We start from the raw sequence: 72089 nt of genomic DNA, 5'->3' as shown, positions 1-72089 counted from the left end.
TCTTCTTCAAGATGAACAGCTCTAACCTCTTTAGTCTTTCCTTATAGGGGAGCTGTTCCATCCCCTTTATCATTTTGGTCGCCCTTCTCTGTACCTCCATCTATTACTCTCTCCCTATCCTTCCAACTTCTGTTTCTCCTGTCCATCCCCTAACCCTCCATCTCATACTCCTCCTCCCATCTTCCCTCTCATCCCTCTTCCAGCTTTTCATCTCTTCTCACCCCTATCTAATCTAATGCCCCTTTCTTCTCTTCCTCCTGTGAGCTTTTCTCCTCCTTCATGTGCTCACCTCCTTTCCTTCAATGCATTTTTTCTCTTCCCTTTCTTCTACACACTTTTGCTATATTTCTGACTGTCCCCTGTATCTTCTTGCAACTTCTTTTTCCCTCCTCATACTGTCATCTTTCATCTTCCTTCTTCCTCTTGCTGTCTCTTTTCATTCTCCTGTGGTCTCTTCTCTCCTCTCCCACTCCAATATTCTCTTCTTTCCTTGCCCAGGCATACAGGGGAACTAATTGCCCTCTCTGCCTTCCCCTCCCCCCCCCCTCCCCCACACAAAAAAGCACAGGTAGAGGGAGAAGGAAGAGTCCTTCAGAATCAATGGCGGCAGAGGCTGAGTATGGGGGAGGGAAAAAGAATCCCTTCCATAGCAGAGGCTATGGAGGGGATCCCCTCCTCCTTTGTAACAGGACACTGGCTGTAGAGTGGGAATGTGGAAGAGCAGAATCTCCCTTCCTGCCTCAGAAGTGGCAGCAGCAGCAGCCACCTAACAAAGGATCACTTCCTGATAGTCCTGCAGCTTGGGGGAAGTCAGAGCTGTCCTCACCCAGACAGTTTTTGAAACCCTGCCCAAACATCCTCAAAAAGAGAGCATGTCCAGGAAGTCCGAACATCTGGTAAGCTCTGCATAAGTCACAACCAGCCAGGACCGAGGAACATAACTAAAAAGTGAACAGCCTAAAGAGACTTCATCAGGCCTTCTACTGAATATGGCCTCAAGCGATTTGGATAAGGAGGATGCTTACGTTTGCTGGTATCCAGTGACGTACTAAGGGGTGGGGGGAGCGAGGCAGCTCGCCCCAGGTGACAAGCAGGAGAGGGGTGCTATTGGGAGGGTTTAGTAGCACCAATCATCTGGCATTGGGTTCTTACTATTTATAATTAAAGCATTTCTTGACACCGCTCTCATTTTGCTTTGGTCGCATTCTTACAGTGCAGTACAGAAGATCTATAATGGAGTAACTAAGTAAAAACCTTCGCCAACAAGGGTTCTGTGTTAGATAACAGTAAAAGATATTGATTGCAAGCTTATTTACCCGACGCTCTCAAGATTCATAGGCTTCTGCAATTCTGAGAGCGCATCTGAGAGACAATGTTGTCCTTGCTCCCTCAAGATGTATCTCTTGAAAACTATACAAAAACGAAAGAGCTTAACCATCTTCATAGAAGGCTTTAGACCACTGATGACCACTAATGAAAAAAATGTGCTAAGAAATTTTCTGCCCCTTCTTTGAATTTGGGATGATAATAGAAAAAAAAGGACATGCTAGTAACAGGTTCCCAGTCAGTGTTCTGACATTCGCCATCTTAAATCGTAATTCGTGGACAGTTGAAATGTTTCAAGGCTGCAGTTACCAGCAAGGCCTCATTTATGCTTCAAACTTGGGGGGCTTGATTTACTTAAGCTTTTTCCTCCACAGACACAGAATGGTAAAAGGCCTTAGTAAATCAGACCCTTCATTTGTAAAATCTCAACAACTTGGTGCAAAACTTCAAAGATAAAATAAGGCCCAGCTATCTGTGCCCTGCATGCTGCCCATTAATTCCTACACTCCACGGCTCATGCTGTAGCTAGGTAAAAGAGGCATACGTGATTACATATGTTCTCAGAAAGAAATTCCTATATGTTTAAGAGCCATTGCTGGTGTCTTTTGTTACTGTGAAGTACTGAGAGTACAGCCAAGCTGCTGTCTGGCTCTAAGCCTTAGACAATGGTGACTTTTCCATGGCCTACCAGCTTAGTGGCACACCACTATGCCATGGCACACTGGTTGGGAAACACTGCTTTATTGTCTCTCTATTCTGAATTTGGTGTCAGTCCGTCTGTGTTCTGCATGTGTGACTGAGGTGAGGTACTTTGCTGCCATGTACTTTCTGTGGGGATCTACAGCAGCCTGGCTTGCTCTGTTTTTCTAATTAGGAGATGTATTGGTGATTTAGGGCCTGGCATTATATATTGCAGTATTGCCTTTTCATAGGTAAGGTTGTTACTGTTTGAGTGCTAACAGTTACTGCTGTTTTTGTATAGGAGGTTTACTAAATTGGAATTTAGTTTATTCATGGACTTCTGAAGGCCAAGCCTAATACCATAAGGTTCAGGTGTCTTTATTTGCAAGGTTTTCTTGTTGACATCAAAGCAGTGCATGCAAATATTATATACAAGTTGTTGTTAATGATATTTTTACCTCAGAAGACTGTAGTTAGAATGTCTTGTTTATGTAAAATCTGTTTTTATAAATGCATAATTTTTAATTGTAATATGTGGAGGACTGGGGGTGGGGTGGGGGCATAAAGCTATAAGGGTTCACCTAGGGCACCTAATACCCTGGCACCGGCCCTGCACACAGTCACTGCCTCCCTCTTCAGCCATCCCTGTCTCACAAGGCCCTATAAAGTAAAGTGCATGTGTGTATGAGAGAGACAGAGGAAGAATGTGTGTGTGTGTGAGAGAGAGAGAGAGACATGAAGTGTGTGTGTGTGTGTGTGTGACAAAGGAAGCATGTGTGTGTGTGTGTGTGTGTGTGTGTGTGTGTGTGTGAAAGAGACAGAAGGACAAAGGAAGCATGTATGTTTGAGATAGACAGAGGAAGCATTTTTATATGTGACAGACAGAGGAAGCATCTGTGTGTGTGTCTGTGTGTATATGAGGGAGAAATGATTCAATTTCATACACACATATATACATATTCTCTCTCACTGATTTCATGCATGTGTGTGTGAGACAGAGGGAGTCTATTGTGTGTGTGAGCATGTGTGCACAGCCCCAGTCTACAACAATCTCAAGGTTACAGGTTTGGAGAGTAGTGGACTTTTAAAATCTTTATTAGTTTTAATTATTGGGTGTTATTTGATATGTCTGGCTTAAAATATTTTATTGATATTTAGGAAATTTAAACATTTGTACAAGAGTTTTTAATTAGTGGAACTTATTCTATTCGCCAGCTATTTAGAAATATATATTTTTTAGAATTATGATTTTATAATTGTGATTGATTTCTATTCCTTGATTGTATTGTTATAAGGAATGGTGATGTTCCTGCTTTCCCATTGTTGCACTGCATAAAGAGTCTGGCTTGTTGTGGTTTCAGTTCAGGTTTTGTCTGCATGAATTATTGACAATGTGTGTGTGTGTGTGTGTGTGTGTGAAAGACAGAGGAAGCGTATGTGTGTGTGAGAAACAGAGAAAGCATGTGTTTCACACACATCCAGCATATATGGCTGTGAGACAGACGGAGCATATTATGAGTATGTGTGCATGCACTCCACAGTCTGCAGCAATCTCAGGGTGACAAATAATGGAGAGCGGGGTATTTTTTAAAATCCTTATTAGTTTTATGTGTTATTTGATGTGCCTGCTCTTCTGGAATATTTTATTGATGTTTAGGAAATGTTTAAAAATGTGTACATGAGATTTAATTAATAGATGTTATTCCAGTTGTCAGCTATTTTGAAATATATATTTTTTAGTAGTATGGTTTTACAATCTTGATTTATTTATATTTGATTGTATTGTTTTGAGGAATAACGATGGTTCTGTTTTCCCGTTGTTGCACTGCATACAGAGTCTGGCATGTTGCAGTTTTTACCTGCATATGTGCACGTGTGTGAGAGAGAGAGAGATAGTGTGTGTGTGTGTGTGTGTACGTGCGCGAAGTGCACAGTGGCAAAGGGAGTGACACAACTTAAGGTTTGAAAGCAGAGAATATGAATCCTCTCTATGTACCTTTGAAGAATAGGCTGAGTACTGAGATTGCATTTCCCGTATTTTTTGTATAAAATAAGAAGCAGTAATACCTGTTTGCTGAATTATAAATGTCCTGCATTTTTCTTATTTTCAATTTGCTCATGATAGTACTGTACTTAGTGCACAATTTATAAATTTACTTGCAAACATTTTTCTGTGTATTTAAATTTTAAAATTATATATGGGTGGGAGATCCACAGGAAGTATCCGCCCTGGGTGCCAAATACTTTTGGTATGCCACTGCTGTTATCAATAATGTATAACTAATAGTGATTAACCAACATATAAAAGGCAACAAAATTGTTCTTTCCAGTTTTAACCATGAGTCCCAGAAAATTCCTATAAGATAAAAATATTTTTTCTGTTTCCTAAAAGGAGTCATAACACAGTAGATGACAGCAGATAAGACCCAATTGTCCCACCCAGTCTGCCTGACTGTTCCTATCAACACTGATCTAGGTATGACAGTGCTACACAAACGTTTATCCAATATGACTCCATTTTAACACTCAAAAATTCACAGGACCCCCAGACAGTGAGCAAAGCAAAATATCAGATGTCTACGTCGTCTCCTCACCCTCGGTTGACCTCCATGTTTCCTCTTCTGCAGCTGACCTTCATTCTCCTTCCTTACCTTCTCAGCCAATCCTGTACTCTCCTTCCCCTGATACTCCCCAGCTGCTCCCCCCTTCCTTCCCTCTCCTTTGTCTAGCTGACCTCTACTTTCCTTCTGCACATCTTCCCTCCCAACTTACCCAAAGCAGGAGAGCAATGGCTACAGGAGAGGTGGCAGCCAGAGCAAGCAAGGCAATAGCAAAAGCTGCTGGAGTGAGTGTGTGCGCTTGCAGGCCTTAGCCTTCACATGGTGTCTGGTCTAACAGGAAGCGCAGGCAGAAGGGGACAAAAATCCGTGAGCGTGCACTGGCTCACAGGCCCTACACTGACTGCCACTGTCGGTTGCAGGATGGAGCAGAGATCTGGGTGCAGAGCGTAACTCTCTCATGTCCCCATTTGGGGTCACAACCCACAGTTTGGGAACCACTGAGTAAGGATGTATTCTAGCTGTCAGTCGGTTTTTGTTATCCTCCTCTTTGGTTTGCTACTATTCGGGTAGAAGACCATACAAGTTTCCATATTTAAACACAATACCTGGGGCCTCCTTCCTCCTTGTGCTCACCCCTACCCTCTGATCATTCCAAAGCAGGGGTCCTCAAGATAGAAATTTGCTTTCCTGGTCTGCAATACATTCCCCTCCCTGCCCCCCCTCCCCCAAGCTGGATCTGGCCCACTGAGGAGGTTTTAATTTTTTTCATGCTCAGTGGGGGCAGAAAGGCTGGCAGGGTTTACCATGCACCGCCAGCGTAAGCAGAAGTGTACAAAATAGCGATGAGAGCAAAAAGGCTGGCAGAGGGGTTCCCAGGCCCCATCCAATGGAAAACTAATGAGACATGTGGGGGCAATGGCATAAAGGCTGACAGAGCTTCCCAGGGCCTGCCAGAGGATCAAGACACATGGTGGCAGCAGTGGTGGAAAGAGTAGCATGGTGAGTGAGAGGGAGGGGGTGAATGAGTGAGTGGCAGAGAAGGAAAGGGAAGCGGAGGGCGTGAGAGACAAGTAAGGGGGAGGGGGAGGAGTGGAAGGGAGGGAATGTGACACATTCATATACACCTGCCCCCCCCCACCCCCACCCTACCCTCACCCACCTCCACACAACAGATGGGAGATGCAGGAGCTAGGGGAAGAGTTGCTATGGGTGTGGCAAGAATGGTAAACATATTACTAATAATCCATTTGCCACACCCCTGGGAACCTTCCCCTTCCCCTTTTCCCAGTGTTTTAAATCAACAAAAGGGCCAGACATGATTCACCACTCCCCCCCCCCCCCCCCCTCCCAATGGAATTCTTGGTGATCTGAAATGTGCTTTGTGACCCTTCTGTTGAAAGATTTGGAGCCCCCTGTTCCAAAGCATGCTTAAACTCTGTCACCATCCCCACTGGTAGGCTATCCCAGGCACCCATTACCTTCTGAGTTTCTCTCCATCTGATTTCTATCATAGTCCCTTTACCTTGAGCTTTTTTTTATATAGAAAATTTCACTTTCCTATACTTTACTGGACGACAAATTTTTCTATGGAAAAATAGAGAATATATAACCATTGTCACTTGGGCGCTGATATAATAAAACCTGAGTAAAAAACTGTGCACTAAATTTAAGTTTACATTTTTTACTCATGTACTAAATAACTCCAGACACAGTAAGTCAATGCTATGCAAATGCAGGAGGAGTTACAAAAATGAGTACCAAGATAAAAATGTGTTCACATGCATGAAAATGTACACTCAGCCTTAAAACATTGACCCCAATGAGTAATACTCAGAAAATATGATTTTGTACAAATAAAAGTGAAAAGGCACATTAGACCTCAGCTAGGGAGGAGGATTGGTGGGGGGGAAGTTAGGGAAATATGTCGCAATGTTAGTTTATTAATAGATGAGGGAATAGAATTCCCTAACTTATGATGTATGTAGGTAGAGATAAACAGGTAACGTCAGTCAAGGCTGCAAACACTCACAGCTGGGGTAAAGCTAAATTCCAGTCCAGGTCAGTTTCCTCAGTAATTCTTCTTTATGGGCAAACTGTCAGTACTTGAGACACGACTTTTATTTACAGGCTTAACAGAGAGCATCGTGACTTTCACATCCCATCAGTATGCACAGAGAAAAGAGCTCACAGGTCTTCCACTAGAATCTCACACTATCACTTGGACCTTCTAGCCATTTAAATGCCAGAAACCCCTTCCTGCTGTCCCAGTATACCTTCTGAATCCCTTGAGGACCAATCCAGGTCCTCAGGGTGGGGCTATACCCAGGGCTGTCAATAGTCTGGCCATGGATTTCTCAGAGCTATTCTTTAGAAGTTTAACCAATAAGCTTTGATACTATTGATGCAACTCCATCATTGCTTTCTGCTACAACAGCAGGGAGAAAAGGGGAATTGGATTCATACAGTGATCAATGAGGCCCCCGACTTTTATGGTCTGGGGAAACAAATATGGGGATAACTTGCTGACGCAGCACTTCCTACCCTTAACCCATAAGCCTTGATACTGTTGATGCAACTCAAACATTGCTTTCTGCTTCATTGGCAAGACATAACAGGGAATTGGATTCAAACAGTAACCAAGGAGGGCTATGACTTTTACGGTGTGGGAAGCTGATAAGCATGGAGTAACCTACAAGGCAAAGCAGATATTATCATAAGCTTACTGGGCAGACTGGATGGGACCATTTGGTCCTTTTTTGCCATCATTTCTGTGTTTCTTTTTTTTTTTTTTTTCATTTAGGTTTTATTAAGGCCAAGCCAAGCAAATACATAATTCTGTATATCACTCAACGCACAATAAAGGTCTGGAATTTGTTGCCAGAGGATGTGGTTAGTGCAATTAGTGTAACTGGGTTCAAAAAAGGTTTGGATAAGTTCTTGGAGGCGAAGTCCATTAACGGCTATTAATCAAGTTGACTTAGGGAATATCCATTGCTATTAATTGCATCAGTAGCATGGGATCTTCTTGGTGTTTTGGGTAATTGCCAGGTTCTTGTGGCCTGGTTTGGTCTCTGTTGGAAACAGGATGCTGGGCTTGATAGACCCTTGGTCTGACCCAGCATGGCAATTTCTTATGTTCTTATGTTCTTATCAGTAACATTTAAACAACTGAACATTTATACATTAAGATTGGCCAAACATTTTATAAGATTCCATCCCTTCCCTACCCACCCATCCCTTTTGATAATCGATCACTTTTCTAATATTTATAATTATATAAACCTACATTTATATTTGCAAATATTAGGGTTGAATACTAGGCATGAGTTTTGTTTTCTTTAGCACATCTATAATGCATACATCATTCAGCATTATCCTTAACCCAATCTTCATATGGTTGCCAAATTCTGATAAAATTGCCCATTGTATCTGATTGAATTGCTGTCAGTTTATTTAAATAATAAACAGTGGATAATTTCCGCAAAGTCTTAGTTAGTCCTGGGCAAAAAACTCTTGTTTCCAGGCTGCAGCTATTACCAAGCATGTAGCTAATATTACTTGAGTTGCTAATCGCTGTTGATATTTGTCCACGATCAGTATAGGAAAGTTAGCAGGCTGCTTTTAATGTCCTTATCAATTCGTTGACCCAGCATCTCAGAGAGAAATTGATAAACAAAGTCCCATAATCCAAAGACATCTGGGCATGTCCACCATATATGAAGCATTGAGCCTTCATAACCACAATTTCTCCAGCATTGATTAGATATCGTGGGATATATCTTGTGGTTTAATGGGCATGAGGTACCAATGATATAATAACTTATAACTGTTTTCCTTAAGAATTGCTGATGTGGAGCTATATTTAATGTTAGCATACATTTCTATGTTTCTCCACTGTGATTTCAGAAAAGGAGGAGAGGTGGCTGGGGCCAGGGGAAGAGTAGAAGAAAGAAGTAGAGAAGAAAAGGGTAGAGGTGACCTTGTCATGGAAGTAGTTGGCCATAGTCTGGGCAGAGAGTGAAGAAAGAGTGGGAGGTAAAGGAGGTTTGAAGAGGGAATTGAGAGTGGGAAAGTGCTGGTGAGGGTTAGAAGCAAGAGAGTTTTTCAGTTGGATGTCAGTCTTACATGGCTAGTGAATAGCAGACTGGAAGGATGTCAACATGAATTTGAAATGTATGAAATCAGCATGGGCATAGGGTTTAGCCAGAAATGGCACAGGAGTATAGGAAGCAATGTCTAGGGGTAAGCTAAGGCAGGGGTGCACCTTACAGGACAGGTAAAGAGAGGAGCATGAGTGTCTAATGCAGATGAGGGTATAGAGGTGTAAGAAATAACTGCTTCAACAACTGACTGACAATGTAGTAGAGGAGAGAAGATGAAACCGTAGAAGAGGTCAGGATACAACGGTCAAAAACCTGGAGATTCCTGAAGGTGTTGGTTGTGACTGTTTGAGGCAGTGGTTTATTGTGAAAATTATCAGATGACGGTCTGAGGGAGAAGAAGAACTGAGGTGGAGAAGACTTAGAGACAACAGTTGGAGGAAAGAACTAGGTCAAGACAGTGGCCGTGCTTGTGAGTAGGGGTATTAGAGCAGAGTAGGAGGCAGAAAAGTTATCATTTAAGAGTTTCTTAAAATAAGGGAAGGGAAAGATGGTTCAAGGAAGAAGTAAAGCCAGATATCAAAGTCAGTGAGAAAAGAGGAGAGTGATTTATCACAATGACAACTACCTGGAGAGGTAGTGGGGTGAATAGGCAGATAGAATGGATCTCAAAGGAAGAAAAGGAGTGGGATTGAAGTGGAAGAAGGCATTGAAATCTACAGGAGGGGGGAGAGTAGCAATCCAACACCACCTCCATGGCCTACTATGCAAGGTGTATGAATGAGATAACCTCCATGAAAGAAAGTAGTAATTGAAGCAGAGTCATCAGGAGAAAGTCAAATTTTAGTCAAGGCAAGAAGATAAAGAGTGAGAGATAAAGAGATCATGAATGTAGGCAAGCTTCTTGGAAATAGAGTAGGCATTCAACAGGGAGCATGAGAAAGGAAGGGAAGAAGGAGAGAGAAGAGGAATAGGGATGATTGGATGGGTAGCAGTTTGAAATTCACAGATGGGGTGAAAGTTGCCTTGGAAGGCCAGGATTAGGATTGATATCCAGCTGAGAGTAGGAGAATACAAAGAAGAGAGGCAGTTTTGTGATGAAGATGACAGGCTGTCAGGGAGAATGGAGATGGCTTGATGAAAGGAAGAAAACTTTAACCTCAAGAGTAGTGGATAAAGCAGAAGACAAAATGTCAGGGGAGGTTGAAAAATGTAGCGAATGAGGATAGTGGATTTAGTGTCAGTAATGGATTGTAGCAGGGAATAAGACTAGAGAAGATTAGTATCAGGAAGATTAGTTGTAGGGAGCCATAAGAAATAGGGCCGGTAACTTTCAAACTGGCACACAGGTGCACATATGTTGGTCCACGCCCAGGGGCGCAGCCATTTTATAACTTGCACACTTATATACACACGTTGAACTTTGCTTGACTCTCCTGAATACCTTGAACCTAGCTTGAGTCTTCTGAATACCTTGTGCATCCAAGTACCTTGTTCCTGAGTCTTGTCTGTGCATCCAAGTATCTTGTTCCTGAGTCTTCGTCTGTATCTCCATGTTCTGGTCTTCATTGCCCTGGCCTCCATCTGGCCTGCCGCTTCTTGCCGTTACCCAGCGGCAGGTCCGAAAGGGCTTGGAACGGTCTGAGGACTGTTCATAACACCACCATTGCATTGATGGTCTTCCCGAAGCGTGCAGGTCCGGTGGAGGGTCAGTCTCTTCAGTCATCCTTGTCTCCATCCAGCCTTGCTCCTGTCCAGCCCATGCTCGGGCATGCCTTGCCTGCCACGGCACGTCTTCGGAGTTCCTCTGGTCGAGCCATGGTCCAAGATCACACAAACCCCTGGACAGTGGAACCACTCTCCTAGCGCTTCCTAACATCCACCAGTTCACCCAGGTAACAGCCCCCCCCCCCCCGGTTTGATAGCCTCTACTTCTCCAGTTTCCCCAGACCATTTAAACCCCTCTGAAATGCCTTGACCTTTTTCCTTTATAGCTTACACGCCATCCATAGCAGAAGTAAAGTTATGCAGCAGGGGACCTCGGTGTGCACCAGGGCATGTATTTATGTGATCATCTCTTGGCCAGACCCTGATGCACCCATTCCCCACCCAGGCAATGCCCATGCCCTGCCTCTTTTTGAAAAGTTTTGATATGTGTGCGTTGCAGTATTTTCAGATTTTATTTATTTATTTTAATTTTATTTAAGGATTATGTAGACCGACATTCGTTGGGAACATCACATCGGTTTCCAGATAACAAATAATGCAGCGTAACAAGGCTTTACAATAAAATTAATACAAACTAGGGGGGGGGGGAGGAGATGCACTATAAAATTGTGACAGGAAAACAGCAAATCAGGGGCCAAACGGGACGATAGCAAACACAACAATTCAGAGACCAGGACGATGGTCAACAAGCCTGTACGAAGGTGAACAAATCAGAGACCAGCAACACACAGGTTTGAAGAGGGTGGATAGGGGAAGAGAGAGGCATGGATGGAGATAAGAGTTAAACAAAAGAGTTACGGTATATAAAAGAAAAAGAGGATAGTAATAGAGAGAATACATGTAAGTGGGAGCTAATGCTATTTACAGGACTATAATAGAAGAATATTAATACAGATGTCATGTGTTTCTATCAGAAATAATGCTCAAATAACAGGAAGAAACAAAGTAGGTAGTGTAGTTTATAGTTCCCCTATGTAGGAGATGGACGTGGTGTGCTCCTACGTTTTATAACCCTTAGCCACCATTTTATCTGTGGAATCTTTGAGTTGACAGTTCTAGGAACTGCATGACCATATCTGTTCTCTGGTTTTGTTTATTTTTAATGAGGTAAGCATGGGTTCACAGAGGAGACAGACAGCTTTTTACTCAAATTAAGAACCATGTTTTGAAAACCTTTTTCTCTGCGGGGGGGGGGGGGGGGGGGGGAGGGGACACATGACATTTTCATCACCTTCCTCATTTCATATTTTTTTGTTTTCTCAGTGTGTGAAAGTTTTTCTTTTTGCTTTTGCTGAGTGTCCTGTTACAAAGGACTCAGGTTTTGAGTTCAAGTACAAAGAAAAAATCATCAGCATCCTCGGGAGGGATGACACAGGAGTCATCCAAAGGGAGAAGGAGAAGGCAAGTCACTTTACCCTCCATTGCTTTAGGTACAAACTTAGGCCTAGATTTATCAAAATGCGATAAGTATTGTGTGCGATAGCAAAAGGGGTGTGTTTTATGCAAATAGACAGTTTATTGCAATTTGCACTAATACCTATGGCAAAGAGCTAAGTTAGTGCAAATGGCGATAATGTTTTCACACTTTGTAATACATGCCAGACCTGTTGTATTAGGGAGACTGATTAGCCATAATGTCGTCTCCCTAGATAGGTATTTATATCCCTATGCCCCACCTAGTAACTCCAGGTGAGGTTTAAGTATTAGTGTAGGGGGTTAGGGGCCACTTTGACATTCAATGTGAGACATACGAACAGAACAGTGGTCTCTTGTAAAGATTTGATGACCTTTGGAATGAGGAAACTCACTCAAAGATGAGATTGGTGCAATGTTCTCTCCACCTAGCTTGATGTTACCCAGGTAGATAGTCCATCAAGCTAGGTGGAGAGAACATTGCACCAATCTCATCTTTGGGTGAGTTTCCTCTCTCCGTAGGTCATCAAATCTTCACAAGAGACCACTGTTCTGTTCGTACGTCTCACATTGAATGTCAGAATGGCCCCTAACCCCCTACACTAATACGGAAACCTCACCTCGAGTTACTAGGTGGGCCTCCCATAGGGATACAAATATCTATCTAGGTAGAGGGACATTATGACTCTTCTCTCTTTCTCTCTCTCGTTAATGGGGCATTTTGCTAGCAGGTTTCCCAGGTGTGTGGCATGGCTGCCAGCTTTCTAGAAATATTAACACTGGGACCCCTGACCCCTGCCTCTCCCCCTTTCCCAGTATTTCAAATATTCAGAAAGTGCAGACTCTATGTGGAACCCTCCTCCCACCTTTGACCTACAGCATTGCCTTTGGAAGGACCAAGCACAGTCTCAGGCAGCAGATTGCCCTGAGCTGCCCCTGACCTGGCAACATGTAAGCCCCCATTCCCCCACTGAATCCTATGAGGTAGGGCTGAAGAAGTGGACATATTCAAAGAAGGCATTATTGTATCTGAAGGTTTGGCAAGCATTTTTCCACTTGCCCTTGGTGCAAGTTGACATTGCAACAGGAGCATGATCAAATTATTTTTTCCAGCCAGTTCCAGATGTTGTCATGAGTGATTCTGCATATTCAAAAAGGGTCATAAACATTGAAATGAAGGTGATGTACTGCAGGATGCCAACGGAACCAGTCTAAAACCTGCATAAAAAGGGAAGAAGGGTGATTTGATTTTCTAAAGATGCACAAGGCCTGTGAGTTGTCATGTTTTTTTTTAAACAGAGAATGTGATTATTTGTATTCATTAAAGATGATGAATAACTTTCTGCTTTAAATTTCTCTTAGTCCCAAATTTGGTGAATCATGCCCAAAGTGAGTAATGGATAGGGTGACTGAACTGGGATATCAAGCTGCACATCTCTCAAACAACATAAGTATTTACATTTTAAGGTTAAAAGAAGGAAATATGAGCGTGGCTCTACAACTCATTTTTCCTGAAGGGGTTTAATCAGTAAACAAAAAAGTTGAATAACATTAACCTTATATAATTTATGATGGATTAGAATATATGAAAATTAATTCTTTATGCCTGGCAACTAGTTGAGAGCCGAGCCAAGCCAAAGATGATAGTCTAGTGAAAGAAAACAAGAATGGGGGAAGTAATACAAACGAGCAGAGAATACAAATTCTTGGGTAGAAATGTGGGATTTTCCTTGTGATGTTTATGCAAGAAAATATCTTTGGTTAAATAGTAGAACAATGCCCTGCTGATGATAATGAAAACATTGTGTCCAATGCAATGGAGAAAGAGTTCAAGAACAGGTCATCCAGAACAATTCTACAGTAATTAAACCATAAGCAGTGTCTACTTCCATTGTTTGTTGCAAAGGTTACGCAGGCCCAAAATGGTTACACTTTTCAGAAATGTATTCTACTTGTGTTCGAGTTCTGCTACGTGCCTTTTGTATAAACAAGTCATGTATAGCAAGATCCTAACACTTGGAGGAATTTTTCAGCTTGAAGAAATGCCTAACAATTTTCAAACCAGAATATTTTTAAATATTTTGCTCTTCTTAACATATTCCTGTTCATTTGTTTTCAAAGTAGTGCATCTTGTTTGTTATCAAATTCAGTAACTTAATAAAATATAACTTTACATCATGATTATAATCCCTGGGCTGATAATCCTGGATAAGGTCCCAGGAACTACTCCACAAGTCTTAAGGTTTAAATCTTCCATGTTAATTCTGAGTGTCCAAGATTCCCTGAGAAGGGGAAAGAATAATCTTCTAGGGCCCTGTTCATTGCATTTATGAAAATCCCACTGTAAAGTTCTTGAATACAGCACTGACAATCATTTAAGTGTCAACAGCAGCAATAATCATGTTAGAATCATTGTATTGTTTCCAACATAATCATCAGCACTCAAACAGTAACAACCCTATCTATGAAAAGGTAAGAATGCATATATTATAGCAGGGCCTAACACTGCACACCTTCTATTAACAAAACATAACAGGTCAGGCTGCTATAGATCCCTACACAGAAAACTGTAAGATAGAAGAATACTCCACCTCAGTCACATATGAGGAAAAGACACTCTTGCCAAATACAGAATAAAGAGACCATAAAGTATAAATAGAAATGTGCAGACAAAAAACAAACTGGAAATCACAACAAGCAAGACTCTTTATGCAGTGCAACAATGCAAAAACAGAATCACCATTCTTCATAAAATAAAATCAAGAAATATAAATCATATTAGTAAAACCATAGTTATAAAAATATATATTTCAAAACAATTCAATAGTACAAACGATAGTACATCCAATAATTATACTCACATTTTTTTAACCTTCCATAAATATAATTTCAAAAGAGTAGATACAAACACCCAATAATTAAAACTAATAAAGGAAAAAACATGTCCGCTTTCCATACCTGGGAAATGTTAATTTCCAGATGGTCAGGGCCAGTGCAAGGGGATTAGGCACTCTAGGCACCTTCTGCCCGCCCCCCCCCCCCCCCCCCCCATCACACTGCCACCACCTGGTCGTGCCGCCACCCCCATTAGGTGGCGCAAGCCATTTGAGACCGCAAGCAGCAGTGCTGTGGCGGCAAAGAGGAATGGAGATTGCTGAATCTCCACTCCTCTTTGGCGCCACCGCTCACGACCCCACATGGCTTGCACCCCCTAATGGTCTGTGACTTAGGCCCAGGTTTAGTTCACCTAGTGGTTCTGCCGGCCCCGAAGATGACCTGAGATTGTCATGGAATAGCAGGGAAGAGGACTGGGCATTGTTACTCTTAAACTTTCTCCTCTATTTCTCTCTTTCATACACATGCTCAATCACAGGAATATATTCCACCTCTCTCTCTCACACAATCACAAAAACATGCTCTTTCATGCTCACTCCCTCTGTCAGGAAAGGAAGGGAGGAGATGGGATCATGAAGTGGGAGAGAGGATCCAGGTTAAAGGGATAGGATTCAGGGGGAGGGGGAGGAAAGGAAAGGGTGGGCGAGATAAAACTGGGATGGAAGAGAGAGGAAGAGGACCAAATTGTATGGAGGGAATATTGAGAATGTACAGGGATCAGGATGGGGCAGACCAAATCTGGAAAGGAAGTGGGGACAGAGAGAGGATTAGGGATGGGAGAATGAAGTGGGAGAGAGTGTTATGGCTAGCGTCAGTCTCGAGCAAGCACTCGAGGCTTGGCATACCAGGACTCTCTAGGTGTAAGAGGTGTGCCCTTGCGGTGGTGAAGACGGTCCAAGTCTCGGCCACTCCGCCAACCTACACGCCTCGGGATACCACAACATTATGGTGGTCTCTGAACGATCCTCCAACCGTTCCCAGCCCTTTCGGACCTGCTGCAGGGAGCAGCAGAGGCAGCAGGCCGGACAGAGGTCAGGATGGCACAGGACTGAAGCAATCAAAGCAAGGTCTTGGAACTTGGAGCAAGGCACAAGTGGAGTTCAGGACAAAGACAGGAACAAGAGGGATGAGCTGGACCCTCAGGCGCCCTACCAGACACAGGCTGGTTGCAGACCACACTGTCTCCTACACACCCTACACAGCCAGGAGGCTGGTCGCGGACCACGAGAAGAGCAGGAGAAGCTCAGAAAGTCACTTAGCACAGGGTAGTGGAAACCCCTCAGATCCTCCAGAGTCAGAACTAGGCAAGGCAATGAGGAATCTGAAGACTCAGAACACAGGAGAAGACTCTCGGAGGCATAGGTCCCACATTCTGACATCTGGACCAGACACATCAGGAACACTGGAACACACAAGAAGTCCAAGAGAGACATAGCCTAGGTGGACTAGCCCCTTGCCAAAGCAAGGACTGAGAGAAGAGGAAGTCCTTTTATAGGACAGGAAACAAGCAACTCCCTGGGAGGAGTTCAGATGGGCCATACCTGGCTGGCCCTATAACTGGAGAGAAGAGCTGCTGGCCGACCCCTAGGGAGAAGGGCAGGGCCAAAACCAGGCGAAGACTGAAGCAGGCCTCAGGCAGACCCCAAGGATGTCAAAGGCCTCCCAGGCCATGGAGCAAAACCTGGGCAACCAGATCAGGTGAGGCCCGGCTTCGGAGTGGCCTCCAGAGAAAGGTGAGAGGCCTCCCATATCTCCAGCTACAGGAGGAATCGTAACAGTACCCCCTCCTTAAAGACCTCCTCCTCAAGCCTCTTATCAACAGCTAGAGAGGAAGAAGGTATTCCACATATCAACAGAGGGTAGTCAAGGATCCAAGGACAAGCTGGAATGTCTTGGCGAGGAACTGAAGCGAGACAAGTACTGATGCAGGGGACAGGAACACAGCAGAACAAGAGCATCAAAAAAGACAAGACAACAGGCCAAGGGACAGGGAAACCAAGGACCAAGAACCACCGAACCAGAGAACAGGAGACCAAGAGAACACGCGACCAAGAGAACAAGCAACCGACATAAAAAAAAATAAAAGAGGGAGCACGAGAACGGGGAGCACGAGAACAGCCCAGCCAAGCAAGAACCACAGCACAAACGAGCAAAACAGAACACAGCACAAACAAGCAAAAGGAACAGAAGACCAGAACAAGACACGGGGGGCGGGGGGGGGGGGAATCCAGGGTGGGCTCAGGTATGGCAGCAAACATCAGGAGGGGCGCAGGCGCCTCCTGCAAGTCGTGGAACCCCATCCTGTAAACATTGAAGAACTGGACGTCTGGATGCAGGCGCCTCCTGCAGGTCATGGGAACCAAACAGCTGGCACCTCCAGCAGGTCATAAAATCAAGAAAGCTGGCGCCTCCAGCAGGTCAAGGAAAACAGGGAAGCTGGCGCCTCCAGCAGGTCGTAAAATCAAGAAAGCTGGCGCCTCCAGCAGGTCGAGGAAAACAGGGAAGCTGGCGCCTCCAGCAGGTCGTGAATAACAGTGGCCAAAAAAAAATTTTTTTTTCAGGAGTCCCAGACAGAACCCAGGACACGGACAGTTTCACCGGACACATGGCTTTGGCAAACTGTTATGGCTAGCGTCAGTCTCAGCAAGCACTCGAGGCTTGGCATACCAGGGCTCTCTAGGTGGAAGAGAAGTGAGTTGTGCCGTTGCGGTGGTGAAGACTGTCCAAGTCTCGGCCACTCCGCCGACCTACACGCCCCGGGAGACCACAACATTATGGTGGTCTCTGAACAGTCATCCGACCGTTCCTAGCCCTTTCGGACCTACCGCAGGGAGCAGCAGAGGCGGCAGGCCGGACAGAGGTCAGGATGGCACAGGACTGAAGCGGTCAAAGCATGGTCTTGGAACTTGGAGCAAGGCACAAGTGGAGTTCAGGATGAAGACAGGAACAAGAGGGATGAGCTGGACCCTCAGGCGCCCTACCAGACGCGGGCTGGTCACGGACCACACTGTCTCCTACGCGCCCTACACAGCCAGGAGGCTGGTCGCGGACCACGAGAAGAGTGGGAGAAGCTCGGAAAGTCACTTAGCACAGGGTAGTGGAAACCCCTCGGATCCTCCAGAGTCGGAACTAGGCAAGGCAATGAGGAATCTGAAGACTCAGAACACAGGAGAAGACTCTTGGAGGCATGGGTCCCACATTCTGGCTTCTGGACCAGACACATCAGTAACACTGGAACACACAAGAAGTCCAAGAGAGACATAGCCTAGGTGGACTAGCCCCTTGCCAAAGCAAGGACTGAGAGAAGAGGAAGTCCTTTTATAGGACAGGAAACAAGCAACTCCCTGGGAGGAGTTCAGATGGGCCACACCTGGCTGGCCCTATAACTGGAGAGAAGAGCTGCGGGCCGACCCCTAGGGAGAAGGGCGGGGCCCAAACCAGGAAGTCCAGGTGAAGACTGAAGCAGGCCTCAGGCAGACCCCAAGGACATCAAAGGCCTCCTGGGCCATGGAGCAAAACTTGAGCAGCCAGATCAGGTGAGGGCCCAGCTTCAGAGTGGCCTCCAGAGAAAGGTGAGAGGCCTCCCGTAGCTCCAGCTATGGGAGGAATCGTAACAGAGAGGATCTGAGATAGCCAGGGGAGAAGGTGAGTGACAGATAAGGAGCTTGAGTTGGCAAAGAGATGAAAGGCAGAACAAAGTGTACAAAGGGTGGAAATTTGGGACTAGAAAGTGGGGAAAAAAAGAGAGGGAAACAGAAACCTGGAGAAGGAATAAGAACTAGTGAGAGAGAGGGGAAGAAAGCTTAGGAAGAAGGTAAGATTGAGAGGCAGAATATTGGTGAAAATAGGGAGACTGAGAATTGGGAAAGACATTGGGGTAAGAGAAAGAGGTAGGATGGGAAGAGGTGAGGGAGGAGGCAAAATAGAAAATGTGGAGAAAGGAGAAAAAGGTAAAATGGATGGGTATAGGAGAGCTTGAAGGGGAATGTGGTCAGCATCAGTTTGGGGATGGTGAGGGGTGAGGGGTGAGTGAGTCAGAAATGAAGCTAGATATCTGGAAAATGGTGATTGGGAGATGGAGGACTGAGAATGGAAGGGAGAGTGAGAGATGAGAAGCTGGGGAAGTGAGAAGGAGAGGAGAGAAAAAGAGTATGAAATTTGGCTATGAGATGAAAGGAAAAGATTTCTCAGAGAGAGGCAATACTTGGAGGGAAGGGAGGGATAAGGGGGGTGAGGGAGGAGAATGCTTGGAGGTGATTAAACTTGAAGGGAGAAGAAAATGTCTGGAGGGAGGGAAGGTGAGGGGGAATGGAAGGAGTGGAAAAAGGAGGGGAGAGAGTGCTTAGAGGGAAGGGAGGTGGGGAATGGAGGGAGAAGAAAGGGGAAAGAGCTGAAGGGAGGGGAAAAGGAGGAAAGAATTCTGGAAGAGGGAGGGAGACAGAATGTCTGGAGGAGACAGAGAATTCCAGGAGGAGAGATTGCCTGGAGGGAGGGGCAGAAGAGGAAGAGAATACTTGGAGAGAATACCTGGAGGAAGGGAGGGAGAAGAGGTAGCTAATGTATGTGTGTGTGTGCGGGGGGGGGGGGGGGGAGGTACCATTGATAATTTTCACCCCCAACAGCATTTGCCCTAGAGCCAGCCCTGGTCTTTCCCATCTAGTTTCACTGGTTCAAGCCCTGATGACCCTGACACATATGTGCAAGTGAAAAAAAACCAAGAATACAGTCTAATCCTGTTTCAGACTGTGTCCATTATGGCTGGCTTTCTGTGTACCTGCATCTTGAATTGTTTCATATTTTAGTTTTCTGTGAATGTTACTTTGGAAGTCGCCTTGAAATGGCTTCCGAAAAGTGTGGCATATGAATTTTAATAAATTCTAATTCAAATTCAATCCTCATTGAACATGTTGCCTTGCCTTAATTACTTTGTGACCAGCAGTGTGCAGCTAGGAAGGCCAAGGCCATTTTCTCAGGACTTTGGAAGGCTGGGAAGCTTCGTTCTCTATTCCCCCATTCTCAGGATACCACACTGCACAACAGAGATAGCTTGGCATATTCAGGGTTCAGAATTTCGCCAATGAGCCGGCCATGATATGGAAGACCTGTCCCTCTTAAAGGCATTGCAGAGACAGAAGAGGAAGCAAGGGCACCAAGAAGTGAAGCTTCAGGTTCTGCTCCCCTTGATGTGGCCTATAAGGCCTGAAGACTTGGCGCTCTGTTCCTGCATTGCGGAAGCCCTTAGACATTGCTTTCTGTTCAACCTTTTTAAGAAAGGAAGGGAAGGCAAAACCTAAGTCTGCCATGGTAGGAATCTTCCTCAACCTCAAAGGATCACCTTATGCCAATCTTTATTTATAGCCATTTGATAGTCCACCTTTTGTCACAAATGGCCTCAAGGCAGATTACAATTAATTTTAGATCAGTTTGCAACTTACCATGATGATCAGATTTACAGATGGAATAGCATTGGGAATCCTGGTTGATTTCACGTTCTTAGTTGGAAGTTCATGGATTTAGATCAGGGAGCTGAGGTCTCTGGTGGAAAAGCTAATGCAGGCTGAAAAGCCATGCATTAGCTTTTTTCCTGAGAGTCAAGTAGCAAGGCTCAAGTCATAGGTTAGTGATGCCTCATTCCAAATTTTTAGTGTATAACAGCTAAAATCTCAAAATCTAGTGCAAGACAATGTGGTGGAGGCCAGATGAGAAGAGGTGATAACCAAAAACCATGCCAAAAAAGAAAAAAGGCACTAGGAACATATATGGTATTAGGCCTATTATAACACATGTTGAATGTGGGCTTCGTCTTTAGAAAGATATGAGTAAATTAGATTACAATATAATAAATTTCCCATATCAAAACAGAACTAACTGCCAGCACTTAAACACCAACAACCCTATCTATGAAACAGCAATACTGTAAATATTACAGTGGCCCTAAAACACCACTACACCTCGAACGGCACTGGGCCTTGAGGCAAGGCGAAGCAAATGTTCCACAAATTTTAAAAACGGGGATAGTTAAACCAGTCACGAAAAAACCTCAATCCAATTCTCATGATTTGTCAAATTTAAGACCAATTTCTAATTTACCATGTATTTCTAAAATTTTGGAGAAGGTAATTAACAAACAATTATCAGATTATCTTGAGACACTTAGTACTCTATTCCCGGCTCAACATTGATTCAGAAAATATTTTAGTACTGAGACCCTATTTATTTATTTATTTATTTGTTTTTATATACCAACATTCACCCAAGAGTATCACATTGGTTTAACATAATATCTAGTGAGATAGTGTGATAACAGGTCATACTTTCTTTACATTGAGACATTGTAAAATTACAGCGAAGTAAGGTTTTGTAACCTATAAAATTATAACATTGTAAAATAAAAGCAATTTGTTATCTTAACAATATAACAGCTAACATTTATTTGACTATTGAGAGTTCTATTAGCATCGTTACATGATATTATCCTTAGAGGAGCCGATAACAGCCAAACTTATTTTCTGATTATGCTAGATATATCATCAGCATTTGACACAGTTAATCATAAAATTCTCCTGGATAGATTAAATGAAATAGGTATTAAAGACTCTGCGCTGAAATGGTTTGACTCTTACTTAAATAATAGATCTTTTAAAGTGAAATTTCATGATAAAGAATCTCAGCCAATTAATCTCCATCATAGTGTACCCCAGGGATCTTCTCTGTCCGCGACCCTTTTTAATATTTATATGCTTCCTTTATGTAGAATTCTATCTGGTTTGGTCTTATGCATTTTATATATGCAAACGATATACAAATTTTAATTCCGATCTAAAAATCAATAGACTTAACACTTAAGCTTTGAGATATATATCAATCCGCCATTGATAAAGAATTAACCCAAATGAATCTTTCTCTGAATGCAAAAAAGACTGAAATTTTATATATCTCTCTTACAGTTAGCCAGGCAAAGGAACTTGAAATTCAGGAAGCTGCTAAAAATTATCCCATTTCTCTGGAGGTATGAGACCTAAGGATCTTCCTAGATTGTGAATTCACAATGAAAGCCTGCGTAAAAACAATCATTAATGATGGGTACTTTAAATTAAATGTGCTTAAAAGATTGAAACCTCTTTTATATCCAAAAGATTTTAGAACAGTTTTACAAGCTCTTGTTCTGTCAAAATTAGATTACTGTAATTCGATCTTTTTAGGCCTACCAGCGAATGTTACAAGACCTTTACAATTATTACAGAACTCAGCGGCTAGACTTTTGACTGGAACTAGACGATCTGATCATATTACACCAATATTAAAGGAACTTCATTGGTTGCCTGTTAAATACAGGACACAGCATAAAGTCCTATCACTAATTCATAAAACCCTCTACAATGAAAAGATAGAATGGTTAACATCATCATTACATTTTGATATCCCATCAAGAATTACAAGGTCAGCAGGCACAGGGATGTTACCCATACCTTCCCCTAAAATTGCTCATCTAAATAATGTTAGAGAAAGGGCTATTTCCATCACCGGGCCCCAACTGTGGAACTCTCTACCACAAGAATTAAGGATGGAATCAGACATTAAAATATTTAAAAACAGGCATAAAAACATGGCTATTCAAAGAAGCCTTGCAAGAGTTTTAACTAATGATTATATACCCCTTGTAATATAAATATTTAGTTGATTGTATTTTCTCTGCTCTTACTGTTCTGCTTCTTTCCCTATTTAAATTTTATGATTTAATTAGTTTACTGTTTTATCTGTTATTAGTCTATTATGAAACTTTGTATTTTCTTCTTTTCATTTTGGAAATGCAAATATTTTTAAATGAATATTTGTTAACTTATGTAAACCGATTTGATATGTTCTCATGGAACATTGGTATATAAAAATTAATAAATAAGTAAGTAAGTAAATAAATAAAAATAAACTAGTCTTTGTGGTCAGCCCTGGAGATTTCATGCTCTGGAGGTCCTACAGCGTTAAGAAGATGGACTGCTTCTTAAGTCAGTGAATTTTCAATTTCCAGCTCCTCTACTCATGTCTCCCAGAACTCAAACACACAGGTAGGAAGGTATAAGATATAAAGGGCCTAGTCTTCATCTTCTCAAGGAGGCTCTAAGCAAGAAAAGCAATCCCCAGACACTCACTAAGAGAAATAGGCCGAGTCCCAAATACCTAAGCCCAAAGCTTGGCTTACTCGTGCTGAGACTTCAGCTTATTTCAGTCAGGAGCCAAGGACCTACGGGCAAGGCATAACTCCAGCCTTCTACTCTAGGGGGGCCCTTTGGGAGGAGTCCCGGACCTCTCCCTTTGAGCTGGTCTACACCTGACCCTTTGTTTCTCATTACCAATTCTTGTCACTCTATAAGAATTTCTCCAGTAACTCAGCTCTACCCTGTTTCCCCAGCCCTGATAATAATTCAGCAATCCAAAATTCAAACTCTAGGTTTTCAATGTATGGTTTAGCAGTGTCAGAGTTTCCAAAGCAGCAGTTAAACCTAATTAGCAGCAATCCAAACTCTGGGTTTTAAATGTATAGTTTCAGCTCTTGCAGTGCTACCATTCCCAAAGCTCAAATTAAACCTAATTACTAGCAGTTCAAACTCTGGGATTTAAGTGCATAACTTCAGTTGTTGCAGTGCCACGGTTTCCAAAGCACCAATTAAACCTAATTAGCAACAATTCAAACTCTGGGTTTTAAATGTAGAACATCTACAGTTGCAGTGTTACAGTTTCCATTCAAACAGAAACACAACTTAGGGCAGCTTCAGCATGGTGTGTGTATCTTTCTACTGCCTAGAGCTCTCACTGAGTCAACTGCATTAAGCCAGGGAAAGCAACCCCCTCTTCTTAGACTTGAGTATTTTCTTAAATGGAGCTCAGTAGTGGCTAAAGGTACTAATTCTAGTCCTTACTTCTATGAATCGTGCTGTAATATCCTCACCCTTCCCATCTGCCTCCTCTGAGACCCACAGAGCCTCTAAAAATGTTGCATTTCCTAAACAAAATTCCCCAGGTCTTCTTCAGAATAGTAACAGAGTTTTCTTATTAATAACTTAAGCAAAGGACTTAGCTGTGGTGCTCATCAAGCTCTGACTCGACCTCCTCCGAGTTTTCCTCCATGGGAAGGCTGTGCTCTCCTCTGCCTATAGCTGAGGTAGTGCTGTCTCGCCCTGACTCAGCTTCTCCCTGCACAGATTCTCCTGAATGGTAGCCAGTGCGGAAACTGGGAAATATAGTACTTTAGGGGCAGCCATCTTAGTTCTGCCTTATTTTGCTTCCAAACTGATCCTACCTTAAGAACATAAGAAATTACCATACTGTATCAGACCAAGGGTCCATCAAGCCCAGCATCCTGTTTCAAACAGTGGCCAATCCAGGCTCCAAGTACCTGGCAAGTACCCAAACACTAAATAGATCCCATACTACTGATGCGAGTAATAGCAGTGACTATTCCCTAAGACAACTTGATTAACAGCAGTTAATGGACTTCTCCTCCAAGAACTTATCCAATCCTTTTTTAAACACAGAATACTAACTGCACTAACCACATCCTCTGGCAACAAATTCCAGAACTTAAGTGTGCATTGAGTGAAAAAGAATTTTCTCCGATTAGTTTTAAAAGTGCTACTTGCTAACTTTATGGAGTGTCCCCTAGTCCTTCTATTATCCAAAAGAGTAAATAACCGATTAGGGATGTGAATCGTTTTTTGACGATTTAAAATATCGTCCGATATATTTTAAATCGTCAAAAAACGTTAGGGCCATGATACAATACCAATTCCCCCGATTTATCGTTAAAAAATCGTAAATCGGGGGAAGGGGGAGGGCAGGAAAACCGGCACACTAAAACCCCCTAAAACCCACCCCTGACCCTTTAAATTAAATCCCCCACCCTCCCGAACCCCCCCCCCAATGCTTTAAATAACCTGGGGATCCAGCGGTGGTCCAGAACGGCGGCGGTCCGGAACGGCCCCCTCAATTGAATCCTGTTGTCTTCAGCCGGCGCCATTTTGCAAAATGGCCGCCGCAAAATGGCGGCAGCCATAGACAAAAACGATTTGACGCAGGAGGTCGTTCCGGACCCCCGCTGGACTTTTGGCAAGTCTTGTGGGGGTCAGGAGGCCCCCCCAAGCTGGCCAAAAGTTCCTGGGAGTCCAGCGGGGTTCAGGAAGCGATTTCTTGCCGCGAATCGTTTTCCGTACGGAAAATGGCGCCGGCAGGAGATCGACTGCAGGAGGTCGTTCAGCGGCGGTCCGGAACCCCCGCTGAACGACCTCCTGCAGTCGATCTCCTGCCGGCGCCATTTTCCGTACGGAAAACGATTCGCGGCAAGAAATCGCTTCCTGAACCCCGCTGGACTCCCAGGAACTTTTGGCCAGCTTGGGGGGGCCTCCTGACCCCCACAAGACTTGCCAAAAGTCCAGCGGGGGTCCAGAATGACCTCCTGCGTCGAATTGTTTTGTCTATGGCCGCCGCCATTTTGCAAAATGGCGTCGGCTGAAGACAACAGGATTCAATTGAGGGGGCCGTTCCGGACCGCCGCCGTTCTGGACCACCGCTGGATCCCCAGGTTATTTAAAGCATTTGGGGGGGGGGGGTTCGGGAGGGTGGGGGATTTAATTTAAAGGGTCGGGGTGGGTTTTAGGGGGTTTTAGTGTGTCGGCTCACGATTTTAACGATTTTCACGATAGTTTACACACCCAAACGGCAACAATACAATTCCCTCCCCCTCCCAGCCGAAATCGATCGTTAAGACGATCGAGGACATGATTCACATCTCTATAACCGATTCACATTTACCTATTCTAGACCTCTCATGAATTTAAAGACCTCTATCATATCCCCCCCTCAGCCATCTCTTTTCCAAGCTGAACAGCCCTAACCTCTTTAGCCTTTCCTCATAGGGGAACTGTTCAATCCCCTTTATCATTTTGGTTGCCCTTCTCCGTACCTTCTCCAGTGCAACTATATCTTTTTTGAGAAGCGGCGACCAGAATTGTACACAGTACTCAAGGTGTGGTCTCACCATGGAGTGATATAGCGGCATTATGACATTTCTGTTTTATTCACCATTCCCTTCCTAATAATTCCTAACATTCTGTTTCCTTTTTTGACTGCTGTAGCACACTGAGCCAATGATTTCAATGTATTATCCACTATGATGCCTAGTTCTTTTTCCTGGTTGGTAACTCCTAATATAGAACCTAACATCGTGTAATTACAGCATGGGTTATTTTTTTTCCATATATATAACATCTTGCACTTGTCCACATTAAATTTCATCTGCCATTTGGATACCCAATCTTCCAGTCTTGCAAGGTCCTCCTGCAATTTATCACAATTTGCTTGGGATTTAACTACTCTGAATAATTTTGTATCATCTGCAAATTTGATTACTTCACTCATCGTATTCCTTTTCAGATCATTTATAAATATATTGAAAAGCACCGGTCCAAGTACCTTATAGTTTAGAATTCTGTCTTTTGCGCCGGAACTAACCAAACTCCTAGTGATCATCACAAACTCCTCTTAAGAAAATAGAATGAACCAAGCTGCTATAGATCCCTATATGAAACTACATGTTAGCAGAATACCTCACCCTGGTCACACAAGTAGAACACAGATAGACCCTCAACAAATACAGTATAAAGAGACCATGAAGTATAAATAGAAATATGCAGACATAAACTGAACTGCAAGAAGCCTGCCAGACTGTATGCTGTACAACAATAGAAAAACAGAAACATTATCATTTCTCATAAAATATCAAACAACAAAATCAAGAAATCTAAATCAAATAAATAAATAATAAAATAATGCGAATAAAGCCATACTAATAAAAAGATTAAATATTCCAAAACAGCTGATAAATAATTAACAACTCATAAACATTTTTTAAATTTTCCAAACACCAATAACATATTTCAAAACAACAGACACATCAAACAACATGCAAGAACTAAAGCTAATAAGGATTATGAAAAAATACCCCACTCTCCATATCTTGGAACATTTCCAGATGCCCTGAGATTGTCAAGGATTAGCAGATGGAGATTTAGGGTTATTGCATACAAACTTTCTCCTTTCATATACATACACTCTCTAATACAGTGGTTCTCAACATTTTTTCTGTCGAGACACACCTGATAGATAATTCTCACATTTGTGACACACTGAACACATGACAGTCACAAGGCTAAATGTAAATGTACATTTTAAAACCTCAGGATCCCCCTTATCCCCACCCCCGACCCTCAGCAATGGGTATAAAGCAAAACTAGAATATTCCCCATAAAACTCTCCATACAAAAAAGATATTCTGATGTTATCTCAATAACAGCACACAAATTCCCTCTACTAGCAGGCGCAATAACCACTTATAAAAAGACAGCAGTTCACCACCAATGCATGTCCTATTGAGAAAATGCAACAAATAAGCAGGGTCATCCTTTAAAATGTGATGTGGCCTTATCGCATCGTGGCAGTAAGATTTAAATTAGGGAAAGAGGTGGAGTTAGGACAGGGTTTGGGCGGGGAAAAAAGAATATTTTTTCCAGTAGCGCTGCGGGCGATAATGTTTTAGACATTATCGCTGGCAGTAGTGCCAGAAATAACGCAACCTTTTTCAGTAGTGCTATGGGGGCAATAGTGTGGGCACTCAACAATGCACTACCACAATGCGGCTGGCTGCACACTATCACCCCGCCCCTTTTTCTTTTTTTGTGAGTCATCATTCCACTCTAATCATCAAGGAATGATGAATTCCCAAATTGGTGAGGTATTTTACTGGCCTACATCCTAGTTAAATACCTCACCTCGAACATACACACAAAATTGACCTTTATCAAGTACAGAAAGACCACAAATTACAAATATGGAGACAGAACTGGAACAGAAACCCAAAAAGCCACTCTGCATGCAGTACAAAACAGGAGAAATGGAAACCGAAATATAGCACCTAACTTAGTACCAAGATCTGCAATAATGCACACAAACTAATCTGCACAAAGTTACACCAGCATTATGGCATGCACTCAAATGGTAATACTGCTACCTATAAAAAGGCAACATTACAAATATTAAACCAGACCCTAAACACCAATACACCTCCAATTAGGAAAACAGAAAAAAAACAAGCTGCTATAGATCCCCACACAGAAATAATTATAAAACCAGTGTGTCGAGACACACCAGTTGAGAATCGCTGCTCTAATATACATTTGCTCACTCACACACATGTGCTCATTTACCTACACACATGCTCTCACCCACTTCTCACTCACAGACTCTGTTTCACTCACACACACACATGCTCACTCACATACATACTCTCACAAACTCATTTTTACTCACACCCTCCGTTTCACAAACACACACACATATACACATATTCTCATTCATACACACATGCTGTCTCATACATACGCTCACACACTGCCTCACACATGAACACACCTGCACACACTCACTCACTCACACATATACATACTCTCTCATTCTTCTCCCTTCTGGAAGGCAGACATGGCATTAGTTGCCACGTCCTTCAGCCCATATGACCAACAGGATGCCTTTTTCTTTCGATGCACAAGACCGACACTGCTCTGGTGTTTGGAGAGCATGTGACAGTAAATATGACTGCTGTGTGCATTTTGTCCAGGTAAATCTGGTCAGTTTGTTGTGTAACACAATTGTCCATGGGTGTGCATCAGAATTCAGAATTGCATATATGCAATGGTAATTTATAGTCATTTAAGGGTAGATAATCAAACTATTTGGTAAACCCCATGCATATTTTTTTGCAGGTAGTTTTGCTCTGATTGTTATCCCCCCCCCCCCCCACCAAAATACCCACACAAATTTGCACCTGCATTTAGTGTGAGTACTTTTTAAAGCAAAATAAACCATGTCGTTTTGGATATTCAAAACTATGGATCTGATTCACTAAGGCTTTTCTCCCTTCTGTGTCTATGGGAAACATGCTTAGTGAATCAGGCCCTATGCTTGTAGTTGCCTCCCCTGACCTAACCCTGTCCTCTGGGATGCCTACAAAATTCACAGGGATAAAAGTATGCAAGTTGATATATGTGCATACTTTTACCAACATAGATGGTGGGCAATAATCAAAAGGTTCCTTCCCACAGGTAAAACTGAGATTGACCCATGGAAATGGCTTTCATTATAACCCACTTTCTGAATGTTTGTCATGTGTTGTGGTGGAGAAGATTGACTGAATTCTTCCATTCAATGTTGTGCGCTGATCTTCACAATATTACTAGTTTTTCTTTCCCTCTTTATCATGCTGTCAAATTTGTGCAGAATCACTCATTTCTGCCTGCCCTTTTCGTGTTATTGTTTCTTGGCTTGACCATTCCAGTCAGTTTTCTCGTCTTCTTTATAGGTATGATGTCGAAGGAGCTCATTGTAGTTTATTAAGATTTAAGGAAGAATTTAAGTACTTGGCATTGTAGGTTGTGTCTTTTGTTTTCCTGTCACATGACATGCTGTGTCCTAAGCTCAGAGATAAAAGGTACTTGGACCCTAAATGTTAGTTCCACATTTATAATTGGTTTACCTTATGTCTTTTAGGTGATGAATAATTGGACTGGTTAAAAATGTCATCTTTTTATTTTTATTCCTAATAGAATAATGAACTTACCAATATGTGGAATTTAGATGTTTGACTGTATTGCATATGTTCAAGCTGCTCATATGCTGTTTGTGCAAAGGAAACACCAAATGCACCCAGGTAGGGGCAGTACTAGGCCGCCCAAAACATCCTGTTCAGTTTTTGTACTAATTTTTGGGGGCAAAAATTCAGTAGCTAGAGGGGCCCTGGAGGACATGGGGGATATTTGATACATTTTAAAGGACCAACAGAAAATATAGTACATTAGCTTACCTGAAATATAACTCATCTGGAGTTCGGGATGGAAAGACGAGTAATTAAATGTAAAATCCATAATCCAAATCCTATGTAGTCTCCTCAGGTACTAGAATATCCTTTCTGATAGTCATTTAAAAGGAATTAGAGGTGTGAATCGTGTAATCGATCGTCTTAACGATCAATTTTGGCTGGGGGGGAGGGAAATCTGATCGTCGAGTTTTTTTTTCTAAAAATCGTTAAAAATCGTAAATCGGGGGAGGGCGGGAAAACCGGCACACCAAAAAAACCCTAAAACCCACCCGAACCTTTAAAACAAATCCCCCACCCTCCCAAACCCCCCCAAAATGTTTTAAATTACCTGGGGTCCAGTGGGGGGGTCCCGACGCGATCTCCTCCCGCTCTCAGGCCACGGCTGCGTTGAGAAATGGCGCCGGTGGCCCTTTGCCCTTATCATGTGACAGGGCAAAGGTAGCGCCGCCGCCATTTTGTTTCCTGACTCCCGACGTCACGCGTGCGGGAGATCACCTCCGGACCCCCGCTGGACCCCCAGGGACTTTTGGCCAGCTTGGGGGGGCCTCCTGACCCCCACAAGACTTGCCCAAAGTCCAGCGGGGGTCCGGGAGTGACCTCCTGCACGCGGGCCGTATTGCCAATCTTCAAAATGGCGCCGGCGCTACCTTTGCCCTCACTATGTCATACGGGCACAATAATTTTAATCGTTCAAAAACGATTCACATCCCTAAAAGGAATCACAATCTGCATGAGTCAAAAAGTGTGTGGTACTTAGACTACCAGCCTATAGCTTCTATTAGTCAATAAAGAAAGTCTCTTACTAGAGAACAAAACTGACTTATTCTATTATTTTTTAGAAGTAATATAACCAAATTAATAGCTGTAGTTTTACTATTTTAGCCTAGTTTTATATAAGAAACCAGTGGAGGAAATGACGGGTTTGCAAATATGCATAAAAATGTTTGGCTGGTAAATCATAGTCTCTGGCCAAAGATGCGAAATCGTGTACTGTTGGCGAGTCATTAACTTAAGAGTGAAAAATGAATGCCAAACCTTTCTGCAGCCAGGCATCAAAAAGAAAATGGTTGTTGCGGCCTGGGGGAAAATCCAGGTTACCCATTAGGGGCATGAATAGAGATGGAAGTCCAGCCACTCCCCCTCGTGACCGCACCCAGCGCCAAGCCTGACGACATGGCTGCACCAAACTGCGGGGGATAGTTAAGGTCCGATAAGCCGCAGGGCTGGCCAGGATCAGGTACAAAGGGGACTATGGGGCGACCATGCTAATAACCAGGCCATCCTCACAATATGCATACTCATCAAGGAGCCATTCCCCCACATATCTGAGTTGGCAAGCAGCGTTGTATAACCGAACATCCGGCAGGCCAAGGCCCCCCTCCCCTCTCTGAGACATCAACACCTGATAGCGTAACCTCGCTTTCTTCCCTGCCCACAGAAATTTTTGAAAGGCAGACTGCAACCACCGTATATCTCGGTTTGTAAGCCAGCAGGACAACATATGCAATTTATAAAGCAGCTTAGGCATGAGCACCATCTTAAGAAGGGTGCTTCTGCCAAAAAGGGAAAGAGGTAAAGTGCGCCAAGCTTTGAGTTGAGCATCCAATTCTGCTAATGTGTTTTTTATATTCAGAGCATAAAGATCAAGAGGATCTCTGGAGATCCAAACCCCCAGGTATTTCATTTTATTTTGAGCCCACGTAAACGGGAACCCTCCCAGCCAATTGAACCAGTCTTATAAGATAATTATATCTGTGTCTGGGAAACTGATAATCACAAAGGTTACCTGCTTTGTGCAGCAAATACTGGCCTAAGTTTGCTGAGCAGACTGGGTAGATCATTTGGGCCTTTTCTGCTGTCATTTCTATGTTTCTATGTCTCTGGCCTCCATCCTCATGTATGTCTGTTTGGTCCCCACCTAATGACTTTTGAACTGTTTATCCAATTTCATTCAAATTTGTGCCACAGATTGAGCGTCCAGTGCCCACTGGTTCATACTTGTCATGTACCCATTGGATAGGGCCTGTGGTTGTCAGCTACCTTGTCTCATTTTCTATAGGTAAAAACCATCTCTAATATTTAAATATTATTTTCATTTATATAGTACTACAAGGCATATGCGGCACTGTATTGACACATATAAGTCAGATGACGTACAAATTTTGATTCCCATTCGAAAATCCCTCAACGAAACCCTGCAGTACTGGGAAACTTGTCTGACCTCCATCAACTCACTCCTCTCCAATCTCCACCTTGCACTCAACACCTCCAAAACTGAAATCCTTATCCTAACAAATCAATCTTCCGACTCGATCCACCATACGATCCAAAACGCCTCACAAGCTCAATCACTACCACATAGCGTCAGAGACTTAGGAGTTTACCTAGACAACCAACTAAATTTGAAATCCCACATTAAATCACTGCTAAAAGGAGGCTTCTTTAAACTCCAAACCCTCAAAAAACTGAAGCCCCTCCTTCACGCCCATGATTTCCGCACCGTCATGCAAACCACCATGTTATCCAAACTCGATTATTGCAACCCCCTTTTCCTAGGCCTCCCATCCTCTACTACTAAACCTCTTCAAATCCTCCAAAATGCCATGGCACGTATCCTAACAAACACAAGAAAATCCGATCATATCACTCCCATACTACAAAATCTCCACTGGCTCCCCATTGCATTCCGTTCCCAATACAAAACACTTACCATCCTACATAACACTCTATACAAAAACAGCTCCCCCTGGCTTGAAGATATGCCTCAATTCCGACAATCGAACCGCCCCACCAGAAACGCCCTCGCCGGCACCCTCCAAACCCCCTCACTCAAAATTGGGCACCTCACCGCCACCAGGGAAAGAGCCTTCTCTATCGCAGGCCCCTCCCTCTGGAACTCCCTCCCGGCCAAACTCCGACTAGAACCATCCCTGAGCCACTTCAAAAAAGGAATAAAAAAATGGCTGTTTAAACAGGCCTACCCCAACTCCTCTCAACCCTAGGCCTCCCACGCATACAGGAACCTGCATTCTCCATACAGCCCTTCCCACCTTTCCCACCCTGGTAACCCTTCCAGCACACCCCATGCTCCCCCTAACTCCCCCCCTCCACTCCCCCCCCCCCCCCCCCACCTCTTAGCCTCTTCAGCCTCCCCCCCCGCCTTCTTTACCATATCAATCTCTCCTTTACCTTTACCTCCCCTCTCGCATATTTTCTCCCCCCCTTTCCCTCTCCCCTCACCCCTCCCCCCAACGTTGTAAATAAGTTCACATATGTAATATGTAATTTTAAACCCATATCTTTCCAATTAAGTTATCCATGCTTGCTTTCTCTTTTCTCTCGTTCTTCGCTTTTTACCTTGTTCCTTTTATCCAATTATTATCCAATTCTCCCAGTTAAACCCCCCTTGTTCAATGTAATTTCCTTTCTCAGTTAATTGTGAACCGACATGATGTGTCCTACGAATGCCGGTATATAAAAATGTTAAATAAATAAATAAATAAATATTATGTAATTAAGACACACAGGCAAGACAAATAAGAGATTCTGGGAACTTTGATACCTAGAAAAATGGTTAAAGTTAGGATGGATTGTCCATGAGCAGGAAAAATTAAGGGCTCAAGTTTTATTTATTTATTATTTTATTTAAAATCTTTTATATACCGCCTATACAGTAATTTATTAGATGTAGGCGGTTTCCAAAAATAAGGAGATATAAATAAGAGTGAAATTGAAAAGTACAATAAGGATTTACAACAATAGCAGGATTGAGGGTTAAAAAACAATATAATAGAATAGAATTTAAAAGAGCTAAAAAACTATAGTAGAGGTAGCTAATATTTTAAAAGCACCATCACAGAGTGGATTTTTTTCAGGCTGGATTTGAATCTGGTAAGAAAGGGAGGGAGCATGTTATGTGCATTTAAGAAGGTTATGCCAGCCAAGCATTCCGGGCAGCAAGGCCGGGCAGCACATAGTCGGGATTTGGCGATGGAGGAGAAGGACACAGCTGAATGCTGATGCTTTTATAGTCCAAAGCAACTGCACTGCTTTGGACTATTCAGGATGGAATAGACATGGAATGGCTTTGGGCTATTCAGGATGGAATACACTGCATACAGTCATATGAACAAAACTGGGCATCCAAGTGTAGCAAAGAAATGAACTAGGCATCCTGAAATGTTCAAACATCTCCTTGGTATTAATAGCACTGAAAACGCAGGGTGGGAGTTAACATGTCAGGGTGCTGCAGAAAGAGGGGGTGTGCACGAGACTGGTGTACAAAAGCCATGGATTCTGCACAGAAGACTTAACAGGAACTTAGGGTGTGCTTTTTTGGTTCTGAAAGTCTGCTTATTTTCTGACGTCCGGTAAACAACTGTCCTAAATAGAGGCTTTATGTTCCCAGGCAACACAGAGCCTGAACAGTCAGTCTAGCTCTAAGCCAATTACTGTTTCTATTTATAATTTTATTAACAATTTTGATTTCAGATAAAACTGATTTATCTCGAACCAAATCGGTTATGTAAAAACTCCCAGTTCAGGGACGAAGGGGGGGGGGGGGGGGGAGAGAAAGAGGTGAATCTCAGCGCGATGGCATAAACAGATGCGCCCCTCGCTCTTTCCTCGCATTGTTATCTATTTTTATCAGCCGCGAGAGGAACTTTTTCTCTCTCTCTCTCTGGCTCCTTCCTCCGAAGAGCACGGCCAGTGACTTCTCACGTCCCGAGGAAGAGCCCCCGCTTGGGGCCGGGCCCTGGGAGAGAGGCGCGAGGGCAGCGCGTGCGTCACTGCTGCCCCCCTGGCCGAGCCGGGCCTTGCGCGAGCCCAGAGCGGAGGAGCCCCTGCGGCCGCAGCCCTCCCCCGGGGACAGGACGAGCGCGCCCGGCCCAGCGCTCTAGACTTCAGCGGCGGCGGCGGCCGCCCACCTCGCTCCCCCTCCCGGCACCCTCTCTCTCTCTCTGGGACGCGGCGCGCACTCTGCTGACACACAGGCGGCGAGGTGAGGGGCGAGCGAGCGACGCGTGATGCGCGCCCGGCGTGGCGCGGGCGAGAGTCTCCGGTAGCCCGGGAGCGGAGGGCGCCAGCCAGGTGTTGTGCTGCTGCTGCGCCGCGCGCCACGGGAGAGGCTCTGGTGGATGGGTCGGGGGGGGTCTGTCCGTTCTGTGGCGAGATGGAGGGTGTCGGTCCTTCCTTCTCTCCCTCCCCCGTTTCCGTCAGGTCCCGTTCTCTGGGGATTGGAGGAGCTTGGTTCGTCCCGGACACATGGGATGAGGAGGCTGGCTCCTTGCCCGGTGATGGAGGGGCGGGGGCGGGGGGGGGGGGTGTACGGACTCCGTGCGACCCGGGGGGCAATGAAGGGGCTCGGCCCGTCCCGGGTGTGGGAGGAAGGTGGCGCAGTCTCTTGAGGGGCCAGGAGAGGAGATGCTGGGGCGGGTAGAGCACACTTCTTGCCCCCCCTCCCCCCTCGCACTACTTTAAAGCGCTATTGTTTTTAGTTTGTGGGACGACTGTCCAGATTCATTCATTGTGCAACCTACGTGTGGTCCAGCTATCTCGCCGGTCCGGGCGGGCTGGGAGCCAGTGGAGGTAACCTGGGATAAGATCGGCCGAGACGGGGAGGCGGCAGCCGAGGCTTTTTGCAGAGCAGAAAGGAAAAGGAGTTTAAGAAATGAACAGAAACTCCTAATATGCACATGGGCTATACGACTGCATTGTTTTCTTCATTTTGTGCCTGGAAACAAATACAGATCGGAAACAAAATCTTTGAAATATGACTCTGAGTTACTTGGTTTGTACTGGAACCTTTAGCCAGATCAAATATGTTTCCTCTAGTTTTACACATAAAAGAAAGCCATTATCAAGAATTTTGTCAGTGCCTTAGGGGCCGATGTACTATAACTGTGCTAAAAATGCTTGCTAAAATTAGCAGTTTAGGGTAAGTGTAGATGAATAATTTTACTACAGATGTAGTAAACCACTAATCATGTGCATAGCGCAGGAGTGCTGGGAAAAGTGCAGTGTGTATCGTGCTTGTGTGCTAAGCACAGGGACAAAAAAAATAATCACCACATGATAGAGGTGTTTAAAATCATGCGAGGTCTAGAACGGGTAGATGTGAATCGGTTATTTACTCTTTCTGATAATAGAAAGACTATGGGGCACTCCATGAAGTTAGCATGGGGCACATTTAAAACTAATCGGAGAAAGTTGTTTTTTACTCAACACACAATTAAACTCTGGAATTTGTTGCCAGGGGATGTGGTTAGTGCAGTTAGTATAGCTGTGTTTAAAAAAGGATTGGATAGGTTCTTGGAGGAGAAGTCCATTACCTGCTATTAAGTTCACTTAGAGAATAGCCACTGCCATTAGCAATGGTTACATGGAATAGACTTAGTGTTTGGGTACTTGCCAGATTCTTATGGCCTGGTTTGGCCTCTGTTGGAAACAGGATGCTGGGCTTGATGGACCCTTATTCTGACCCAGTATGGCATTTTCTTATGTTCTTAAGCCTTCTAACCCAGATCAGCAAAAAACACATACACCCCCTCCCATCCTGATGTGCCAAGAAATATTCCCCCACTCCTTCCTGCCACCCAGCCAAAAAAATACACATCCCTGCCCCTCAAACCTCCCTTCCACCCAGGTGAGCAAAAATATCTTCTTGATCTCCCTGCCTGCAATCCTTCCTCCCACCCTGCTGATAACAGAAATAATAAACCTCTCAGCCCCTCTTTCCCACCTCCCATCCTTCCAAGCCTTCAAAGCCCCCTGATAAGCTAGGCCAGAGCATCACTGGATGTTGGGCTGACAACAGATAAAGACCCTTATCTTCTGCCCGCTGTGTATTCCAAACCTTTGGTGGGGACTGGCATTTTTTTTTTGTTGCTGATCCATTTAGGGGATCAGGGGATATTTCTGGATACATTAAGGGAGGTGGAAAGGGGACTGAGGATGGGAAATGATTCTTTGGATATGGAGGGTGAGTATGGATTTCGGTAAAGGGGGCATTTTTTTTACTGCTAATCTGGAGGAAGTCCCTGGACGTGGCTTTTCCCCTGTAGTAAACTGCCAGCATGCCAGATTGGTGCACTAATAATAGTTTACAATAGCCCCCTGAAAAAAATTCATGCAAAGCACTAAAAGAGCATTTTATATTGAACTTCTACTCAGTCAGCCTTAGTACATAATGAACTAATAACTAACTAATGAGGTCATTAGCATATTATGTAATGGTTTAGCATATGTTGGCATGTTTGTTAACACAACGAGCTGGCATACTTGCTTAACAATGCACTTTCTTGGCTGATTGAGGGCATTTGTACATTATGTGTTAATTAACATGCATACTAACATGGATTAGCATATATGCTAATTTCAATGCATCCATAGTACATCGGACCCTTAGAATGCAACATAATGTATATGAAGCCTGATTTAAGTTAACCTTCCTGTAGCAAAATTACTGCACATTGGAGTAGATATTTTTAGTGTTAGATACTTTGGCCCTTTATACAACTATTTTTATAGCCTAACAGATTAAATGAAGAAAACAATAATAGATGCAATTGACATCATAGACTGAAGAATATGCTGAAGAATGCAGCAAACAGATTTTTGTAAACAATTTTTGTAAACAATCTTATAATAATTGATAGCGTATGAGTGGGGGCACCCACCCAGGGTGCTGCTAGATGGCAGAATCAGAAGCAGTAAGAACCTCAGAGCGCACCATTCACTGTTCCCAGATGCACATCTTCTCCTCCCAGTGTGCTTCCTCACTAAACTAGAAGCAGCCTGGACTGTGAATGGAAGTGTAGCATTCCGAAAACCTGAGGGGGAGGTCCGCAAAATGGAGCACCACCCAGGAAAAGAGAAGTGGCGCCTAGGCCTGCAGAGGAGATGAAAGGTGGTGGAGACCATCCTACCAGCTGTCAAATAGGTGTTGAAACTAGGGGTGCGGTGGATGCAGGCTTCCATTATGCACAAGTCAAAACAAAGGTTTTTTTGCACCCACTAATGAGAATCCAATCTTCCATTTCCACAGCCTCCCTCCCCCAGGAAGCAGAGCAGCAGTAGCAAGAGACTGATAGCACAGGGCGAGAATGAGTGTGCTTGTTCCCATTTCCAACAATTTCTCCTCCCCTGTCAGTACCATTCACTGCTGGCCTCCTATTACCCTGCCTGAGATCTCCTGAACATGAAGGGGGGTGGGGGAGATACAACTCTGAAGGTACAGGAGAGAGGAACCTGAAGGTGTGATGGGGGGAGAGGAACATCTTAAAGAGGGGGAGGTAGAGGCAGGGGTAAGAAGGGTGAGAGGGTGTAGGGTGTGAAATATAGAACCCTGGTTGGGGGCGAGAACAAGAGAGGAAATGAGATGTGGCTGAGAAGGGGTGTGAGAAGCAAAACAGGATATGTCAAGAGAAAATGATGAGCAGGATGTGAGAGAGAGGGAGGAGGAAGGATAGGTAAAAAGGAAGATGGACATGTAGGGAGGGAAAATTAAGGGGTGGTGATAGGTGAAAGATGTAGGGAGAGCTTGAAAGGAGGAAAAGAATTTAAGAAGTGATAGAGGGGAAACAAAACTGGAGAGGAAAAGAAGTGTGATGCTAAAATACAGTGAGAAGGTGGGAAAGAGGAAATGATGGTAAAAAGAGAAAAGACCAGGAAATGGAACTAACAGGAGAAAGCAGAGGAGATGTAGATCAGCACAATGAGAAAAAAATCTTGGGGCAGCAAAGGTAGGAAAACATTTTTGTATTTAGTTATTAGTTGTTAGGCCATATGATGATGTAAAACATTACGCTGTGTATTGTATGCACAATGCAGTATTTTTAATAACTGTAGTTTGTGGCATTGGATTTTTTTCAGAGCGAGGGGGAAGAGCATTCACCATAATTTGACTCTCTGATATTAGCATGCAGCCTAAATATGGCTGGCTGAGATGCCACAGACAGTACAGTTAGTCCTTTTAGCTCTGATAGTAAGAGACAGAGAGGCTAAAGTAATAAGGGATGCGCCGTGGAGCGCATGGATTAAGCTGCAGATGTGCACACATTTTTTGTGCGCAAACTTAATTCCCAATGCAGCAGGGTGGTTTGCACACAAAAAATGTATGCACAATAGTGTGCATACAAATTAGCACCCTCTCAAGCAAATCCCATGTTAATGATGGCATTATCTATTACCCCCCAATGCAGAGAGATGACTGGCTCAACTGATGTTTTAGCACTAGAAGCTTAACTCCTGGTCAGAGCCAGAGTAAAGTTTCCAGCACTAGTATTAGTCTATGGGCAGAAGCTTTAGTTCTGGCACCGTGACCTGCACACAGGATTTGTGCTCAGAAAAGGTGACTTGTGTGCGTAACTCTTCCCTTCCTCTCCATCTTTCCTTTTTAAATATTTTTAAAACGATGGCAGTCTGGCGCTGCGCATTCGGTTGTAGAATGGGTGCTGCTCGCTGGACACCGTCACCATTGGTGCTCAGCTCGGGCAGCCCAGCTTGGAGGAGGAGGGTGGCAGCGGCACCATCATTGGAGGCTAGATCCTGCTCCCTCCCTGGTCAGGGGTGGCTCTGCTGGGAGCCAGCCTTACCTCTGCCATGTGGGCCCGAGGGCTTGGGTGGCTGGGGGGCACCACCATGGTCAGGTCCCTGCGCTTGTTGAAGCCGAGTTTCTCACTGCCTTTCCCGGGCTCAGCTCTTCCCTTCTCCACCTCATGATTTAGGGGCATAAAGGAGCATAAATCATGTTCTGTGTGCATAACCCCCCCCCCCCCCAAGAGAAAATATGCAAGTAGCCTAGGCTGAAGGCTGAGTGCACATTTTTAACTCGAGTTTTCTCTCTGAAGTTCCAGTGCATTAGCCTATCATATGCTTACTGCATCGAGAGTTACACTTTTATTGCATGGGTTAAAAAAAAGCTGTGTGCTGAATTTCAGTGCACGGTTGTGCCGCACACCTCATTACATCGGCCCCAGAGAGAAGAACCTAGAAGAGGCCTGGGGGAGGGCAGGACAGGTAGTGAGAGATGAGGCAATGTCCATGGAGGAGACAAGACAGAGCAGAGAGATGGGGGCAGGAGATGCAGGGTTGATATGGAAAGGTGGAAGGGGAAGCGATAGAGAGGAAGCAGAAGGGTTAAGAAGCCCCCCCCCCAAAAGAGGGAAAGAGGCAGTTTGGTTGCTCCAAGACAGAACCAGAAAGGAGAGGGGGGCATCCAGAGACTTGGCATCTAGTCTTGGGGGAGTCCACTATCAAAGTATCTGAGAGCCCATTCCTGTCTCACTCTCACATGTCTCTGAGTTTCAGCAGTCAAGGAAAATAGGAGAGAAACTCGAGGGAACGGAGAGCACGACCGACCGACTGGAGAAGCTTGGGAGGGAGGGGGGAGACAGCTTAGCGGAAAGGCAAGCATCATTCTGTCTCTTTTTATTATGCTGTAAGCTGCTCTGGAAAAGAGCAAGGTACAAATTGAAAATGGAAATGGAAAATTCAAGTCTCTGAGCTGCTTATAGCACCGACAAATGGGGCAATGTAGACTGAAGGTAGATAGGAAAAGCAGTTAATTCGCCTGTCAAGAAAAAAACGACATTTTCCTAGTCTTGGTCAATATTTAAAATATAAGGAGAAATTAAGGGAACTCATTATGAGGAAAATCAATATTATTTGGTTGTTGGATGACTCAGCAGCTTGTGGATATCAGGAGTCCAGCAGTGTGCCATGTATTACTGTAGTGTATATGGAACGGTTCAGATAACAGTTGTGCAGTTGGGTGGTGCCAACTCAGAATAAGCAAAGACCTGAGATAGGACTGTGAAAAAAAAAAAAAAGGTACCAGAACACCTAAAATTCGGTGCCTGCTGCCATGGTCAGGCAGAGCAGATGCAGTCAGAGGTGGGGGGGGGGGGGGGGGGGGGCAAGCACGAGAAGCCGCTGCTGCCACCGGTGTTGGGGGTGGGTGCCCTGCTGCTGAGAACTTCTGCTGCCACCGCCGGAGGTGCTGAGCTGTCCGGTGTGACTAAGGCCCACTACTGCCGTGCTGGAAGGGAGGGGAAGGGGAAGAGAATGACCGGAAGGATGAGGGAGGGCGAGAGAATTCTGGGAGGAAGGGAGTTGGGAGGTGGAGAGAGCGCTCGGGGGAGAGTGGAAGAGGTGGGAAGTTGGGAGGAGAGAGAGCAATTAAAAGTAACAGGAAAGGAAAAGAAGCCAAAAAAAAAAAAAAACCCCTCCTAAAAAATAAACATAAAAATAGAGAGCAAAATAAGAAAAACTCCTCAAAATGACAAAATAAAGCAAACAGGCAACAAAAGTCCCGAAAAAATGTCCTGGCTTGTAAACATTTTTGGCTGGTGCCTAAGTTATATACATATTTTTCCACTTTTAGGTCACTTTACTTTTCCCCTCAGTTGGAGCTCTGATGATGCTACTTTCTTACAGGCCGATCCAATAAATCAGCGTGGAAAACGGGCACTCATTGTTGGGCGCCCGCTTTCCTAACGCGCCCCCGGCCACCTCTCCTGGGCACACGCGATTGAATATTTAAATGAGGGGTCGCGCTGCCAAGGAGGCACAAGGGACAGATTTGCGCCCCTAGCATCTCCTTGGCTGCGGGCGCCCAGGAGAACTGGCTGTCTGCGGGTTAGGAAAATGGATGCTGGTTAATTGAGCGTCCCTTTTCCTAACCTGACCGCTGGCACACTTTAAAAAAAATTGTTATTATTTTTTTTTTAACATTCTCGTCCTTTTTGTTCCTCCAACTTAATATCGCCACTTTTTGGGCTACTCAGAAATGAATGCCTGCTCTGGGGTTGTGGATGTGCTCGGCTGAGTGCACTATTGCATCAGCCTGTTAATATTTAGCAGGGCTGGGATTAGGAGGGGCAGTTGCCCCAATGTCAACCTGAAGGAGGCATCATCAGCAAGGCTGTTTTTACCTCTGCCACTAAGGGCCAGTGCCCCTAATCTCAGGCAGGTAGGGAACAGCCTTCTGCTTCCTGCTCCAGCCCCTCCCCTTCCAGGCCGCATGCAAGGAACAGGATGGGAGGGAAAGTGAGTCTGGAGCAGACAGAACACAGTGCTAAGGAAAGAGGAGCCTCCTATTCCAGCTTCTCCTCTTCTCTTGTTTCCCCGCTCTGTTCCTGTCTGCAGGGAGCAGAAACCTGGTGGGGGGAGGGGGAAGAATTGGGAAGCTGGGGTGATTAGCAGATCAAAGAATTCAGTTTTTGTCTGCATATTTCTAATTTGTGATCTCTTATTCTGTATTTGGTGTGTGACAGAGAAGAATTTTATTAGTGTTTACTGTTTAGGCTTGGTAGCAGTCCAGCTTCTTCTGTTTTCCCACTATAAGGTGTGGTTAGGGGCCTAGTGGAATATCTTTTTTAAATTTAGCTCACATCTTTTCATTAGTAGCTCAAGGCAAGTTGCATTCGGGTACAGTAAGTATTTTCCCTGGCCCTAGAGGGCTTACAATCTAAGGGCCTTATTTACTAAGCATTTTCCTCCCCATAAAGCATTAAAGGAGAATTTTAAAAGCCCTACGTATGCCAAAGCCAGGATATAACGCGCAGAAGTCTTGCCTGCGCGTGCTGCATGGATTTTTAAAAGGTGCGCATGTATGTGCACAAAATATTTTTCATAAAAAGGGGCAGGGTGTGGGCATGGTCTCGGCAGGGCATGGGCATTCCAGGATTTTTATATAGATTTTACGCATAAATACTTACCCGCCCAAGTGTGTGCCAGGGTCCCCTACCACGTAACTTTACTTCTGCTATGGATGGTGTTAAGTTGTAAAATAAAAAAATCTAGGCTAGTCAGTGGTTTTTTTAAGGGTCAGAGCTAACAGAATAAAAGAGAGGCTATTTAGCTTGGGGGGGGGGGGGGTTAGGAAATCCTAATCTGGGCGAACTGGGAACGAACTGTGGAAACTGGTAATCGCATTGGCCTGTATCTCTTAAAATCCCCCTCTTTATGCGGTAGAGGTGGCACTTGCGTGCACATGCGAGCGCCCTCATAAAATTCTGCGCACAGGTATGCACGGGCAGCCTATTTTATTCCATGTGATCATGTGCGCGCGTATGTTATAAAATGGCCACGCCCATTAGCGTGAGCCGGCATAGGCACTTACATGTGCACCCCTCACAGCAGTTTAAAAGTTACCGTCTTAGTAAATCAGGGCCTAAGTTTGTGGCTGAGGTAATGGAGGGTGAAATGACTTGTACAAGCATAGTGCCGGAGTAGCCACTGATAAAAGCATAGTGCCAGAATAGCTACAGGTAAAAGTATAGTGCTGGAGCAGCCACTGGTAAAAGAATAGTGCCAGAGCAGCCACTGGTAAAAGCATAATGCCACAGCAGACACTAGTAAAAGCATAGTGCTAGAGCAGCCACTGGTAAATGCATAGTGCCACAGTAGACACTGGTAAAAGCATAGTGCTGGAACAGCCACTGGTAAAAGCATAGTGCCACAGCAGACACTAGTAAAGTATCTAGCTGGAGCAGCCATTGGTAAAAGAATAGTGCTGAAGCAGCCACTGGTAAAAGCATAGTTCTGGAGTAGCCACTGATAAAAGCATAGTGCCACAGCAGACACTGATAAAAGCATAGTGCTGCAGCAGCCACTGGTAAAAGTATAGTGCTGCAGCAGAAACTGATAAAAGTGTACTGCCAGAGCAGCCACTGGTAAAAGTGTAGTGAAGCAGCAACCACTGGTAAAAGCATAGTGCCGGAGCAACCACTGGTAAATGCATAGTGCTAGAGCAGCCACTGGTAAAAGCATAGTGCTGTAGAAGCCACTGGTAAAAGCATAGTTCTGGAGTAGCCACTGATAAAAGCATAGTGCCAAAGCAGACACTGATAAAAGCATAGTGCTGCAACAACCACTGGTAAAAGAATAGTGCTGGAGCAGCCACTGGTAAATGCATAGTGCCGCAGCACCACTGGTAAAAGAATAGTGCCAGAGCAGCCACTGGTAAAAGCATAGTGCTGTAGCAGCCACTAGTAAATGCATAGTGCCTCAGCACCACTGGTAAAACCATAGTGCCGGAGCACCACTGGTAAATGCATTGTGCCGGAGCACCACTGGTAAATGCATAGTGCCAGAGCAGCCATTAGTTCAAGCATATTGCCGGAGTAGCCACTGATAAAAGCATCATGCCACAGCAGACACTAGTAAAAGCATAGTGCAGGAGCAGCCACTGGTAAATGCATAGTGCCACAGTAGCTACTGGTAAAACCATAGTGCTGAAGCAGCCACTGGTAAAAACATAGTGCCACAGCAGACACTAGTAAAGCATACTGCTGGAGCAGCCATTGGTAAAAAATAGTGCTGAAGCAGCCACTGGTAAAAGCATAGTTCTGGAGTAGCCACTGATAAAAGCATAGTGCCACAGCAGACACTGATAAAAGCATAGTGCTGCAGCAGCCACTGGTAAAAGTATAGTGCTGCAGCAGACACCGATAAAAGTATAGTGCCAGAGCAGCCACTGGTAAAAGTATAGTGCTGCAGCAGACATTGATAAAAGTGTAGTGCAGGAGCAGCCACTGGTAAAAGCATAGTGATGCAGCAGCCACTGGTAAAAAAAAACAACCCATAGTGCCAGAGCAGCCACTGGTAAATCAAAGGGGTGGGGGCGTAATTCTGAATATCTGCCCCAGGTACAGAAAAAGCTGGTCCCAACACTGATATTTAGCAGTAAAATTAGGACTATGCAATGCTTAGAAGTACTGTAGCTTAATTATGCGTTATTCAAAAATAAAGGAGGCATTCAATAGCTACTAAAACAACACTTTAATTTGTATTCAGCAATAATGTTGTGTTCTTGAGGCCAGCTGTGTGGCCCAGAGGAGAATAAGTTCAGTCCCTGGACCAGATGTGTACTTGCAAGACTGGCTGCTGATAGATGCTAGGAAATAATTTGGGATGGTTCCTTGCAGTGATACCCGCTGGTATTCCTGGACCCCCAAAGGCATCACTTGATGCGGCAGTCGATTCAAGGCTAAGAAGCCGCAGCCTGTTGCCATAGAGCTGAATCAGGGCTTGGGGCTCATTCTGAGCCAATGAGCAGTGCTTCAAAAGAGGGAAAGTCAAGGGAGGAGGGAATAGAAAGGAGAAAGTACTTGGCAAATAATGACAGTTCATGGTGCGTCCCTTTTGCTCCCCTCCTAACAGCAGAGATTTGAGTGGAGCTGAGACCTGGAAGGCCAGGATTCAGGGAGAAATTTATTGGTTGAAAAAATGTTTTCTTTTTTTTTTTTACTACAAATTCAGCAAAAAAACTAGTGCATGTTTTTCTTGTCATGTATACTCTTTAAGCAGCCCGAGCGACGGAAGGATGTACACTGTCTCATGTGTGTGCACTAAGTGTGATAACATATTATTTCTTGAATAAAATCACCATTATCTATGAAAATGAGAAGCAAAGATTATTTTTAGTTTGTTGTACAGGAGGCGTGAATTTGCATGTATTAAGTCTGTGGCTTGTAAGTGTAAAAAGAAACAGGAAAAGGCACCATCCTGTGTAGCAGGGCTGAGTAATCGTGCAGCATTCTTATTACTTGATTCCAAGTAAACTATGAAGAGGTCATTTGCTTGTTTGCAATAAATAATTTCTTTCTTTTACTGGGGGCTAGAAAGCATCCCTAATAAAGATGACCAGGGTCAGGAGTAGACAAATACCACAGTTTCTTTTTTTTTTTTTTTTTCTAAGAATACCATATCTGTGTATTACATACACATATTGCTAATATATTTTTATACAAAACAGTTTCATTTGTACAATACATCCCAGACTTTCTAATGCCAATATTCTAACATTCTATACCTGTTCAGTTATTCTGTATCATCAAGGCATATATAGCTTTGTTTTTCCTCAATAATGAAAAAGGGAAGAAAAGAGATGTCGTCCCCAGCATTCTGGTTTCATTGAGTACAGCCTTGTTATCTAGAGAGTGATCAGGATGGGCTATCACAATCTTTTATTTCATGATTCATGAATTCTGTTCCAGATTTCCATATTAATAGGAACTAGAACTACCTTCCCTTCTGAATTAGCTTTTCTGTGGCAAAGATTTCGCAGATTTGGTTTATAGAATTACTCACGAGAGGGAGAAGGAGCTGGAGTTTTTTCAGTGGGCTGCTATTACACACTGAACAGTCTCCAACAACTGCAAAATGTTACTACATCTAGTATAAAGCCCTTCAACTGGCAGATATTCAGATCCCACAGAAGGTTCACATCAGTGATGTGGTGAAAGTACCATTGCACATGTTTCCAAAGTTATTTTGGACTTTCCCTTCTTATAGACGGCTTGGTGCCGCTTAAGCCACACTCTCTCTCGCTAATGATCCTCTGAAAACTTCAGGTACATCTTACAAAGTCCATGGGGTGTGAGGCAACATCTAAATCTGTGATCTCTCCCATGGTCAGCCTCCACCTCCATCTCCTCCTCACCATCTCAAGAGGTTTGCTGCCGGTGTCACCTCCGGAACAGCTGGTCTCTTTCCTCCTGGCATAAGGAGACTTTCGATGAGTTTGAGCCGCGTGGTGCCTGAACTCCCATGCTGTTCTTGCAGTCTCGCAAAAACAGCAGAGAATTGGGGCACCACGCGGCTCAAACTCAGATGATGCCAGAGGAAAACACGAAAGCTCTTCCAGAGGTGGTGCTGGAAGCAGGCCTCTGAAGCAAATGGGGTAGGAGGGCAGGGAAAGGTATATTAGGGAAACAGGATCAATGAGCTGCCACTGGCTACCGGGCCTTATAGTGAAGCACCCTTATCTACATAGTACTTTATAACCATTTTCTAATATAATTTTCAAACTGAGGATTTCCCCAATCTATTCTTAATAAGTCCCCATTATTTGTGGGACAGAGAGCAAATCAGATTATGTTCCCAAGCGAAGATGTCTAAGTTGGTTTTAACATCTTGTCTTCATAGATTTCTGTATTTCATGTTTTGTGTTTGTTATATTGCTACATGCACATTTTTGGAAAGAAGGCAATGTCTATAAATCTAATAAAAGGATGGGCCTGATTTTCAAAGCCACTTATGCGCATAAAGCAAAGTTCTATGCACGTAAATGGCTGCGTAAAGGAGTGTACATTAGATCCTCCTTAAAGGTCCAAGGCTAGGCATTTAGTCTGGTCCATCTTAAGACAGCCACGAGGGAATCCTGGTGGCAGGGCATTTCCCATGGGGAGAAGGATAAGCCGCCAGGCCTAGAGAGAAAGGAGGCCCTAGATGAGAGAAAAGAAAGCTCGAACTTTGCTGAAACTACATATCTGTGAACCACTACATTTCTGTTGCCAGCTCTGCTGCGATAAGCAGGCTTTTGGTGGTTTAATTTGCCCGTAAAAATAATAAAGTCTATAGAAGAATAGCTGGAGTCCAGCCTACTCTGTCCTCCAGTAAGCTAAAGATGACTCAAATTGTGTTACAAGCTGTTATAAAATATCAGCTTGTAACACAATGTGAATCGGGCATACATAAAAGTATGTATGTAATCCACTTTACATAAGAGCATGCCATTCTGGGTCAGACCAAGGGTCCATCAAGCCAGCATCCTGTTTCCAACAGTGGCCAATACTGGCCATAAGAACCTGGCAAGTACCCAAAAACTAAGACTATTCCATGTTATTGTTGCTAGTACTTTTCTGTGCACTGGCAATAGGCACTCCAGGGGATAAAATTGGAATGGAGTTTAAGGTGTAGACTTTTTTATTTTCAGAAGTATGCAGATAAGTTACTCCCTACAGAGAGCAGGCATAACATTCTGTGCATTTTCAAAGCAAATGTATGCTCACAAGTTCACTTTGAAAATGTGGGAGTAAAGTCTGTGTGTAAAAATTACATGGAGACTCTACCTTCCCTGCACAGGTTATAAAATTTGCCTCAATAATTAAGTCGAGTCTAGAGAACATTTTTATTTATTTATTTATTTATTTATAATTTTTATATACCGATGTTCCTATTTTTAGTGGAATTGCTTCTCAAACACAGGTTTTCTAGTGTGCTCCTTATCCAAGGATGCCCTTATTGCTTTATGACTAACAAAATGTCTAATTTGAACTCGTGTGAATCAGTCTGATGAGGATAATTGAAAGTCATGTTTTAGTTCTTCGCAGTCCTTCATCTTTCCTAGGTCACATACCAGACCTATCCTCTCACTTCCCATTTTAGTAATGTCTGAGATCTTAATCCTGGAGGAGATAGCTGATTGTGTCTAACGGACATCCAAGAGATCAATTTTCTACACAGCTCTAACAAGTTCCTTCATTTATCCCCTATTCTAAGCATATGAGTAGTAGTGGGATGCACTTCATTTTCATGTAGTCAGATTTTTGGAGATATCCAAGAGAGAGAGAGCTACATGACACATCCCTTGCATAAAACTGTTCCATTCAAATCCATTTTATTAATGTTGGAAGATGTAGCATTCAAACATTGCTCTAGTTTGGCAAGCATGCTAATAATGTTTAAAGTTTGAAACACCCAATCCTCCTCTAGAATTATATAAAATAGATCTGGCATCTCTGGGAGGATTATGTTAATGTAATGAAATACTTTATTTATTTTTTGAGACACATTTTAACACTTCTAGGGGAATTTTGATAAGAAGTATTTGAAAGTGATGCCCTGCAATCTTTCCAATCCACAAAATGCTAAAGCTTGTCTATAGCAATAAATCTTCCTGTAAGCTATTTAATAATTCAGGATAATTTGCTTTATAAAGAAAGTCTCTATTATTAGTGATAGTTATTCTCAAGTACCCATAAGAACATAAGAAATTGCCATGCTGGATCAGACCAAGGGTCCATCAAGCCCAGCATCCTGTTTCCAACAGAGGCCAAACCAGGCCACAAGAACCTGGCAATTACCCAAACACTAAGAAGATCCCATGCTACTGATGCCAGTAATAGCAGAGGCCATTCCCTAAGTCAACTTGATTAATAGCAGTTAATGGACTTCTCTTCCAAGAACTTATCCAAACCTTTTTTAAACCTAGCTACACTAACTGCACTAACCACATCCTCTGTCAACAAATTCCAGAGCTTAATTGTATGTTGAGTGAAAAATAATTTTCTCTGATTAGACTTAAATGTGCTACTTGCTAACTTTTCATGGAATGCCCCCTAGTCCTATTATCTGAAAGTGTAAATAACTGATTCACATCTACTTGTTCAAGACCTCTCATTATTTTAAAGACCACTTAGCACATCTTAAATGTGAAACTTTGCTGTACTCTTGTTAGAGTATCTCTATCCAGATTAATGTTTAATGTCTTAGATTTGTCCATATTGGCCTGGAATCTCTAAACCTTATTTTCTCTCTCGTAGAATTTGTGTTTGGCTTCCTGAAGTTTGAAATCAATATCAACTGGCAAAGCTGTCTAGAGCTTTCCCCGTAATACAATCAATCCTCTCAACATTTTCCCTGAGCCACTCCTGTTATGGAGAGCTTCCAGATGGCTTATCTGCAGAGTGAATTCTATAATAGTTTTTTCTTCACTCTTATTCCGAATGGCTCTTTCAAAGAGTTTAACTATGAGGACAGTTTTAAGGCAGTCCCGGCTCTGGTTCATCATTATCATTTGGTTCAAAGGATTCTTGAATCTTCTTTTTTATGTCTTCTTTTATCTCCTCGTCTCTTAACAAACTCTCATTTAAGATCCAGACTATCTTTCCCTGCTGTTGGACTAATTCTCCCCTACCCCCAACTCAGTCCAGGATCAAGCATGATTTGACTCCAGCATTTTTTCTATTCTTTGCTTCTTTCAAAGGATTATATTCAATAAAGAGGAAAATCAGTGCATGAGCGGGAATCATGGGGGAGAGAATAGAAGGCACAGATTCTTTGTGTGGGGTGTAAACTTCTCCAGGAGTCTTCTAGTCCCCAAATCCTTCAAAAATTGTTTCAGATTAAGTCTGTGTGACTTCAGACTATGCCTGTGACTGAAGGTATTATCAAGAGTGAGAGACAAAATTAAATAAAAATCTGCCCCTAGAATCAATGCCCCAAATGTGAAAGCAGCTAACTTTTGTAAAGTTCACATCATAAAAAATGCCCAGCTCTGTATTCGGTGCCTATATTTTAGGCAATAGTAATTTTACTTATGTTACCTTGAAAAATATGTACCTTCCTTTTCTTTAATCACCTATTATGTTCAGATTTGCATGCTTAGCAAACAAAATACCTACTCCTAGTTTCTTCGGGTTATTATGGTTTGAGGCTAAATAAATTAGTAGAAATTAAGGAGTCTTATCTTTCTTTCTGAAATATGTAATGCTTTTTAAAGCCCTGTTGTTCTGGGGTGAATTTAAGCCTGTAACATTCAGAGTTGGTAACTGTACCCAGTTAAAAGTCCTTATTTATTATCATAAATAGGTTATCTGCTTTCCTGACTTTGTAGGTAGCACTGTTTTAAACTTTGAGCTGGTTAGGATTACACTGTCAAACAATCAAACAGAACAAGCCCAGGGACTTATCTGGAAAAACTGTAGCATGAAAATCTTCAAACAGATAATGAAGTAAGAAAAAGAAGATGAATTACAGCTCGGTGTTTCTTGGAATTGTAACCTTGTATTTTAAACAATATAACTCTTGGGTTACAACATAAGCATTTTGTTCCTAGGAATTTGCTGAATGTTGCTAATTACGTGGCACTGCCACCCAAGTGCCAGATGCACTAAACACTTTTCCCATAGCCACAAACTGGGCCTGACTTACTAGAACTGTCCCCCCCCCCCCCTTCTTTGTCTATGGAGAAACAAAGTTTACAGAGTAATTTTCAAAGGAAAATGCAAATGTAGCATACTATCTTAAGCAATTCTCAAAAGCCCATTTACCCATGTTGAGTGCACTTAACCTGGGTAAAAGCTATAGGCAATTCAATAGCATATATTGTAGCAATTTTAGTGGTTAGAGCAGCAGGCTGCAAACCAGGGAGTCTGGGGTGCAAATCCCACTGCCGCTGCTTGTGACCTTGGGTAAGTCACCTCATCTTCCAATGCCTCAGGTGCAAACTCACAGGTCGATACAATAAGATGCATGCAAAAAAAACGGGCTCCTAATATGAGCGCCTGTTTTCTTAAGGTGAGCACAGCCACATTCATTCCCTGTGCTACTGATGCAGATTTCAAATCAGAATAACATTGGAGCAGCGTAAAAAAAAAAAAAAGGGTGCATTGATGGAGAAATGAGCATTTCTGGTGCTCAAATATTTATTGCATCGGACGCAAGGGCTCGAAATTGTATGTTGATTACCAAAATGCACTTTTTCAGGTTAAATTGTTGAAAATGCATTTCAAAACCATGCAGGTTATATAAAGAGTACAAGAAGGCAAATATTTAGTTTACTGCTTCTCTGGTTTCTCTGATCAAACAAATAATATATACTGTAATTTTCTCACCCTTGAAGATATAGATTAGCTTAGTATGAAGGCAAACAACTGTTGTTGGACAAATATTTTGCTTTTGAGGATACCAATTAAAATCTTGACCTTTTCCTCATGCTGTACATTTCCTTCAGACACATTTTTAAACTTGCATTTATTAAATTAATTACAAGAAAACAAAGTGGAGAAAAACATATATATGCTGTAAAATATATACATTGACTTGACCAGGGAAACTGGAGAAGAGATAAATATGATACTAAGGAAGAGGACACATGTATCAGAACACAGAAGAACAATTTTTAGCACCAAAACTGTGAATTAAAATGGAAGTAAAAAGGTGTGTTTGTTGGGAATTTGGGCTGTAGTAAGAGTGTGGTGAAAACCACCTCCAGGAGTGGCACAGGAAAGCAAAGCTGGAGCTAAGCATGGGTGGGCCGGCTGGAAGAGGAATAAGTGCAGACTGTGCTGGAGCTCAGGGATGAAGTGAAGCTGTAATGGAGTGAGGAGTAGGCTGGACTGGAGCTCAAACACTGGAACTGCGGCGAGGAAAGGGTGGAACTGGAACACAGGAACAGATTGAAGGTAAATGTGGAGCTGGATGTAGGTACGCATGGAACTGGAACACTGAAGCTGAGTGCTGGTGAGGGTGGAACTGGAACACAGGAAAAGAGTGAAGGTAAATGTGGAGCTGGATGCAAGTAAATGTGGAACTGGAACAGTGAAGCTAAGTGCTGGTGAGGGTGGAACTGGAACAGAGTGACGGTAAATGTGGAGCTGAATGCAGGTAGTAGTGCACTGGAACAGAGTGGAGCTGGGTACAGGTAAGCATGGAACTGGAACACAGAAACGAGGTGTAGGAAACAGTGGAACTGAATGCAGGTAGGAGTGCACTGGAACAACTGGAACAGACTGGACCTGGGTGCGGGTAAGCGTGGACTAGAACACAAACAGGGTGTAGGTAAAAGTGGAACTGGCACAGGGACTGAGGCAAGACAGGCTAGGACAAGACAAGACAAACCAGGACAAGGACTACACAGAACATGGATCATAGAATGCCTGAAGGCAGTGTAGGCAAGGAAAGCCCCGAGGGGCAAGGCAGAGAGAGTCCTAGAAACAGGGAGAGACCTAGAAGTCTCCGGGCTAGGTCAGAGGCTAGGAAACGGGGAGGCCTGGAAACAGAAGAGTCCTGGGAGTCTCAGGCCTGACAGGACTGAAGGCTGGGGGCACAGGACAGGCAAGGGAACCAGGAAACAGCAGGTCCAAGGCCAAGGAACAAGGCTCAAGGAAACAAGAGTCAGAAGGCCCGGAGGCCAAAAGTAAATACAGAGAATGGCCTGGAAAGGCTGCAAGACATGCACGGGTGGCTAGAGCAAGGAGCCCAAGGAAACATAATGCCGAAGCATTGAGGCATGGGAGAGGCAGGATTAAGTAGGGCAGGAGTCTGGATGTGGTGCAGGCAGAAGAGAGAGACTTGGCTAGCCAGGGATGAGAGCTTGTGGAGGTCTTCTGGTGGCAAGGAGGCTGTAGGACAGGAAGATGCCAGGGACCAAAGGGTTACACGCGTAACCCTTTAAAACCCCTCCTGCGCACTCCGAGCCTATTTTGTATAGGCTCGACAGCGCACGCAAGCCCCGGGACACGCGTATGTCCCGGGGCTTTGAAAAAGGGGCGGGGCATGGCGCCGGTCCGGGGGCGGGACCAAGGCCTCCGGCACAGCGGTCCAGGGGCAGGTGTAAATCGCGAAAAAAATGTAGGGGGGGGGGGATTTAGGTAGGGCTGGGGGGTGGGTTAGATAGGGGAAGGGAGTGGAAGGTGGGGGGAATGGAGGGAATGGGGAAAGCCATCGGGACTCCCCTAGGGCTCGGCGCGCGCAAGGTGCACAAGTGTGCACCCCCTTGCGTGCGCCGACCCTGGATTTTATAACATGCGTGCGGTAGCACGCGCATGTTATAAAATCGGGTGTACATTTGTGCGCACTGGGTAGCGTGCACAAATGTACCCCGCGTGTGCTGTTTCTAAAATCTGTGCCTATGTGCATAAATCTCGATTATAGATACAGCACTAGAAATCTGGCTTCTACCCATAGACTGACACTAATGCTGGAAAGTTTGCTTCCAATTCTGACCAGGAGTAAAATTCCTGTGCTAAGAAAGCATGAATTGGAGGGATGGTGGGGGGGAGTTGATGCTAATACTTAATGCCTTCATTATCATGGGATTTCCATGTGAGTGAGATAAATAGAACTCAATGTTGCATGTGAAAAACTCCTTGATGCATCAGGAGTGATATTTGTGGACAAAAAATGTGCATACAACTGCAGGTAAAACTGTGCATTCTGCTGAATGCACTTTATTACATCTGGACCTAAGTGGGTACCTGAGACAATGAGGGAGAAAGTGACTTGCCCATGATCACAAAAAGTATCAGTGGAAGGAGCAGGATTTGAATCTTGGTCTCCTGGTTTCTTGCTGCATACTTATACCATTCCCTTTCTTTAAAAATGTGTCAAGTAGCCACTTTTGACTTTTCTTCACGTATGAGACTGCCCAGGATGGAAATCAGTGATCTTTAGACATTGAGGCAGTGATTCTGCTACTAAGCTGCCAGGTCTCAGGGTGCATGTGCCGATCTAGTTGTTTTAACTTTCTGTTTTAGTAATACAAAAAAATCTGTTATTCATTGAGCCACTTATTCTGGAGCTGAATCTTAACTGATCAAAATCAAATGTTTTCATGCTTTAACAGTGTCCAAGTTTAATTTTGTTCTTAGTTGCGGCGTGAACAAGTCGCATAGGATTCTGGAACCTTCCATTGAGAAACAATATTTTGAATATTTTAAATAATCAAAGCAAATGCAATCCATCGAATCACTTTAAATTCTTAATTCTTTCAGTTCTTAAACTAGAACTTATCTAAAGCATGCAAACTGATCAGAGGAAAAGATCTCAGAATATGGTCACCCAAACTTAAGAATTTAGCGGACCCTCTTCATCAAGCATTGCATATGTTTCCCCTTATCAGATTATTTTTTCTGTTTGATTTTTTCCTTTTCATCTCCCCTTTTCTTGTAAAATTATCAATGTGTTGAAACTTCAGAAAATGTAAAGGTAATGGTTTGTATTATTCCAGCATACATATAGAAATTTCCGTATAGATACTGCACAGTTTTCTAAATTGCTGCTTGCGTCCTTGTCAGGAGGCACCACGGGGGGGAATTCCCGCTGCGGGCCCTTTAAGAAGTGGCAAGCCTGGTGCATGCACCCCTAGGGGAAGCCTGAAGCAGCTGGCGGCAGCACTGCATGCAAATCTATCTCATGCATATTCATTGTGGTTATCCTGAAAACTTGGCCTGTTTGTGGCTTTCGAGGACCAGAGTTGGCCATCCCCTGTACTAAAGGGCTCAAGTTTTACCACCCAAATGTAATGTGTGTTAATGTGCATTAATATAATTTAGCACATGCATTATCTAACACCCTTGTACAACATGCATTATTTAATGCACCACCAGAACCGCTCCCCTCTCAGGATCTAAGTCAGCTCTTCCCAACCCCGCCTCCAACTCAGACTAGTCCAGACATCTCAGTTGAGTCTTCCAAGCTCTGACCCAATTCCCCAAATCTATGAAGGAACTTTTCAGAATCTCCGAAACACTTCCCTGTGGAATAGTTTGGCTTCTTGGGGAGTCCATCCCCAGTCTAATAAAGGCAGTGGTGTAGCAAGGGTTTCCGGCGCACAGTGGGGCAATAGATTTCTGTTTCCTCCCCCCGCATGCCTTTCCACACCACCACCATCCTACTTGTAGAAATGCTTAAGGTCACAGAGACAGCAGGTATTTCTCACCTCTTCTCATCTTCTATCTGTGTGCAGCTGAAAAAAAAAATACAAAAGGAGGCCACCAGGTACACCACTGAATAAAGGCCTTCTAGGCCTATAAAACCGATCCTCACTTATGTATTCAGGTGCCTCTCCCTCCTGCCACCTAAATCTTTTCTGACAGGAGAGAGCCTGTCAGCCATGGCAGCGTATCCAAAATGGCACTGCTGACATTCTCAGCCACGCATGTTTTGGTCTAGCAGGCAGGTCCAACAGTTCTGGTAAATGGGAGGCAGAAGACCCAGATTAGATCCAGGGGTCTGAGGAGGCCACGCACTTTTACAGTGTGGGAAGGGAGAGGACAGCGGTTTTCTCTTTCACTTTCGGCTGGTTAACGCAAGGAAACCTAACCTAATATGTAGAGCATGGCCTGTGCCATGGTAATGCTGCTGCATTGTGCATTTCCTTACTTTCAAACATGCTTTAATGCCAGCATTAAAACTAACAGGTAATGCTTATTATCATAACATTTTTAATACTGGCTAGTACACAGAATTCTTAATTTTTATGATTCTAACATTGTTTAGGCATGATCTAAAGGATTAGATTATTGAGTGTACAACTGAGGAAACCAGTAATGTATCCAGCAGCTACTGTAGATTGAAGGATCATAGTGAAACCTGTAGAAAGCACATGAATTTAGATTCTTGCAATTTTCAAGGAGTAGAGAGAATGTTGAAGGATTTTTGTTTTTTTAGAGGAACCAGTTTCTGCCCTGTTGGGTAACTCCACTTCTGAAAGATTTGTATATGCTCTGTGGATGCTTTGCAGGTATAATGAAGTCAGCAGAGACTGTGGTCCCAAACTGGCCTTCATTTTGTTTTGGAGATTCTTTATTCCCCAGTGGAGGATCATTGACTGATAACAGCATCGTCTACTGCTAGAAACACTCCATAACTATAGGATAGAAAAACAAAACACTTGGGCCTAAGCAATACCTGCTCTTACAATTCTAATCACATAGCATCCAAAACAGAGATTTTAACCTTTTGCTGTGCCCCCACCGTCCCAAAGATATATAAATCTGAGTTCTAGACAGAAGCTTAGTAGGTGACTGAATTGATTTTGACTCCTTCTCAAAACCTTTAAAAATAGATTAATATAATTCTCCATCCAACTGGACTTTAGTTTTGTGATGTTATGTTAGATCATTTTTCCTCCTAAAGACTCATCCTGTTTTGTCAGGGGTCCCACAAGATTAATTAATCTCATCAACTCTCTTTATTCTATATTTACATCCATTTGCAAATAGTATTTTTTTTAAAAAGTCATATCAGATACTTTTATATGCTGATGACAAACAGATGTTCCATTCAGTCAGCAATGTACTGAGGCTTCAAAGAGATTAACTGCATGTCTTGTGGCACTTGGCTCTTAGTTGAGAAATGATATTTTGGAAATTTTGTGGGTTGTTAAGCCAAGATCACATTGTCATTCCAGTTACTGAGCAGGTTAGACATTTTGGTGTTTTTATTGATGCTGATCCTTCCATGATCTCTCAAGTTCGCTCAGTATGTACCGGTAAATTATGGTTTGTTCAACTTAGAATGATTTGCCAAGCATGCCCTTTTGTAGTTAGGGAGGATGTCCAGAAGGTTTAATTATTACTGGAAATGTCTATTGAAACAATCTGTGGATCTCCCAAATAAATATTTGTGGTGCTTCCAGCTGCTTCAGCATGCAGCTGCACATATTGTTTCAAGAGAAAAATAAGGGGATAGTCCTGTCACAGTGTGTGAGCCCTTGTGCTGCGGTGAGATTGGCACTGCTCAACCCCTGACCCAGCTGGGCTCTCACTGACAGGAGGTGGAGTTTCTGGAACTGCTTAAAGAAGTTCCCCAAATTCTCCAGGAGAGGACTGTCCTGCTCCCAGAGGAGGGAGGCCCATGCTAGGGCCAACCCTGTCAGCAAAGACAAGATGAAGGTAATCTTGGTCCAGTTGGAGGGGAAACTGGAAGCTTGCAGCTCAGACTGCATAGGGCACTGGTTTAGGAAACCCTGGCATGCATTAGGATCTCCATCTTACCTGGGAGGCAGAGCCAGATGTGGTATGGATCAAAAAGTACGGACTGGAGCTGAAGTAGGCAGTGCTGGTGCTGGGAGTCAGGCCTGTATGGCTTCTATGCAACCTGCCAAACCCCAGAGCAGGCCTGCGATATGGTTTAACTGATCCTGCCGCTGCCGCTGCTGCTGCTGCTGGACTCGGAGAGCCAGACCTGGACAAGTCTGCTGTGATGGGATTGGCACTGCTCAGTTGGTGACCAAGCTGGACTCTCATCAACCGGAGGTAGAATTGTTCAGAAGGGGACCAGATCTGGGCTTCACCTGTACCAGCCTCTTCCACTGCAGGTTGAACCCTTGGGTTCTGAAGTTGGCAGGACTTAGGCAAGGAGAGTGAGTAGACAAACCTACAAGTGGGTAGGCGGTAGACAAGCAATGATAGAATCCAGGCAGTGGTCAAGGCAGGCAGAGATCAAGCGGCATCAGGTCTAAGCAGTGGTCAGGGCAGGTAGAGATCAAGCAGCATCAGGTCCAGGAAAAGGTCAGAATGAGAGAAGTCAGTCCAAGAAGGGAGAGGTAGGGCAAGGCAGGCAAGAAGCAAGGCCGGACAAGGCTAGGCAGGCTGGAATGAGACAAAAGGCTGGTATGAGGCAGGGCAGACTGGAACGAAGGCAGGGACAAACAATATGCAATGGGGCAAGACAGCAGGACCTGTTGCTGAGGTGCCAAGCTGCTGTCTCAGAGGCGCTTAAGTGGATCCAACATGTGATGTCATCAGAGGGCACCGTGGAGCCTTTCCCGCTGTGGGCTCCTTAAGATTTAGTGTGTTCCACGTGCCCCTATGGCGCACCCAGGAGGAAAAGGAAGCATGGCGGCATCTGAGGTGAGTGAGGCCAGCCGCAGAATGGCCCCATGGTTGGCCAAACATGACACCCCCAGTTTTGAAAAATCTGCATTAGCTTCCTATCCCTTACTGGATTCATTTTTTAATTTCTGTTTTGTGAGTTTTTTTAAGTTTACAAGGGTAGGAAGCCAGCTGCCTGAGGAACTGCATTGTGCCTTATGAATCAGATCATACCTTGAGGTCTTCCCAAGGTGTTTATTTCTCAATTCCATCATTGAAGGAAGCATGCCTTGTGAATATCATCGTCATCATTTTTCAACTGTTGTTATTTTTGAGGATTGGATACAGAACCGAACACTTATTTATTTTGAACATTTTCTTTACAGTTTTTTTTAGCACCTTTATTAATTTAAGTTTCATCTAACAAATGATTAGCAGAACAAGTGTGTTTGCTGGTGTATCACGATTGGAAACTTTTGCACTGACTTTGTGTTGTCACCTTGGGAAGCCAGAGTTCTACAAACATACCCTTTTCACTTGTTTTTTCTACAACCCCTCTGTTAATAGTCTTTGTTTATGTAGGTTTATTTATTGTTTAGTTTATGATTTTTTTTTTAAGTTTGCGCCATAGGACATTTTTTTGATTTATTTATTCTTTGGTCTTTTTGATTCCCCTTCTCTTTTTGTATGTGCAGGGCTATAAGAAGAAACATCCTAGCTTTGTTCTGGGAGAGTTTCCGTGGACACGTAACTGGAGGTGCAAGATTTATTTTGGGTTGTGTCCCATCCTGTATAGACCTGACTTCACTCTCATATAGGAGAACTGGTTGAATGCTGCTGTCACATCATTTTAATGGTATTTTTTTCTGAGCGATTGAAATTGGCCATGCTGCCAAGATTTCCTCATTACATGGAAGGTCTCTGAGATTTTTTTCTTGTAGTGTCTCTATAGCCAGGCTCTTAGTTACACTTAGATATGCATAATTTAGGGTGTGCTCTGCTTCTTGGTTATTTAGGAAAAGTTTGGTGCTGTAGATTTTTAATTTATGCAATTTATTTATTTATTTCAGGTTTTTTCCCCGTCCTACAGAGGTTGCCCAGAATGGGTCACAACATAACACTTATAATAAACGCAGACATTTCTTCCGGTAAAGGTGCAAATAAAATGTGGTTAGTGGAACATTTTTGCTTTCTGTAACTGTTTGCTTAGGAGGTTCATTTCTGAATGGTTGAGCAGATGGTGGACTCTCAAAGGCAAGGGTGACCAAATCCTCTCTGTGGCACCCCTGATTTCTATTAGTCAGGACCAGAAATGACTGAAGAAAACTCTGATAGTTGTGGTTCCAGCTGGTCTGACTTTTTATTCACAAGCTCCACAGGCACAATATGAGTGTTCACTGGTTTTCATTATCTGTGCTGGGTTCCACTTCAACATACCATTTCACAGGCTTTACAGATACCTCCTCCTTGAAACCTTTTGTTCTAGTCTGGCGTGATCTTGGAGCTTTGGGATCATGAATATTATTCCAATAGACAAATCATTAATACATGTTACTCAAACTTTGGATATGCTACTCAAAATAAAGCTCTGGGATTTAAAAGTCCGTGGCTTCTCCCCAGCTTACCCAAGGAAAGGATCTTTTGACTACTGAATGCTTTCCTTTCTTAGTAGGTGCTACCCAGTGAATCCTGTCTGTTCCATATAGCAGGATCTCAAGTTCTCCTTAAAGTGGGCAGGTGTTGGAAAGTTCCAGTTGTCCTTACTGCCATGGATTCCATACTCCTTCCACAAGCTCCGGGCTTCACTAGGAGACTGGTGTTCTCTCTACAGCCTTTCCTCGAGTGGATTCTTTGTCTTTCAGCTCTACTCCCTGCAGCTGCTCACACACCCTGAGCTCCCACTCAAGACTGACTGAACTGAGCACAAATGCTCAGAACATCTCTTAGGGCACTACCTCTAACTAGAGCTCAAAACAGAGGGGGTTCATGCTCTCTGGGATGTGCTACATCTTATTGTGGTATCATTTGATACCTCATGGGCCAATGTGAAAAAAGAAATCCCCCAGGTTTGATATCCAGTTGAAATCTCAGGGAATTCAGAGTACATTGTGATGTCTTCAAGCATTTTTAAAACAGCCCTTCCATCAGTTGACATCAGGCTTTCTGAAATCTGCCTTGCTGTTGGTTAGGGCCTGTGATCACAAGCTGACTACATTTTTTTATAAGTTTTTATAGGGAAAAAAAAATCTAAAGTTGAATGATGTAATTATTACATATCAATTCATATAATAAATGTTTTTATAATCATGTGTACATTTCTGTACCAAAAAGGAAACTAAGCACCATGAAATGTTCGCATGTCTCAGTATTTCATATAAAATTGTGCTGAATTTCAGCAGCCTGGGCTCTTGACTCTTTTGCTCCAGTATGTTTTTAAAGCTGGGCCTGGCTTGTGCAGCCTCTTGCTGCTGCTTCAGCTCTTAATTTATAATTACTTTGTTATTCTACTTTTGGAAGGGAAGGAAGATTTATAAGATTGCTGTATCTGTGTGTGTGTGTCCCTCTGCTAACATCTGTGTTTAGTGTCTAGTCCATACCAGTTTTTCAGGACATGTCAGGGTACGTGAGGATTGTGACAGGAATTGTTTTGAGATCCACATATATATGTATGTATATATATATATATATATTTATATATTGATGTCTGTGCATGTCCTAGAAAGTAGGCTCTGTTATTTAATTCTCTGTGGAATTGTTTATTTTTATCCTGGACTCGTTTAATCAAGATTGTATAAAGATATAGAAAACAATATGCAGGTAACCAGATTTTATGCTTCAAAGTACAGTCATTTATTGCATGTGCTAGATCTCTTCTGTTTCATGTGGGGCCTGTAATCTACACAGAATAACTTCCAGGGTTTCTAACCTAGAATTTAGGCCTTGGCTGGGGAGCATAAGGAAGACGCGTTCTGCAGAGTAGTAAACGTTTTTCCTTTCTAACTTTTTCGTAACAGCAGCCACCCTAGAGTGGACACTGTGCTAGTATACTAAACTCATATTGCTTGTTTTGGTTTAGGTAAGTCTGTGTATATTGTTATCTTGTATTATTGTTAGTATGTTTTATGCATTGTTTAATGGAATCTGCCATGGCCAGTTTATTTGTCAAAGGAACCAGATGGTTGTTGCTTTCAGTCGGCACATTCATGTTTCTTGCATCCCATTTGAATCTCGTAATATGGGGTTTATTTGATTGCTGTATTTTTCCTTTTGTATTATTGTTCACATGCTTGAATTGTGTTTTCTTCTGGTTTACTTGTGAATCTTTATCATTTTGAAAAATTAAAATTAAAATAAAAAGATGGCACATCCATGACAAACAACTAAAATCATCTCCCTTCACCCAGTCAGAGAGGATGTCATGATGAACAGACATTTAAAAATGGTTTCTGTCACAATTACTCAATGATTTGTTAAAACTTTTTCCCCTCCAGAAACATGATTCCTATCACTGAGTTTCGTCAGTTTTCTGAACAGCAGCCAGCATTTAGAGTACTGAAGCCATGGTGGGATGTGTTTACAGACTACCTCTCTGTAGCTATGCTGATGATTGGGGTGTTTGGATGTACACTGCAGGTAAGGGAACAAGCTCTAGAGTACAAATAGTGCTGTTATTAGCATTAAATTAATAATATGAAAGAAACTATTATTAATTAAACTAGAGTGATGCGTGTGCCCATATTTTGGTTCTAATGAGCTTCCAGAATTATTTCATTATGTTGACATGCTGTTAATGCTGGTTACTATTTAGGCTTGAAGTTGAGAGCATTAAACATATATTGTGTCTAAAGTTTCTAATCTGGCATTTTTGTTTCCTACGTCAAATACATCTTTTGTCATACTAATTGTTTTGCATTTTATATTATTTTAATATTATGTATGTAGCTATGTACTTTGCTTAGGGCCTAGGCATAAGCGATTAATTAATTTTAATAAATACAAATATAAAGAAAATCCTCGCTGAACAGTAACAACTGCACAGAGCAGCCCTCCTGCAAGCCTTCACAACCAAAGAACTACAAAAGAGATACTTTCAGTGCAGTGGGACTTCAGAGCATCTAGCACAGATGCATCTGGCAGTGAATTAGGTTGGCAGTGCATTTGGCACAGTTACTACGTTGTCAAGATTATTATAGCTAAATAGATCTGACAGTATTACATCTATTAAACTGATGGGTATGAAGCTTAAAATCTATTAAGTAACTTAAAATTTTCTATTAAGTAAACATTTTTAAATTTCTGGCAAAGTGGGACTGAAGCAAAGGATTGCTTTCCATACTGCTTATTAAATTTCAAACTGTATAACTGTAAAATGTGTTAGCATTTTTTGAGCTTGACTGCTCCTATTAAGCTTTATAAGCATTATTGATCATGATACTGAAATTAATTGCATATAATATACATATTTATTGGGATATTTTATTAAGGTGCAGTTCCATATCCAAAGATATTAGGAAATTAAAATAAAATTGGGAGAGGGAGGATGAGCTAGGCGTTTAGGCGAGGGATTAAAGCATTATTATACTTGGAGGCATATGGTTGATTGATACAATGTGTTTTATGTATATGAGATTTATTGTATATTTTTAATATTTAAAAAATCTATTTTATTGTGTTATGTGATTTTGTAATCCGCTTTAGACAAAAATTGTATTTGGAAACCAGCGGAATTTAAGTATTTTAAATAAATAAAGAAATATAGGGCCAGATTTTAGTACCTATGCACGGGCGTAGATTTGTGCGAGCAACCCGGCGCGCACAAATCTACGCCCGATTTTATAACATACGCATGCAGCTGCACGCATGTTATAAAATCCGCTGAGACCTAGGGGAGCCCCGATGGCTTTCCCTGTTCCCTCTGAGGTCGCTCTGAAATTGGAGCAGCTTCGGAGGGAACTTTCCTTCCGCCCCCCTCCCACCTTCCCCTCCTTTCCCCTATCTAACCCGCCCCCTAGCCCTACCTAAAATCCCCCCCCTGACCTTTATTTTAGAAGTTGCGCCTGCCTCTGGGCAGGCATAGGGACTCGGCCGGCGTGCGATCCCCCGGCCTAGTGGCCCTACAAAGGCCTCTGGCCACACCCTCTCCCCGCCCCTTTTTTCAAGCCCCGGGACATACGTGCGTCCTGGGGCTTGCGTGCGTCGAACAAAAGTACGCGCTCGCACAAAATTATAAAATCTACCCCAGCAGTTTTACTTAGTCCCATTGAGGTAGATTTTAAAAACATACATGCACGCGTACTTTTGTTTGCGCCACCGGCAAGAACAAAAGTACACCAGATTTTATAAGATACGTGCGTAGCCGCGCTTATCTTATAAAATCTGGGGTCGGCGCACGCAAGGCTGCGCAAAATCGGCAGCCTACATGCGCCGAGATGCGCAGCCTGCCTCCGTTCCCTCCGAGGCCGCTCCAAAATCAGAGCGGCCTCGGAGGGAACTTTCCTTCCGCGTCCCCCCACCTTCCCCTCCCTTCCCCTATCTACCCCACCCCCCCAGCCCTACCTAAATCCCCCCCCCCCTTACCTTTGTTGGGCAAGTTACGCCTGCTTCAAGCAGGCGTAACTTGCGCGCGCCACCCCTGCATCCCCCGGCACAGGCCGCAGTGCCGGGGGACTCGGGACCGCCCTCCCGGCCCACCCCCAAACCGTCGCCATGCCCCAGACCTGCCCCGGACCGCCCCCTGCTCCGGACACGCCCCTGGACACGCCCCTCCCGCCCCTTTTACAAAGCCCCAGGACTTACGTGTGTCCCGGGGCTTTGCGCGCGCCGGCGGCCTATGCAAAATAGGCGTGCGAGTGCCCTGCGTGTGTAAATCCAGGAGGATTTATGCACGCAGGGGTTTTAAAATCAACCCCATAGGTTTTCTGGTGAGTAAAACCGACTGCTGAATGTATTTAGCATGCAGACTTGAGTTTTGCAAAACAGTCGAGAGCATTCAGTTACTGATGCTGTAACATCTTAGCACTGATGAAAACAAGACCAGCAATGTTAGCAGTTGTCATTCCGCTAACTAAAGGTAATCAGGATGCCTTTCTCTTACGTTTCAGGTCATGCAAGACAAGATAATATGCCTGCCAAAAAGAGTGTATCCTGCACAGAATCACACGTCTTTCTTTAATCTGTCTAGCACAGTCACAAGTGCTACACCAGTTCCTCCACCCAAGCCATCTGCCACTCCTGCAACAGTAGAAATGAAGGGGCTGAAGACAGACTTAGACCTTCAGCAGTACAGCTTTATAAACCAAATGTGCTATGAGCGGGCACTACATTGGTATGCAAAGTACTTCCCTTATCTTGTCCTCATTCATACGCTGGTTTTCATGCTTTGCAGTAACTTTTGGTTCAAATTCCCAGGATCAAGTTCAAAAATAGAACACTTCATTTCGATACTGGGCAAATGTTTTGACTCCCCATGGACAACGAGAGCTTTGTCTGAGGTGTCTGGGGAAGAACCCGAAGAAAAAGATAACAGGAAGAACAATTTAAGCAAGGCAAACACAAATGTACCTGCTTCGGAAGGCACGTTGGTGAAGACTCAGTCTTTGAAATCAATACCCGACAAATTTGTTGTCGATAAGACAACGGCAGGTGCTCTGGATAAAAAGGAAGGAGAGCAAGCAAAAGCATTGTTTGAGAAGGTGAAAAAGTTCAGACTTCATGTTGAAGAAGGTGATCTTCTCTATGCCATGTATGTTCGCCAAACTATATTAAAAGTAATAAAATTTCTGATTATCATTGGTTATAACAGTGCGCTGGTCTCAGAAGTACAGTTTACTGTGGACTGCAATGTTGATATACAAGACATGACGGGCTATAAAAACTTTTCCTGCAATCACACTATGGCACATCTGTTCTCTAAACTCTCCTTCTGTTATTTGTGCTTTGTAAGTGTCTATGGACTAACATGCCTTTATACCTTATACTGGCTTTTCTATCGCTCTCTAAAAGAGTATTCATTCGAGTATGTTCGGCAGGAGACAGGAATTGATGATATCCCAGATGTCAAAAATGACTTTGCCTTTATGTTTCATATGATAGACCAATATGACCCTTTGTATTCCAAACGATTTGCCGTGTTCCTGTCTGAGGTCAGTGAAAACAAACTGAAGCAGCTTAACTTAAACAATGAATGGACTACAGATAAACTGAGACAAAGACTGCAAACAAATGCACACAATAGACTTGAAATACAACTTTTTATGTTGTCCGGACTTCCAGATACAGTTTTTGAAATCACAGAACTCCAATCTTTAAAGCTTGAAATTATAAATAATGTTATGATACCAGCAACTATTGCCCAGCTTGACAATCTTCAAGAACTCTCTTTATATCAGTGCTCTGTGAAAATTCACACTGCGGCTCTGGCTTTTCTGAAGGAGAATCTGAAGATCTTGAGGGTCAAATTTGACGATATTAGAGAGCTTCCTCCCTGGTTGTATGGACTCCGAAATTTGGAAGAGCTCTACTTAATTGGCTGTTTAAGCCCTGATATTTCTAAGAATATTACACTTGAGTCTTTTCGTGAGCTTAAAAGCCTTAAAGTCCTGTATATTAAAAGCAACTTAGCCAAAATCCCTCAACCTGTTGTAGATGTTTCTAGTCATCTCCAGAAGCTATGTGTTCATAATGATGGCACGAAGTTAGTTATGTTAAATAACTTGAAGAAAATGGCTAATCTTACAAATCTGGAGCTCGTTCATTGTGATTTGGAACGCATACCTCATGCTGTTTTCAGCCTTCTTTCTCTCCAAGAACTGGATTTAAAAGAGAATAATCTTAAATCAATAGAAGAAATAGTTAGCTTTCAGCACCTGCGGAAGCTTACCATCCTAAAGTTGTGGCATAACAGCATAACATATATCCCGGAGCACATCAAGAAACTAAGTAGCCTGGAACGACTTTATTTTAGCCACAATAAAATAGAGGTTCTTCCCTCCCATCTCTTCCTATGCAACAAACTCAGATACTTGGATTTATCCTATAATGATATTCGATTCATTCCTCCTGAAATAGGAGTGCTCCAGAGTTTACAGTACTTTTCTATCTCTTGTAACAAAGTGGAGAGTGTGCCAGATGAACTTTATTTCTGCAAGAAACTGAAGACACTGAAAATTGGAAAAAATAACTTATGTGCCCTTTCCCCAAAAATCGGGAACTTGGTGTTCCTTTCATATTTGGATGTAAAGGGTAATCACTTTGAAACTCTGCCATCTGAACTTGGTGAGTGTAGGGCTTTAAAGCAAAATGGATTGATTGTAGAGGACACCTTGTTTGAGACCCTGCCTTCTGACGTCCGGGAGCAAATGAAATTAGAGTAGCTCACTGTTGCAGCACTACTAACACAAAAGGTGTTTTTCAGTTATTAAGCAAAGCCGTCCGTCCGTCCGTATACACAGAGAAGCAGTGGCAAATGGTGCTATACACCTGTTAATAGAAACATCCCCAGCTTTTAGATTAAGACAAATTTGCCTTGCAATGTGCAACTTTATTAGGCCCACCCACTGCCTTCAATTTCCTGTTTGGAGAAACCAGCTGTGGTGAAGGAGGACCGATCTGACTTTATCTGGTCTTTTTTTGATTAACGACTCTGGAGCGTCAGAGAGCAGATGAAAGGGGAGTAGAATCATGGCAGGGAAAAGTCTTATTCAGTTGAAGGAAGGATCTTACAAAAAAAAGAAAAAAGGTTTTCTTTCTGTTTTACATTCCGTGGATAAAATCTCAGTTGTTTCTCTGTTATTTTTTTTTCTTGGCATTTTTCCAATTTCGCTTTTTTGTGTTACTTCTCGCCAAAATCATGTTTCATCTCATTCAGGCAGTGCTACCCTTATTAGTAGCTCACTTGATGATGTCTCATGTCCCTGTGCCTGATATATTTTTAATTGTTTCAAAGCAGATGAATTCTGTTTCAGGACAGGTAGATGTAGCTACCCTTATCATCAGAAAAAAACAGAGAGAAATCTCACAGAAATGTGCCTCAAGTTTTCAGACTATTTCCTTTGCATCAGATAAGGTACAGTGCTGCGTCTTCTGTACCTCCAACATCATGCACCGTGACACTATTCATGTGCATTTAAGGCTCTCAGTACCCCGAGATGGTGTTTTTCTGTCCCGGTGGCATACGCTGGAAATGTAGGTTCAACTCCTGAGCCTGGCACCTGCTGCCTGGGTTGTCTGGAGTTCAGAGCCCTGGGGAGAGAGAGACCCAGGCATCATTCAGCGGTGACACCTACTGGACAGACCTAGGTTGAATGGTTACTGGATCCTGGAGTAAGCCACAATCCGTGGCCTTCGGCTGAAGACCGTCACTGCAATTCCTGGGCAGAGAATTAGGGGTGAGAAGGGGAGGTTAACATATGGATGTTTGAAAATAAAGGCATATAACTTTAGCTCAGTAGAGACTGGCTGTTATTGAGCTGGAAGCCCAAAAGAGCAGGAAAAAATGGCTGTGCCAAAAATAAACTTGGAATTTGTTTTGCTGTAATGAAGCATCAGAAAAGTATTAACATAACTGACAGGTTTAAATAAGGGGTTAAGACTTTACTTTTATACTTTGCACTTTGTAAGATTCTTTCCATTAAATTAATTCTGATTTTGTGATCTGGGTTTAAAATAAGCCTTGAGAAAATACTTTTAGAGCTTTTATATCAACTTTTTCTCCATTAGTACCAGAAACAAACTTTGTAAATCTTTTAGTGCTGCTGAAGTGTTAAAGCTGGTATTGGTATTTTTTAATGTTTCATTGAAACATGGTCTTACCAAATACATTTAAATAGATAGTCTAAATGCCTTTACAGTTTTATTAGGCTATTTTGACACAAGGCCATATTTGTATAAAGAGCTTGACTAAAAAGTGTATATATTTTTAATAAATCTTTTCCAATTTTGAGTTTTAACTTAATTTTATTGTTGATTTTTTTTCTGAAATGGTCATACTTTTAACCTACTTTTCATTGCTTTTATTACAACTATTAAGTCATCATATTTGTTCCTGTAAGGGTACTGTATTTTTAATTCTGTGTATCTGGTATACATTGTAGACAATGAACATGTTATTGCCATGGTCATCATTAAGTTATGCAAACAGGAAGACATATAAGACAGCAGTGAGGCATTAAAAGTTGTTGGTTTTTTGTTTTTTTTTAGCTTGGCACAGCAAAGTTACTTGAATCCTAAAAATATATAAAGCAGAGTTGAGTGAAAGCCTTAGCCATTCTTAAATAACCATTCATCCTGTACATGTAAAGTAATGAACTACTAGTGATGATACACTGCCTTTAATATTCACTTTATAATTTAATTGGAAGTCATGGAACTGGAAGCCTGGCTTTTCGTAATTGAATCCTTGGTAACATGCTGATCTGATTTTGTATCAGGTTGGCCATTTTTTTTGTAGTATTAAAATTTGGTAAACTCCCTTTATGTTTTCCTATTTTGTGAATCATAGTCATGATGCAAAGGTTAAGGAAATGAACTGGCTTGTTGCTTTGAGGTGGGTTCTTTTTCTCCATGTTTGACTGAAGATACTCGTGAGCAGCAATACAGACGCTGACAGCGAAAGATCCCAGACAAAGCTGATGTGCCTTTAATCTCCATGGCTGCACTGTTACTTGGCGAAAATACCACAGAAATGATTCAGTTGTTTTTCAAAGTTTTAACCTTTTTTTTTTTTTATGGTAGCAGAAAAGAAAGGGTAAGTACAGAAGATCCCAATTTGCTAAGAAGTGAGGGGAAAGCCAGAGATCAACTAGTGTTTATGGCATTGCATCAGGAGGTAAACTGAGTAGCCTGAATGGAACTTATGGTCCTTCTTTGCTGTCGTATTGTACGTTTCTCTGTTTCTCATAACTGGTTGTAGGGGGGGGGAGGGGGGAAGAGGAGATATATTTTTGGCATTTTGTCATCCACAGAGGCTGCTGGCAGTGCTAGCTTCCTGACTGGCAGCACCAACTTCCTGTTATGGTTAAGTGCAGCAGTACAGCGGGTTTTTGTTTTTTAAATGGAGTTTTCTTGAATGAATTTCTGAAAATCCCCCCTTTCCATATACTCAGTTTAATTTTTGTGAAAATCAGCAAATTAGAGGATTTCAGAAAATTCATCCAAACCCCCCACTACCCGTGAAAATGTTTGTGTTGCTATGGTTGCTAGCAGCACGAAGCAAACCTTCCCAAGAAAATAAAAGGAATTATATTATGGCACTAGTTAGAATTAGGTACAGTATGCTGTTAGAAGATGTGGTGCAATTTAGCTCAGAGAAATAATCCGCACAGATTACCTGGGGTACTTTTCAAAGGGAAGTACATACATAATTTCCCTTAGAAAGTGAGTGTAAAAGTCCACAGGTAAGAGATATCCCTGGACTTTTCACCAACACAGGCAGTTACAAAATTACCCCCTAGGGGTGTGCATTCTTTCCCTACGAATTGGTTATCCACAACATATAGGGCCATATTCGTTGTATTTGTGGGGAAGCGAAACGTATCGAGATTCCCCATGAATACAACGAATCTTCGCCGAATTATTCGGCCGTCTAAAGGAGCCAATTTAAACAAACCCCCCACCCTCCTGACCCCCCCCCAAGACTTACCAAAACTCCCTGGTGATCCAGCGGGGGGTCCAGGAGCGATCTCCTGCACTCACACCCTCGGCGCTAGTATTCAAAATGGCGCCGATAGCCTTTGACCTACTATGTCACAGAGGCTACTGGTGCCATTGGTCAGCCCCTGTCACATGGTAGGAGCAATGGATGGCCGGCGCCATCTTGTGCTCCTACCATGTGACGCATGACGTCCCTCTGCACATCCCTATTACCCCCTTAGTTATGACCAGAAACTCACTACATTTGCCAGCTAAGCCAGATTTGAAAGCAACATTGGTTATCAAACACGGGGTCATTTAACTAAAGGTTTTCTCCTATTTTGTGTCTCTGGGAAAAATTCTTAGAGGATGACTTTCAAACAAAAGCACCTGGTGGGATATATGCAAGTATATGGCCATGAGCAGATCTATGTAGGTGATTTATAACAAGCACATATGATATACGCATGTTTTATAAAATACACTCATCTCTACCCCAAAACACACGTGTATTAGGGCTTACGCCTGAATACACGCAGTGCATTGAAACCACTTATATCAATGCGTGTACTTATCCCTACCTATTTTAAAAATATACGCATGTATGTTTTATGTGTGAAAGTAAAGTAGACCTTACTCGCGTGGCCTGATTTATGCGCGCAAGTTGGCCAGTTTTAAAACATGCATGCATAAATGAAATTAACCAGTTTACCAATTAGTTCACCAGTTCTCCCAATCCGTCCTCGTTCTTCAGCCTGAACTTCTCCCAGTTCACCCAAACCTCCCACCCAGTATGTATTGCACAATAAATACATTTAATATCATTTGTGCTAGATAATCAGCAGGTGTAAAATTACACAAGTACGTTGGGCAAATGTATACGTGCAGTAAGTGGTTTTTAAAATAGCAACTTTATGTGCGTGTTGGCCCCACCCTGGAACACCCCAGGCTGCGCATAGATGTGCACGTGAAAATGAAAATACACGTGCATTTTTGACTTTTATAAAACATGGAATTCGAGATAAATGCTACTTGGGTGTGTATATGCTAATTTTTATGTGCGGAATGTTTTGAATTTTCACCCCTTAGTAAATAGGACCCTCAATTACATATGTCTCCCTTGGACTTTTTAAGTTCAGGTTGTTGGCTAACCGTGCTAGTTTTGGACCCCAACTCAAGTTAAGAAAGAAGTTGATTAGTTATGTCTTTTGCCTAACTATAGAACTGTGTACTGTAAAATCATAGTTTATTACTTGATCTGTAGGGATCTTCGTTTTCAGTTTTTATTGTATTTTTTCTTGGAATTTATCAGTTTATATAACAATAAGATAAAAAAATATTTACCCATAAAAATGATGTCATTTATTTATTCTGATTTCTCCTGTTTTTGCTCTTGTAATAAAAATTGATAAATTCCTGGGAAATATAAAATAAAAACTGAAAGTGAAAGTTTCCGATTGATCTGTTATCTCCTTTTTTTGCCAGAGCCTATTGTGAACAATGCAGATTCAGTTTTCACCACTTGTGGTGCCCCATAGAGCTCTACTGTTGTATGATGAAAATGAAAGAAGAGGTTTAGGAGAATGGACAACTATTATATTAATTCTTTGGTTTCCACAGTCAGAAATTTGCGGTTGGAAAATTGCCTGTATTTTAATAGCATGAGGCTCTAACAGGCTCTAAAAGATTAAAGAAAGACGACAAAATTCCACCCATGGACAGTAACTTTAATACTGGTGCACGGGTGCACATGTGCGCGCATTTGCCGGCTTGTGTCCAGAGACACGTCCATTTTATAACCTATGTGCGCATGTTATAAAATAGCCTGGATGTGCGTCCATGTGTGCACATTTTGAAAGGACGAGCGCATGAGTGTGCAAATGCCACTTCTACTACGTAAGTGGGGGAATTTTATAAGGGACACAGGCCAACACCGTTACCATTTTTCCCAGTTCATTCCCAGTTCGCCCAGGTAAGGGATAGGACTTCCTAACTCTCCCTAATTTAATAGCCTCCCTTTTCCCCTGTTAGCAATAACCCTTAAAATACCGCTGATCAGCCTAGATTTTTTATTTCTTACAAGCCATCCATAGCAGTAGTAAAGTTACGCAGCATGGGACCCTGGCAAATGCCTGTGTGCGTTAAGTATTTACTCGCACATCTCTTGGTCTTCCCCCGGCACGCCCCACCCAGACCTCACCCATTCCCTGCCTCTTTTTGCAAACTTTTTCTTTGAGCACGCAGCCAAAGGTATGCGTATCCTTGGGCAGCTTTTAAAATCTTCTCGGCGCGTGCTGGCCCGACTTGTGCACGTATCTTCTGGTTTTGGCGCATAGTGTAGAACAAAATCTGATTTCTGCATAGCAAATATCAGTGCAGCCACAAGACAGCTGTTGCAAAGAATATGTTTATGCATATATAGAAAGAAGCCAGAAGAATTGCTTGATTATATTTTTATTTTTGTGTAAAGTACCGTGCACAGTGGAAAAGAAATATGGTTCATTGGTTTACCAAACATATTATGTAAATGAAAGTGTTGTAATTCTTGCTGAATGTAAATGCCTTAAGATGTGTAATTAGCAAACCACTATAGCTGCTGAATGACATAAAACTACTGTAGAATAACAAATACATACACTATAGGTTATACCATGGATTGTATAATGATAAACATATCAGTCTCTCTTACTTCTTAACCACTGAAATCAACTTGTGTTTATCTACTATT

At 43.1% G+C, this 72089-nt stretch overlaps 1 protein-coding gene across 3 annotated transcripts; it reads left to right on the top strand.

Annotated features, from left to right (window-relative positions):
* The first annotated feature begins 34275 nt into the window (after positions 1-34275).
* On the top strand, positions 34276-69283 carry LRRC8C (leucine rich repeat containing 8 VRAC subunit C). Of its 3 annotated transcripts, none has more exons than XM_029618386.1 (3): positions 34276-34623; positions 61225-61366; positions 63835-69283. In XM_029618386.1, exons 2-3 carry the CDS (start codon positions 61229-61231, stop codon positions 66103-66105), a joined length of 2409 nt encoding a protein of 802 aa, XP_029474246.1. In that variant the 5' UTR covers positions 34276-34623; positions 61225-61228; the 3' UTR covers positions 66106-69283. The 3 variants fall into 3 exon arrangements, with proteins under 3 accessions (XP_029474246.1, XP_029474247.1, XP_029474248.1); XM_029618387.1 differs by having other exon boundaries at positions 34276-34712; XM_029618388.1 differs by lacking the exons at positions 34276-34623; positions 61225-61366 and having other exon boundaries at positions 63901-64058; positions 64142-69283.
* The last annotated feature ends 2806 nt before the right edge of the window (positions 69284-72089 follow it).

This window comes from Rhinatrema bivittatum, chromosome 10 (genome assembly GCF_901001135.1).
Source record: "Rhinatrema bivittatum chromosome 10, aRhiBiv1.1, whole genome shotgun sequence".
Taxonomy (NCBI): domain Eukaryota; kingdom Metazoa; phylum Chordata; class Amphibia; order Gymnophiona; family Rhinatrematidae; genus Rhinatrema; species Rhinatrema bivittatum.
Note: the sequence above shows the minus strand (reverse complement) of the source record. Positions and strands in the feature narration are given on the sequence as shown.

Excerpts from the sequence above, each read along its gene's own strand:
- LRRC8C (XM_029618386.1), top strand. The coding sequence starts at position 61,229 with ATGATTCCTATCACTGAGTTTCGTCAGTTTTCTGAACAGCAGCCAGCA. Across the intron at positions 61,367-63,834 it reads TGTTTGGATGTACACTGCAG|GTCATGCAAGACAAGATAAT; the intron begins GTAAGGGAACAA and ends CTTACGTTTCAG.